Below are 72089 nucleotides of genomic sequence, written 5' to 3'. Positions count from 1 at the left end.
ACTCTGGGATGCTGTAACCATCATAAATAAATATGAATCTGTCACCAAGCACCTGAATTTTTCTCACATTACCAAGGGGATTCTGCATTGGTAATATAAGAGACCCTCGGTGGTGCAGTGGTTAGAGTGCAGTACTGTAAGCTACTCCTACTGCAGTTTGGCAGATCGAGTCCCACCAGGCTCAAGGTTGACTCAGCCTTCCACCCTTTCGAGGTGGGTAAAATGAGGACCCAGATTGTTGGGGGCAAGAGGCTGACTCTGTAAACCGCTTAGAGAGGGCTATAAAACACTATAAAGCGGTATATAAGTCTAAGTGCTTATTGTTATTGCTATAAGAGAGAAAAAGGGCCATAAGTCTATTTTTTCAGTGCTGTTATAGCTTTGGACGGCCACTAAAAGAACTGTTGTAAGTTAAGGACCAGCTGTGTATTTACCCATGTTACATGGCTGTAGTATTATTATTACTCTCCTTACCTTGTTTACTATCCCACAGGGGTGGGATTCTACCAGTTCACATCTATTCGCTAGAACCGGTTGTTAACATTCTAAGAAGTTTGGAGAACGGTTGTTAGAAGAAATTACTGGCCTAATCCTGTAAGTAAGGCAAGAAGGAAACATTCTGGTGTTGCTTACAGAAACTGCCTCTCTGTTAACCCTTATTACATTCTTGGCAGGACTAGACTTCCTGTCTCTGGAATTTCTCTGGAGTTTTTTCCCCCTTCTTTGCTGGTACTTTGCTTGTGTGGAGTGACCATTGAAAAAAGTGACTTATGACCGTTTTTCACACTTACGACTGTTGCAGCATCCCCACAGTCATGAGAGGAGATGCATGTCTCGATGTGAGTGATGTTGAGTTGGCCATGCCCAGCCAGTAGCATGACCACCAAGCCATGTCCACCCAGTCACATGACCATCAAGCCACGCCCACAGAACCGGTTGTTAAAAAATTTGAATTCCACCCTGCTGTCCCCTCTTATTGATATTAATGTTATGAGTATTATTACTCTGTTGCTTTTCATGTACACTGAGAGCTTCTGGATTGGAGACAAATTCCCTGCATGTCTAATCACACTTGGCCAAATATTCTATTCTATTCTATTCTATTCTATTCTATTCTATTCTGTTCTATTTATATTCCATTCCAGTGTCCCAAGTTGGATTTTAGCAAGCTCTACATGCATTGATGTAAAGTGTTGTTGTGAAAAATTAGAAATTGATAATTCAAATGAAAGTGGTTGCATTTTCTAAGTATCATATCAAAGTCTATTCAACTGAAAAATCAAGTTGAACAAGTTAAGGCATTTATTGGCATGTATTTTCATTCTTCTATTTCTTGGAAAAACCAAGCTTACAACATGGTTGTGAATGTTTCATAATGCAATAATCAGAATTACAAGCTATCAGAGCAGAGTATAACTGTATTCCAACAGCAGTTAAACCAGTCAAACAAGAGGTCTTAAGGCCTGCGCTGTTTTTTGCAATTTTTGTGCTTATAAGGACATATCTGTATTGGAAACAGTTCAGTCAAGATTCACAAGACTATGCTAAACAGCTGGTTCATTTCTCTAGTTAGAGCTTAGCTTTGGCTTGATGGAGCTGCATGAGAATCTAACATTTCAAGGAAGGACTAAACCAAAGTATACTTATTGGAAGGAGCAATTTACTTCTGATTTGCTTCACTAAAGAATTTCAATTCACAATTCATTCATGCTGGGTTTCAGAGAAGTCAGGTCTAAAACTAAGCAAAGATTATTCAATCTAGATCAGGGGTGTCAAACTTGATTTCATCGAGGACCACATCAGGGTTGTGTTTGACCTCAGAGGCTGGGGTGGGCATGGCCAGGGTGGTGTGGCTAGCCTGAAATTACTTGTGTTGGGATTAGGGTTCCCCATGGGACAAATTTAAGTACCTCGCAGACTGGATCTGGTCCCTGTGAGTTCGACACTGTGATCTAGATCAATAGAATGAAAGTCTTTAAGCTATTCTCAAATATTCTCTCTGCCCAAGAAAAAAAGGTCATTCATTTAGCAAGATTTCATGCCCTCCCCTCAAAGATGATAGAAGGGAGATTCAACAATATTTCTTTCCAAGAATGTCTTTGAATGTGCTTAAATGGATAAGTTGACAGTCACATTTGCTCTCCAGTCCTATTCTTTGTACAATCCTTGCAACTTAGAACTCATTTGATTGAGACAGCTCACATCATAATATACAATAATATGTTGATTGTACTGTGATACTATAGTACAATCCCAACATAATGAAACCACTATATTGAAACTTAAATAAAACTGCAATGCAAATTTCACAAATATAGTTTATGTAAGATTAAATTACATATTTTTACTTTGGTATTTGCTTTTGAAAGTCTCTCATACATTGTATACATGTATACAAGAAGGAGCCAATGTCTCCAAGCTGTAGTATTTTTATAAGTGAAAACAGTAAAATGTGTGTTAAATCGCAATAAAAAAGTAGTCCAAAAGTCACCTCTTTTGCTGTGTGTCAGATTAAAGGCTTCTCACAAGTAGTGTGTACTGAACTGGGTATACTTAAATCTTTACAAAAATCATATTCTTATAAAAAAAAGGAAATGTAAGTAGACATCCCTGGTTTACTTTTTTCCTTTAGGAAAACATTTGTGCAAGAGAAAAGAATGATTTTATGTAACTATTTTTATTATGCTTTGACAATGTTTTTTGATATTTCAGTGCTGTTTTATTATTTATGTTAAGCAATTTTGAATACACACACACACATACACATACATATATGTTTTCTTAAGTTTTTGCGGGTACTTACATGTATGGTATTCAGCTTTGTTCAGGTATTTTCCCACGTCATTATAGTTGTGCTTTTAAAGTTGTAGCAATGTTTTGGCAGAATCTCATCTGCCATCATCAGGCTTCTGTATAGTGTTCGTCTGTGATCAGACTTTCACAGCCGTTTCAGTTTTAAACTTGGGGCTAGCCTACTGCTGTGCCAGAATGGTTTTTTCTTCATCCTGATTGGTTGGGAGTCTTGGTCTGTGTTTATTGGTCTTGGAGTTTGCTGTGTTCTGTTTGATTGGTGTAGAAGCCTCCAATACTCCACACTAAAAGCCTCCAATAGAGGAACACAATGTTGCCAGCCAATCAAGACAAAAAAAGCCACAAAACAGACAGAAGATATTAGAAACACCAATCAAGCAGAACACAGCAAACTCCAAGACCAATAAACACAGACCAAGACCCCCAACCAATCAGGATATAGTCATCCAGAGTCTTAGGCAAAGGGTAGATTGTGTTTTTTAGTAAGTAAGCAAGCAAAAAGCAAATAAAGTAATAATAAACCTTATTCAGAGATCTTTTAGCAAATATGCTGGTTTTGTTTTATGTCCTCACTTAAAGCTCTCAAGATTTTGGAATTCAGGTATGACATTTCATAAGAGTTGTCGATTTTATGAGAATTAAGGCCCTTACGTTTTAAATTTAAATTAATTTAGAGGGGCAATAGCTGCCTTAGATCCATATTGCTAACTAACCTCTGTGCTAGGCTAGATATCAGATATAATTATCCTTCAAAATCTGCGTAGGAAGAAAAATGATTGACAATTGCTTTCTTGATATTGAAATGTAAAAGGGTACAAGGCAGGCAAATTTACAATGGGAGGCTATGGAGGCCTCCAGTAAAGAATGAGTATCTTGTAAGCTGTTACCAAAGTATCTAAATCTGACAAGATTTTCTTACTCCAGCTGAGAGTCAAACCTGTCAAGTCACTGGAACCCATGAAGCATGTAAATGCAATTTAATAATAAAAATAGTAATGAGAACTAGGCAGGAATAGTTTAAGATGCTGGGTGGGTGTGCCTCCTGGTCATGAAAATATTTTCAGCATGACTCAGATTTACACACTGTATATGTTCTTGGGGATGTTTACTTTTTGCTTTTCCTATAAAGGACTTGGAAGAGTGGGCATTATTTTCTGATCTCCAAATTTTTACACTCACAGTTCAAAGAATAAAGACTGCCTCAAGCTAAGCTAGACTTCTGAGGACCGCATCTATATCACTTTCCTGGCTATGATGTAGAAGTTGTTTGCTGCTACTGCCTGGAATGCCTAACCAACAAACCCAGAATTTCCAGTGATTCTCCATTCAAATTAGGATCAACCCTATTTAACTTCTGTGATCAGTTTAGGTTCTAGCTTGTAAGAAATCTAATCCATTTCACAGCTTGGTTAAAGATTCTCTAATGACTAGGTTGGGTTTTTTTTTAGATGAATAGGAATTTCTATATGGACTTTCCATGTATGGTGCAACATTTTAACCATGATACTACACAGATTCTCAAATACCTTATGCAGATGAATTCAGAAAGTAATAAATGAGGGAGAGATAATACATGTAGAATTTTACATGAGGAATGATGAATGATATTCATTTTAGAAGTACAGAGATTAAGCAAAATCAAGTAATTACGTTATCAGTGGTACAGAAAGCAGAATATTTTGATTTTAATTTTTTCTCAGAGAGCTCCTTACTATAAAAAAAAAATCCTGTGCTTTTTCTTTTTCCCATCTTCTGATTTATCTTAGCTGCTAAACTAGTCTTCTGTTTAGAGAAGCTGATGTGGTAGAATCTTTAAGTCATCTGTGACCTAGGTCACTGGAGACAGAAACCATTCTCTAAAAATATTAATTGAAAACCTTCTGACAAGCCATCTTCTTTCAGATGAAGTTGCACTCAGATCAACTGAGCCTGCACACTGATGTGACTGAAGATTTTCAATATCTCATAAACAGGCTCCTCAATCACTAGAATCTAATAAGGCTATAATCATTATTGACACTATAATGATTAAAATGAATAAAACCCATTAAGAAAAGTCATGTTGAGTTATTAAAAGTTTCGCTCTGTGTGATATGTAATCTTTTATCCATTTTTTATTATGAAATCTCTAACCATCTATCCAAGAAATACCATTAATTTACTGCTCTGGAGATGTTACCCTGCTCTTTAGTTGAATGGCTTATCATTGATTTCTTCAGAGAGATATTATATTTGGAGAAATACACAGGAAACAGAAAGCAGAACGTTGCTCTAAATTTGCTTCTGACAGGCCAATCAAAGTCCCACTCCTGCCCCCACCAAATTGGCAAGCAATGACTTGGAATAAAGGTTCAGGAGAGTCAATAGTCATACAGAACGAAGGACTGATGTGAAGCAGCAGATACATGTTTTCAAGAAACACATGATCTTCTAAGGAAAGGTCATATGCACACTAGGGGAAAAACAATAAAATTTCCATTAACTGGAGCCTAGTTAACTGGCTTATTGGCATCTATTAGAAACAAATTGCAAACAAAACCGATCCTATTATAAACTTTTCCTTCTTCTCTTTGTAAAAATAAAGTCACTGAGTGGCCCCACCAAAGTGGGGGAAGTATACAATTTGTCAGGCAACTTCCTTTATTTGTAAGGGATATATTGGGTTACATCAAGGAAAGGGCTTGAAAAATATGAAGGCAGAAAACTCTGGTATTATGAGCAATACCTGGTGCACACAGAGAGGCAGCTTGAAAAAGCTAGTTTCTCCTTTGTTCACATTCTTCAGTGCATTGCCTCCCTACCTCCCCTTTTGGCAAACAGCAATAAAGATTCTGAATAAAAGGATGTGTACACAAAGAAATGAACTAAGTGGTAGAAGACACTGAAAGAGGACCTTTTCTCAAAACATACTGTCCTCCTGTATCTTTATTGCCTATCTCCTCTTTAATGTTATTAATGGTACAGCCTAAAAATGCTTAAAGAAATCAAATAAAGGATAAGGCTTTTTATTATTCTGCATTTGCCCCAAAATGACTAATGCATTTTGCTTCCTCCTAGTTCTTGGACAAATAGGCCTTCCCCGGTATAGTGCCTTCCAGATAACTCAAAAGTATAGTGTCCAGAATTCGAAACAGCAGTGCGCGTGTTACATTCCCACAAGGCTGTAAAGGGAATCTAAATTGCAGAAGATGGCTCTAGATACAGCTGGTCAGTAGGATGAAGAGTGAATGTCATCTGAATCCTAGACCTAAAAACTAGAATAGAATAAAGTAGAGTAGAGTAGAGTAGAGTAGAGTAGAGTAGAGTAGAGTAGAGTAGGGTAGGGTAGGGTAGGGTAGGGTAGGGTAGGGTAGGGTAGGGGTAGGAGGGTGAGGTAGAGTAGAATAGAATAGAATAGAATAGAATAGAATAGAATAGAATAGAATAGAATAGAATAGAATAGAATAGAATAGAATAGAATAGAATTCTTTATTGGCCAAGTGTGAATGGACACACAAAGAATTTGCCTTGGTGCAAATGCTTTCAGTGTACATAAAAGAAAAGATATATCCATCAAGAGTCAAGAATCATAAGGTACAACAGTTAATAATAGTCATAGGGTACAATAAGCAATCAAATCATACTAGGAAACGGTCAAAATAAATCATAAGGATTCAAGCAACAAAGTTACAGTCATACAGTCATAAGTGGGAGGGGATGGGTGATAAGGAGTGATGAGAAGATTAACAGTAATAGTAGTGCAGATTTTGTAAATAGTTGGTCAGTGTTGAGGGAATTATTTGTTTAGCAGAGTAATGGCATTTGGGGAAAAACTGTCCTTGTGTCTGGTTGTTCTGGTGAGCAGTGTTCTCTAGCGTTGTTTTGAGGGAAGAAGTTGAACAGTTTATGTCCAGGATGTGAGGGGTCTATAAATATTTCACAGCCATCTTTTTGACTCGTGCAGTATACAGGTCCTCGATTGAAGGCAGGTTGGTAGCAATTGTTTTTTCTGCAGTCCTAATTACTCTCTAAAGTCTGTGTCTATCCTGTTGGGTTGCGGAACCAAACCAGACAGTTATAGAGATGCAGATGACAGACTCAATAATTCCTCTGTATCAGCAGCTCCATGGGCAGTTTCAGCTTTCTGAGTTGGTGCAGAAAGAACATTCTTTGTTGTGCTTTTTTGATGATGTTTCTGATGTTAGGTGTCCATTAGGTCTTGAGATATGATAGAAACTAGAAATTTGAAGGTCTCTACTGTTGATATCATGATGTCATTTGCTTCTGAGAGCCTTTCATCAGAAATACTGTATTCATTTTCTTCATGCGATGATTACTTTTAAGTTACAGATTTTAAGGATTAGCTTTATAATGACAGGCAAATAAATACATAAATAAAGTACTCTTTAACTGAGATATGGAGATTTGCAATTTAAAATGAAAGTCTAGCTCAGGGTTGGAATGATTTCCAATTATTTTTGCATCACTTCCCATAAGTGCCATTCATAACAGCTGACATTAAAGGAATTATAGTTAACCTTGGGGTGCCAATGTTTGCTAGCAGACTTCAATATCTATGTCATTCTGATAAAGCTCTGCATGTGTATATTTTAATAAATCTGTAATTTTATATTAGGTACCTTTAGCTTAATAGGTTTTCTGTCTTACTTATGTTTCAAAATATTTTTTTAGTTGCAGCTCAGGATTTTGTTCGGAACTATGTTCGGAACTATGTCTACCCTAGAAAAAAAAGAGGAAAGCTTGTGCTGCGCAAAGCAGCTGAGGTTGAAAAAGCAGGAAATAAAGGTCAGGTAAGAGCCTGGGCAGGCAGGTGGGCCAAACAGCAGCAGACACAGAACCAGTTCTGTGTCTGCTGCTCTTCGGAACTACCAGTTCTACAGAGCTGGGCAGAACTGGTAGCATCCCACCTCTGATCATACGGAACAACTACTTTACTTCCCATAGTTTCAAAATTATTGAAATTGTTCATATCTATCAATGTAGACTAAATTCCATTTGTAGCTATGCTACGTTGCTAAGTCATAATGAGTGTCTGATCAGTGACAATTTCATGAACTCTTCTATATCGGTCTCTATTAAATTTCATTGCCTTTTTCAGTCCACTTTTCTAAACCAGTGGCCCCAACCTTTTTTGTGCCATGGCCCGGTACCGGCATCACAAAATGATCCGCAGCCCGGTATCGGCATCAGCACGCATGACAAGGCAAGGTGAGCCAAGCGACTGGTCAGCCAGCTGTCCCCCGCTTCTCCCCGCCACCTTCAACTCCTCCTTTGTACCTTTTTTGTGTTTTCTTAATCTCCTCCACCATCGGGACGGCTCTTCGTTTGAAGCTGCCCCCCCCCTCGATGAAACTAAGGCAGGAGGATTCCTTCAGGACCCAAACGCCGCTTTCCAACAGGAAAAGCTCACCCAGAAGCACTTTCTCGTCTAAACAAGATGGCGGCACCCAGCAAACCGGCGGCCCAGTAGAAAATGATCCACGGATTGGTACCGGTCCGGGGCCCGGTGGTTGGGGACCCCTGTTCTAAACTATTAAAATTCTTTTGAACTTTGTTTTCTTTGTCTAAGAGTAGTAGCTTTCTTGCACATTTTGTGTCATTTGCAATTTTAATATGTATGTCTTCAATTACTTTATTTGGTAATTAATAAAAATGTTTTAAAAATTTAGACAGAAAACAGAATCTTGTGTCAGTACAGTTCTGATTCTTTGTTGCTGATTGATGAGAAATTATAAATGAGTATCCCAACCATAGTTCATGAGACAGTAATGGGTGTCACTTAATAATACTTAACTAGATTTCTAAATAAGAGGTAATTTGGAGAATTCCAAATGTATTATATCTATGGTGTTCCAACTAACCAAGAGCCCTGGTGGTGCAGTGGTTAGAATGCAGTAGGGAAACTCTGCCTGTCAGCATTCTAACCAAACTCTCTATTCCAAATTCAGCACTCAGAGACAAAGTCCATCCAAGTAAGAATTTATTAGAGAAGTCATGTTGGCATATCTGGGGAAAGCCCGGATTCCCACATTTCCCCCACTCTACACTAAAACTCACATCCTGCCCCTATTGATGACCCTCAAGTCACACTCTCCATTCCACTCAATTCTGAACTCCCACAAAGTCCAGTCACTCCCCTCTAAGCTCCAGTGCCTCAGCCTTGAGCTCTGCTGAAAGAATGTTGTTGTTGCTATCCTCCCTTTTCACTAGTATCCTGTTACAGCATGTCCGTCCCCCACTGTGGCAGCCCTACATCTGAATCAAAATGGATCCGGGGCTGACACTGCCCACAGCCTGGAGTTCAATCCTGACTGGCTCAAAGTTGACTTATTTTGCCAAGATCAGTAAAATGAAGACCCAGATTGTTGGGGCCAATATGCTGACTGTGTAAACCACTCAGAAAGAGCTGTAAGATGTTATAAAGTGGTATATAAGTCTAAGTGCTATTGCTATTGCTATCTATTGAAGACAAGAGCATTTCATCTTTGTCAAGACTTTCTTGCTCTCTTGTTTTCTAGATAAATGTGGGTTGATAGCTTAGCTCAGGGATCAGCAATCTTAAACACTCAAAGAGCCACAAAGGTCCTAACCAGAAGCCCCCCATTCAATTCTGGAGCCAACTGAAAGTCTGATTCCCCCACCATAGCCTCCTCCTAGTGCAACATCCTTTTTCCTCTACCTGTCCTAACTACCCTATCAATTGTGGAGCCAACTGGCAACAGGGAGCCTCAGCAGAGGGATGAAAGAGCCACATGAGGCTCCGGAGCCACAGGCTGCTGACCACTGGCTTAGCTGTTTGATCTGTTTAAAAATGTTCTAAGCTACTGATATCAGACTGGCAGGTTTGAAGCTCATGAAGTCTTCCTTTTTCATGTTTTTGAAGACAGAGAGGATATTTTCCTTCTCAAATCATCTGGGTTTTTTTACCTATTCTTCCAATCCTTCAATTGCTATAGTGCAGTTATGGAAATAATCTCATCAGGTTTCAACTAGAGTTTTCAAATTGTGTTGGTTTTCCTGTAATAAGAGTTTCAGTTCAAATTCTTTATTTCTCATTACTTTCAGAATTAGTATATAGAAAATAAGGACAAGGATTTTATGAATTTATATTTTTCTTTATTTTTAATTGACACACTAATAGGCCCTAGAATAGTTATTTGCTTATTCTCCCAATGTACAAATTCTTATCTGAACATTTTCCTTCTAGGTTTCCAACTCCTAGTTTAGCATTCCTGTGGTCATTTTGACTTGATTCAGTCAAATAAATGTCCCGAATTAAGTATAATTAAGATGACAGTAAAAATAACAAGTCTCAACCAAATAAAAGTAAATATGGAATCTTCTTTAAAACAAATTTTTAAAAAATAACATTTTATCACAGACCTGAAGAAAGAGTACAGTATTATTTACCAGGATGAAACTGCTTGACTTGTCATAGCAGGAAATGCCCTAATCTGGGTCGTGTCACAGGAAAAAAAAAACCTACCTCTATCTCAAGACATTCCACCTGAGAGTGGACCATATTACCTGGCAATAAAATATGGAAAACATGAGTTGGTAAAAAATAGAAAATGGAATTCCCAATATCAAGCAAATTCTCCCAAACAGAGATTCCTTTCAGTGACATTAAAAGTCATTACACTTGAGTCATTATGGCACCTGCTTCCCTAGTTATTCATAATTGAAAAGTCAAGATTCTAGTCCCTGAAAGGTTGTATAGGCTTACCAGAGAAAGAACGGCAGCTTCTTCTTCTGGCAGGTTTTCTCTCTCTGAGAGAACAAAGAGGTAGACTAATTTTCTTGATTTTTTACATCTTGTATCTGTGATGCACAGTTTGGAATTTCTTTAGAATTGCATTTAGATTTTTGACATACAAGAAACTTGGAAGTGTCAATATATTTTTCTGCTACTTACTACACTGTTGATGCAGCATCTATAAAAAAAAATAGTATCATTAGTACAGCACAAGTGCATCTGGCCAATAAATTCTCAGTTTCATTCAGTTGCTCCAACTCTATCTCAGATTAAGGGATTACAACAAGGCTCTTCAAACTTGGCAAGTTAAAGACTTGTGGACTTCAACTCCCAGCATTCCTGAGCTAACATGACTGGAGGAGGTATTGTGGGAGTTGAAGCCCTTGAGTCTTAAAGCTGTCAAGTTTGAAGACCCCTGGATTACAAGATGCTTTAGGAAGATGGCGACCAAGTCAGATGCATAGTCACGCTGCTGGGAGCCCAAAGGAGAGAAAAGTACCAGTCACTAAATTCAGAGATAGGAATAGAAGTAGCAAAAGTAGCAAAAATACATAGATTAGGTCCTAGGGATCTACAAAGTAGCAGTGTAAGGATTTGGACAAAGGCAGCCAGCCGATCTGGAGCAAGGGTCCAGGGTCCCTGAATCCCGTATTGAGCAGCTTCCCTTTCAGCTGCCTGGAGGGGAAAAAGCTGCCTAGTGAAAAAAAGCTACCTGGTCTCGGGACAGGGAAGCTGACACGGGGAACGAACGAGCTGTGGGTTTGTGGCAACTGCCAACTGCAAGTTTAGAAGCTACCCAATTGTGGGTGAGTGTCTCCCCCGGCTCCTTATAGATCAGCTGTGCATTTTTCAGTGGGAGGAAGGAGCGGGTAAACAGCTTGAAGATTTACTATGGACCCGAGTCAGAAACAACATAAAAAGCGAAGACTCCAGAGCCGAAGGGGTGAGTTTGGAGCTTAAGTGGCAGCACCTTAATTTATGTTTTTACCCACTAATTCTGGAAGTTAAATGGCAGCTTGTAAAAGAGTGATTAAAGAAGGAAAAAATAGGGGGACTAGACGGGAAGAAGAGGTGTGAAGAAGGTTTTTATTCAGGAAAATTGCTTTTTGAAACTGAGATTGATTGTGAATTCCAATGATGGAAGAACTGGAATGATGTCTACAGTCTCCATTTAAATCAAATCACCAAAAATAATTCTAAACAGCCACCAATTGGGGAGAACAAAGGAGATTCATGGAGAATTGATAGTATCCATATAAATCACCCAGCTCCATTTAAATCAACTAACTGATTTGTCAGCCTGAATTTAAATTCCCACTCAGCTGATTGGACAACCTCCACTAAATCCCCACCCAAATCTCATCCTTTCCAAACTCCAAAGTAGATGATTGGTGAGCTCATTTAAATCTTCTCCATTCAAATCTATCAAACAGCAATGCTTCCTCTTTAAAACAAAAACAAAACAAAACAAAAACCAAACAATGTGGCTTTAAGGAAAAATAAAGGAACTTTACACAACAAACCTCCAATACTTTACTACCTCCACTATTTCAGTACCTCAAGACCAAATATTTATAGATAATGCTTTGTCTATAACAATTGATTTATCATATAATAGTATAATAATGAATTGTTAAATGACCACTAATTTACTGATTCATTGAACTGATAGAGATTTAATACTGTATCATTGATTATCTAGTCTATAGATTGATTGATTCTTAGCAATAAGTTGATTGATTGATTTTTAGTAATAAGTAACCTTACTTTTGATTTGTTCTCTAACTTATCAATTAACATTTATTAATTACCAACATTCATTATGTAACTGTCTACCTATCACATTAATTAGCTATTGTAATTGTTTTGTACTATTGTCATTGACCATGCCAACCAGAAACTCCAGAAACTCCAAGTCTTCCACTATCAAACAAATAATAATAATAATATCTCTACCAATGACCTCCCAGACTCATGTACATGCTTCAGATGTCTTAAAATCATTAATGAAAGCGAAAATAACATCAAATGCCACCTATGTGACAATCAACCCCACCTTGCCTGCTTAAACTTAAACAAAGACGTAGCTAATATCCTAAAAGCATCAGATACATTCCCTTGTCTATGTCCATCATGTTTTCCTAAACTAAACAAACCAAGTACCCTGCCTGACAGAGTTGATAGCATAGAATCACTCATGCACTCAATAGAAAAATGCTTAGCAACATGTTTTGAAACAATTATACAAGAAAGCCTAATTTCTCTTGAAAAAAATACAACACTGATAAGCAACTACTTATCCATTCAAAATCAAATCCCAACCCAACAACCACTACCACAACTACTACCTCAACTACAATCACAACTACAACCAAAAATAACTACCAAATCACCACCACAAATAATTACTATCCCATCAAATAATTCCACAAATGATATCTCCTTACTCATCAGAGACACCATTGAACATGATCAGAAATGTCCAAATGCCATCTTATTTGGTCTTGAAGACACCAACAAATCAGATGACATTACCAAAGTTCGTAATATCATAAGCAACTCATATACAACAAACATCTCTCCTGAAGATATCATTGAAATAACCAGAGATGTCCCTGAGTCCAAATACAATAATGGCTCAGTAGCCCCAAAATTTTGTAGAGTTGTTTGCAAAAATGAGTCCAGCAAATGCATGTTCATTCATACAATAAAGCACTACAAAAACCAATCCCTACCACAAAAAACTCTGCTCAAGAACAGACTTATCCATACTGAAAGGAATCCGCTCCCATGAACTCCGTGCAGAACTCAAAAACTGTCTAGACAATGGAGAAAAGGACCTATACATTGACTACAGAGCTTATTGCATCAAAAGAAAGTCACACAACCCACAACTCTGCATCCAACCCCGCCCCATTCAATCCATCATCACTCAAAACTAGGCACACACGCCCCTAACTATCTCTATTCCAACCACAACTGGCTTTAAATGCAAGCTATTCAGTGCAAGAAGCCTTGTAAATAAAATACCTGAATTTCTCCTCTTACTAAATATGGCTAAATTCAACATTATATTTGTCCGTGAAATTGGGATCCCCAATTATAACTTCAAAAAAGGCAACTATGATCTTATAGACAATGATCTCTCATCCCTTGATTGGCAATTTCTGTTCACTGGATGCAATACTGTTGAAGACCATTACAGCATATTTTTACTTGAAGTTAAAAGAGTCATCAAACTATATGTACCAATAACAACTCCAAAATCCAGAAAAAACAGATTACCCATAACAATAAGGAAGCTTCAATCCAAAAAGAGATCACTTTGGCAGAAAAACAAATCTGGTCACGTTGCCAACTTCAAAAGCCAATAAAAAAATTTACGCCACCAGATAAAGACTGAATGCACCAATTATCACATTAAACAAGAGGAAAACCTTCTACGCACCAATTCCACCCGCGCTTTCTACAATTTTGTAAACAACAAACTAAAAGACTCAAGTCCATCTCACCCCTGAAAGGACCAAATGGTAAAGACTGCAACGACGATACTATTAAAGACAACCTCTTTGTCACATTCTTTGGCTCAATATTTATAAACAGCAATGGATCATGCCCAGTATTCCCTAGTTGAACCACAGACAACTACAATCATCTAATACATATCAATTTTACAGTAAACAAGGTTGAAAAAGCACTACACAATCTAAAACCATTTCTATCTATTGGACCGGATGGAATATGTGCCTACTTCTTAAAAAAGCTATCCACTGCCATAGCTGAACCTCTAAGCACCTCTTTGAAAAACCTTTCAGGACCAACTCCTTGCCAAACTATGGTCTCAAGCCACAGTCATCCCCATCTTCAAAAAGGGAGACCCCAGCCTAGTTGAAAATTACAGACCAATCTCTTTATGCTGCATCACCTATAAAGTCATGGAATCAATTATTAATAAATCCATTATCCTCCTCTCTCTAATACCTACTCTCTAATAAACAATTTGGTTTCAGAAAAAAACTATCATGTAATCTGCAAATCTTACACTGCAAAAACATATGGACTACACAACTCGATCAGAGCAAAGCAATAGACGCAATCTACATAGACTTCTGAAAAGCCTTTGATTCAGTGGTACACGACAAACTACTCCTAAAACTAAAATCTTATGGTATCTCTGGACACCTGCATAACTGGATAGAAGCATTCTTGTCAAACAGACAACAAATGGTCAAAATTGGGAGCGTCCTATCAAATTGTGTACCTGTCAACAGTGGTGTCCCCCAAAGCACTGTTCTAGGACCAACTCTCTTCATACTCTACATAAATGACCTCTGTGATCATATTAAGAGCAACTGCGTTCTCTTTGCTGACAGTGTAAAGCTACTCAACACCACAGATAATACTGTTACCCTTCAAAAGACCTTGACTATGTATCAGAATGGTCAATCAAATGGCAACTTCAAATCTCAACAAATAAATGCTCTGTCTTACATATTGGCAAAAAAAAATCAGAAAATAAAATACAGGCTGAATAGTCAAGACCTTACTGATGATCCAAACTCTGTCAAGAATCTTGGAGTACTCATCTCTAATGATCTAAGTGCTAGAGCCCATGGTAACTACATAGCCAAAGAGGTGTTAAGAGTTGTTAACCTAATCTTATGTAGCTTTTTCTCTGGTAATATTACACTACTAAACATACAAAACATTTGCTAGACCAATACTTGAATACAGTTCATCAGTCTAGAACCCACATTACATATCTGATATTAACACAGTTGAGAAAGTCCAGAAATATTTCACAAGAAGAGTTCTCCACTCCTCTACTCGTTGCAGAATACCTTATGCCACCAGACTTGAAACTCTAGACCTAGAAAACCTAGAACTATGCTGCCTTCAGTCCTATCTAAGTATAGTATATAAAATCATACAGTGCAATGTCCTACCTGTCAATGAGTACTTCAGCTTCAACCAGAACAATACAAGAGCAAACAATAGATACAAACTCAAGCTTAATTGCACCAAACTTGATTGCAGGAAATACGACTTCAGCAACAGAGTGGTCAATGTCCGGAATACTCTACCTGACTCTATGGTTTCTTCCCCAAAAACTTTAACCTTAAACTGTCTACTATTGACCTCACCCCTTTTCTAAGAGGTCTATAGGGGACGTACATAAGCGCACCAACGTGCCTACCGTCCCTGTCCTATTGTTTCTTTTATTTTTCTTATATGTATCCATGTATTCATAACTATGTTTTTACTTATACCTATTATCTTGTAAGCAATTGACAAACCAAATAAAATAAATAAATAAATATCATAAAAAAGCAATTTAGAATAGCACACGTACATCATAATAATGCAGAAAGACAGGCATACAACCATTTCCAGTCAGAACCATAGCTTAGATAGAAAGCAAATTGCTTTTGAAAATATTCTATCTACTAAAACATAAGACACACTTACATCTGTAAAAGCTACTTTATCATAATTTTTATTAAAATTACATAACTTTCTGATGAGTAGAACTGTGAAGAATATCTCATTGAATTATTCTTTTTTCCCTTTGGATTTAATCTGCCTTTTTAAATGTAACCATAATCCTCTTGAGAGGATTTTCTCAGAGACAAATGAAAGATTGTGAAATGCTCATGTAGCGGTATCAGAATAGCTTGCCACTTTGCTAGTTTTAGGGAAGCAATGTTTTGGCAAGCTGCAATTATGGGCTGATGACTCGACACTTCTAAATTATAGGTGGAGAGTCATAAATCTTGCTGAGTTTGCTTATTAAAACTGTATGTTTCATAAATAGTATAAAGTTGGTCTCGGCAGGTATGAGTTACATTTTAATATCATCCACATTATAACGTACTGAGAGCTGCAGTGGTTTAGGGTCAAAGGGAATCACCTGAAAAATTAATAGGGTAAAAAGTCCAAAGGTTAATTTCCTGTTTAATTATTTTTAAAAATGAAATGGTATAACGAGTACAACCAGACTGCTGAAATTTAGAAAGAATGAGAAAGTCAAAAAAAAGTAATGGATTATAGTTGCCTTGTAGCAAAGTAAAGTAAAGGTGTTAGATTATTGAAAACCATATGGTAAAAGAACCAAAAAAAGGGAGGGGCATATAGTGAGTGGCAGATTGCCTTTTGTAGAAATATTCCAGTTTGTTTTAATTTAAGAAGATGAGATAGGAAGTGATGGGGGAGGCTAAGGCTTAGAAAAGTGACAGCATTCAGAAGAAGGAATATTGAGTATATGGAAGAAGGACAATCTAGAAATGGACATACTGTAGTCCCAGGACTACACACATGAACCCCCTTCCCTCCATTTGCTTCTTGTGTATGTTTGTTGAAAGTTGCTGAAGAATTTCTGCTATATAAACCCTACACTATACGGTCTATAACATTGAATGTAACCTAAAAACAGTTTTAAAAATTGCAGGGAAATCCCTGAACATTTAGACACAGATCTGTTCTCTGTCTTATCCCACTACCTACTATGCCCTAAGCGCCTCCACTTTCCAAATTTAAGCATGGTTCACAAAAACTTTCCTGTCCAGTATTAGATTGTCTCTTTACAACCACTAGTAAGTTGGAAATCAAGTTTTCAGAAAATTAGGGCATTTCAAAAAGTGGACAGAGATCTATAATAACAGAGAATGGTTTTGGTCCATTATGAACCAGTCACAAGAATTAGTGATCTTTTGCATTCCTTTGATCTATCAGCACATTAAGAAAGTTCCAGTGGCAAAGCAACATTTTAAAAGGAATTTCATACCAACCACTATATCAACTAACATTGAGTTTATCTGGATGTTGGTGACCTGGGATAATAAAATCTGACTGATGAAAAGATTTTCTTATTGATTGCTATCACTATTGTTTTAACCATCCTGGCTGAAAGTAAACAACTTGTGAAGACTCTTTGATGAAACACTCCTCAGTTAGTGGTTTTTATTAGGCAAACATGATGTTTTAAAGAAGCTTTTATTTGAGTGCATAGCTCTAAGATCTTACAAGAGGCTTGTCTGAACTGGCAAATGGCTGCATAAAGGATCAAGAACTGCAGCCTTATGAGTCAACTGTCACCAAACAATTCCTGTATATCATCAAGAAGAAATTCTTGAAGGCAAAGATATTTTAATTTCTATCTGATATCAGATCAACATTTTTCATTTATTAGCTTGACAGGCAAATGCTTGCTCTGAAAATAAAATTACCAGTAGTAATTGCTCGTACATACCAATGAAATAGATTAAAATAAACTTTTCACCACCTATATTAGAAATAATTAAATTTGCTTATTATAGGAGTACCTAATTAGCTATAGTTTGGAGAAACTATATCAACAGAGGGGTCCATCACTATGCTAAGCACGTAGACTTAGGGGTACAAAAATTTGCCTTGCCCAGTCGGATTTTCTATAAGTGCCTGAGTTGCAGTATATAGATGCATTTGGTCCACATGCTTGAAAATAAGCTTTCTGTCAAGATTACATGTCTTCTTTTCTTTTCTGTGAGCTTTACCACTGTTACTCAATTGCCACTCTTACCGTCTGTAGAAAGTGGAAACATCATACTATCCAAATATTTCTGCAAAAATTTTGAGGAAAGAACATTCAAATTTAACATTGTATATGCCATCAAATTTTTATTTTTTCATATCAGACCCTGCAGTAGCCATGATAGTTAACTTCAGCAGGTATCTGGACATGATCATTGATCAGGCGAGACCCAATAAACCAATCAGTCCAGTTAAGACAAAAATACAACTGGATTTGGGAAATGTCCATCAATCCATGGGAATTGTATTCAGCCTCTACCGAATTGCACCATCCTTACTTCTATTTGGTTTGTTAGTACAGACAATTAGTGCATTGCCATACATTTTAAAGCTTTTACTGATTTCCTGTTTCTCTTTGATTTGATGCTCTGGGTATGTTATCTACTGTCTATTGTTTAATAATATCCAGGCTGGATTTTTATAATACAAAAGTAGCCATCCTGGAATGTTTGAATTAGCAGTTACATAATCCCTTGTCACTGGCATTATGAGTTAGCGGTCAACAATAACCAAGAAGAATAAGAAACTGCAACCATTTTACATTCTGAAAAATCAACAAACCATTTTCTTGAATATTTCAGAAATATGTGAATCAGCTGTAAGAGATTCATATAGGCACTCTAACTTTAAGAAAATTATTTAGAGCTGGAGTCTGCATAAGCAAACACCCCTTTCTAGTGTATGCTGACATGCAAACAACAATGGGAACTAATACAAAATATTTAACATTGCCAATACCCAAATAAAGTTGTAAAAGGATACATTCAAAATTCCCAGACAAAAATAAGTATGCCAAATCTCTTTGCAAGATACTGACTACAGTTTTGCCTTGCAAAAAGGGTGCTTTGATTCTTAATTTATTTCCTATGAGGCTTGTGATTTAGCAAAAAAAAAAAAAGCTTATTGCAGAGTGGAGAGATATATAACACACTATACAGTTGATCTCTCTGAACGGAAACATTCAGATTGGAACTGATTTCATTCCATGGAGTGCTCCCAGCTGATCCATCATTCTCAACCATATTAATTTCTTCTTTAGATGTCGACAGCTGCTCAGTATTTACCTCATATGCTGGGGCTTTTTGAAAAGAAAAAAGCCCTTACATTCTCAGCCAAAATGTAGGATCTAATGATGCCTGATAAAACTTAGAATAACAAAAGAAGTGACTTTTACAAGTCGCTGAAATGTAAGTGTTTAATGTTAAGGGGATTTGTATCCAGATCAATAAACTCAGCACATGGTTAAGATGAGCCCCTACCATTGACCAACCCAGATTTTTCCCTTCTTAGAATTTACTGACTATAATTGAACATTGCAGTTCCTCAGTTTCTCTCCTGCTGTTGCCCATTCACAAGTAAAACCCTTACATCTGTTCTGTGGCCTGTTTTAAAAGCTGGAAGAACGATTTCAAAACTAATGTTTATGGGTCTTTTTTTGGCTAGTAAAGACTATGGGAACTGACTTTCCCTCTCAGTAGGCTGCTACTATTAAATCTGTATGTTAATGAGCCAATGATATTTGTTTAAGAGTCAGGGCCTGGCATAATCTGAAGATAAATTATTACTTTTGGTTCTTTGCTATTCTCCTGCCTTCTTAAGATACATGAACATTTTGATTTTGCCTTCTGAGAATCTACTTAACTGTTTAGAGAGTTAAATGTTCATTATATCATCAGGGTGTATTACATTTATACATTAACATAACTGAATTCTGCTTGGAATTAAAAGGAAGAAAAATGAACAGATCCTCGGTTGATGAGAGAATTAGAATGGTGGACTATACCTTAACTTAGTAAAATGTGAAACCAGAGTTCTTCAAAATTTAGAATTTACATATATCAGATGTGTACATTATTACCATAATGTACACATGTACATTTAAATGTTATCCCAATGCAAAAGTTGAATTACAGTGAATTGCCCCATAAAGTTTCAATAGAGAAACAGGTCTGTAGATATCTAGCCAGCTTTTCTATGAATAATAACATTTATTCTTAATGAGGGGGAAATGTTAGTAAGATCCTTATATAGCATGCACATAGTAAAATGTATATGGACTTGTATATGTATATGGACCATCCAAAAATGGTGTCCTGAGAGGTGGGACAAGGTGGAAGAAAAATTGGGGAATGGATTTATTATATTTTATTGGAAAGGAAATGTTGAAAAATATTTGTTTCAACCTGTTTTCTTGAACAACAAATGCTGCAAAGATATCTACAAAAGATGATTTTAGGGAATGAGATCCAATTATTGGGAAAGATACTTTTTAAATTTTAAGGAAAATCCTATTATTAAGAATCAGTTGAGGATATATGATCCTGAACAGTTCAGAGACTATGATTGCGTTGGTTTATGGTAGATTAGAACCCACTGTGGATTTTCTGCTAGTGAAATACAATAGTTTGTTCACAGAGGGCTTTGAAGTACAACATTGATGCAGGTTTTACTTGTTAACTATTTTTTTTTATATATAGCGTAGGGAGATGTCAGGTCAAAATGGTTGAGTAAACAGAATTGTAGAAGTCCATAAACACTGGGCTTGTTTCATAAAGGGAGGAAACTATTATTTTTGAAATATATTTGCAGTAGTTGCAAATATTTGTAGCTTGGTTGTAGGATGAGGGTGAAGATTTGTTCTCAAAGCTCGTGGGTTAGTTTCGAACATTTTGTTACCAGGCTACGTAACATCTTCAGTGGAGTTTAGGGGATATCAGCGTCATGGTTCTTTTGTTTATAAGGGCTTCAGATGTAAGTATATCATGAAGGCCTTGTGATAGATCAGGTGTGAGTCATCAATGAGAATCTTGTTACAAGCCTTTTAATAGGGAGGTTGCATCAGTTCAGGATAATTGGGAGGTGCACTGCTGGTTGGGAGAAGTTGATTGGGTTCATTGAGAGTTGTTGCTGTATCTGGTTGGCTGTGAGGTTGATTTGGATTCTGAGAGGTTTGTGGGCTAGTTGTAGGTCAAAGCGTCCATTGATGGAATTGCCTATGGAGTGCCAGGCATTGATGAACTCACAAATGTTCCCATTGGTCCGCTTTAACTGCTACCTGATTGGACAACCAGGGCGGCTGTGATTGGCTCGCTAAGAGTCTGCCGCGATTGGTCAAAACCAAGCGCGGGAGACTTAAAGCGATGTCATTGGCCGCTAAAGCCCTGGCAAGCTCTATAAAAGAGCCGCTGCAGCTACTATTCTTTTGAGCTGGTTTTAGCCAATAAATAAAGAGCTGTTGTTACTGAACCGAAGTCTCTCATCTTTATGAGCTCAACGCTTCGAACATAACACTGGCGACGAAGGTGGGATAGAGAAGACAACGAGACAATCCAGCATGTGGCAAACGGCACAACGCAACCATCAAGATGGCCAGCAATGCCACACCACCCGCACCCTTTAATCTGGCCACAGAGGACTGGGAGTCCTACATCGACTGGTTCCAGATGTTCTTGGAAGGCAGCAACCTGAAAGTCGCCAACGGCAACCGGAAACAAGCCATATTCCTAACACACTGCGGACCCGCTATATTTAAAATGGCCAACCCACGGACGTCAAGGCGATAGACTGGGATGATCTCGCACCCATCCTCTGAAACCACTACGCTCCAGCCGTACCCACCCTCATTTGCTGGCACGACTTTTAACGAAGAGACCAGCGTGAAGGTGAGAGCATCAGCGAATTCGTGGCTGATCTAAGGGACCTAGGAGGGTTGTGCGGATTCACAGACCTAGAAGAGGCCATGCGAGACCAGGTCGTCCTTGGCCTAAAAGACCCCACACTACAAAGCAAATTGATGGCAAAAGGCAGTATCTCCCTCGCCGACACCATAGCTGAAGCAACTGCAGCAGAAGCCACCTGCAAATCAGCAGCTCGAATGCGCCGAGCAAATACAACCGACTGCCATCCTGCCAGCGAGATGGCCTCGACACCAGAGAAACACACCGCCTCCACCCACTACGGCAACATTGAATCCCCCTCTGACAGCAACTATGAGGAGGAAGAAATCCACCGGCTTCCATTGGAACGCGATCGACGAGACCGGCGGTGTCATAAGTCGGGGTTCCAGTGCGCTGGATGCAGAGGCGATCACCCCCACTCTGAATGCCATTTTCTTGACACCATTGCGAGAAGCAGGGGCACATTGCAAAAGTTTGCTGAAATAAACGCAACCACAGTCCCCGGTGCCAAGGCGCCAGCCCTGGACGACGAGACGGCACCCCCCCCAAAGCATCGGGATTGCCAGACTGACAATCGATGGAGCCGAGACGGCCAGACCAAACGATTCAACAAGGCACCGCGGAAAGAAGAGACCCATCAAACGGTTGTCATCAGCCATTCTTCAACCATAGATGTCCGAAAAGTATGTGTAACGGTAAACATCGAAAACCAACTGTGCTCCATGGAGGTGGATTCGGGATCCTACCTCTCCATGGTCTCCTGGCACACCATCAAGTGCCTAATACCCAGCATACGCCGACATGAACTAAGCGACCAAAAGCTGATTCTCAGAGACGACCAGGGGAACCTCATCCCCGTTACCAGCATCGGGCACTTCAAAATCACATTCAAAAGCCACACCAACATATTGCCACTCACCATCGGGGACAATGACCACCCCAGCTTGCTTGGGCTACAATGGTTCGAGCCGCTAGGGATAGAAATGGCTGGCATCCACCACACAAATGAAGAAGATTGGGAAGTGGCACTTGCACGGGACTTCCAAGAGGTCTTCGACAACACCTTAGGCAAGTACAAGGGGTCCCCAATCTCCTTCAATCTTAACCCAGATGTCGCCCCTATCTGCCTCAAACCACAGCGAGTGCCATTTGCACTCAGGCCTAAAATAGACAAGCAACTAAATAAGCTCATCGCCCAAGGGGTATTGGAGCCGATTGACCACGCCCATTGGGAAACACCTATAGTCACCCCAATCAAACCAGATAGCTCCATAAGAATTTGTGGAGACTATAAGGCCACCCTCAACCATGCCCTGCAGCAAAGTGCCTACCCCGTGCCAGTAGTCCAGCACCTCCTGCACTCACTGGGGGGAGGCCGGGTCTTTGCAAAGCTCGACCTGGCACAAGCCTATCAGCAGCTGCCGGTCGATGCAGAAACCGCCGAGGCACAAATCATTGTGACACACCAGGGGGCATTTAAATGCAACCGCCTCCAATTCGGCATCAGCATAGCACCTGGGATTTTCCAAAGCCTAATGGAAAGGATGCTGCAAGGCATTAAGGGAGTAGTGCCATACTTTGATGATATATTAGTGGCAGCGGCTAATAAAAAACAACTAGAAAAACGCCTGAGGGCAGTACTCCAAAAATTTAAAGACTGTGGCTTGAAAGTTAAAAAAGAAAAATGCCAACTGTGCACGGAGAGGGTCGAGTTTTGGGGGTACCTCCTAGACAAACACGGAATTCACCCCACCGAGAAAATCTCAAAGCCATCAAGGAAGCCCCCAGACTGCAAAACAAAACAGAGCTTCAGGCATTCTTAGGACTCATTAACTTTTATAATGTTTTCCTACCCCAAAAGGCGACCGTGGTGGAACCATCGCATAGACTGTTGGACAAAACCGCCTCCTGGACTTGGGGAAAATGGGAGGAAAACACTTTTCAACAAATAAAAAACCTCTTAACTTCCGATGCAGTTCTCATCCAGTATAGTGAAACTCTACCACTAACAATTACATGCGATGCATCACCTTTTGGAGTAGGAGCAATCCTCAGTCACACCTTACCAGATGGAAAAGAGGCACCCGTTGCCTTCTTTTCAAGGACCCTGTCCAAGCCGGAAAGAAACTACAGCCAGCTGGACAAGGAAGCCTTAGCAATCATCTCCGGAGTGAAAAGGTTCCACGAATACGTCTACGGTAGGACCTTTTCAATTATTACTGATCATAAACCTCTGCTTGGCATATTGGCAGGCAACAAGGCCACCCCAAACATCCTCTCACCCCACATGACTAGGTGGTCCGAGTTCTTGGCCACCTATAATTACCAGCTCACACACCGCCCTGGCAAGGACATTTTGCATGCCGATGCTTTAAGCCACTCACCCCTTCCAGACATGCTAGATGACCCAGCACCTACCACTCAAGTCCTCCAAATAGAAACACTACCCAGCCCACTCCTCACTGCGCCAGACATTGCCTGCGAAACAAAAAAAGACAGGCGGTTGGCCCGAGTCCTGAGTTGGGTAGAACGGGGTTGGCCGGAAAATGATAAAGACGAACGTTTTAAAGCCTTCAGGAGCCAGCAAACTGAACTCTTTGCTCAAAACGGGTGCATCCTTTGGGGAGATCGGGTGGTGATACCTGAAACATTACAAACCACAGTGCTGGACATGCTGCAGGAAGGGCACCCGGGCATCATCCAGATGAAAGCTCTGGCAAGAAGTTATACTTGGTGGCCAGGGATGGACAGGCAGATCGAAACATGGGTCGCAGCATGCAACAGTTGCCAACAAATGCGATCCATCACCCCCACAGCACCACCCCTGGAATGGGAAACACCCAGAGGCCCCTGGTCCCGAATCCACCTTGATTTTGCCGGCCCCACTTATGGACACACATTTCTGATAACCGTAGATGCCTATTCAAATTGGCTGGAAGTCAGCACTATGAAAAAAACAACCACAGAGGCCGTCATAGCTAAACTTAACAAACTTTTTGCCACACACGGTTTGCCAGATGTGGTAGTGTCCGACAATGGGCCACAGTTCATGGCACTGGCATTTGAACAATACCTAGCTGCCCGAGGCATCAGATATGCATTAACATCGCCCGCTCACCCCGCGGCGAATGGGCAGGCGGAACGGATGATTCAGTTTACAAAAAACACCATACAAAAAATTGAAGATAGCAATATCCAAGAAAAAATCAACAAAATACTGCTGATACAACATATCACGCCTAACACAACCACTAACAAATGCCCAGCGGAACTACTTAAGGACAGAAGACTCCGTTCACCACTAGACCGGTTGCATCCCACTTATAATCCGGAGAAACCCCCCGGTTCCACAAGCCGACAGCACACATTCAACATCGGCGACACCGTCTTCGCAAAAAGTTTCACCGGGGACCCCCTCTGGGTACCCGCATGAATCACCCAAATAACTGGACCGAGGTCATACTGCCTAGAAACCACCAATGGGTGAAGCTGGAAGCACCATATCGACCAGCTACGGTCCAGGCTAGCCAGCACAGACTTTAACAAAGAAATCGGGGGGGACCTCGAACACTGAAAAAGAAAAAAACTCAACGCAAGCAGAACACCCCCCAGGCAGAAGCCAAACAATAAACCAACCATACTCACCTGAATATACAGAGCCATTGCAGATGGGTGTGTCACCTGAAAAGAGTAGCCGGACAAGCTCGACCAGCCCAGAAAATCCAGGCGGGAGCAGCAGAGTGAACGACTCGACCAACCCGGGCGAACCAGGCAGGAGTCGCAGCTATAGGCCCAGCTCACCCTTCCAGGCGGTTCCATCGGGAGAATTGAGAGCGACGCGGAGCCCGTCCGAACCGGCCGACAACCAGAGACTAAATGAAGCGTGCAAGTCAAGTAGGCAGGTACGGAGACCTGCCTACCTATGCCACCCCGCCCCTTGGATGATACCAAGAGGGGAGGGGTGTTCCATATTGACAGACTTGTAACCAAACGTTCCCATTGGTCCGCTTAACCGCTACCTGATTGGACAACTAGAGCGGCTGTGATTGGCTCGCAAGAGTCTGCTGCAATTGGTCAAAACCAAGCACGGGAGACTTAAAGCGCTGTCTTTGGCCGCTAAAGCCCCGGCAAGCTCTATAAAAGAGCCGCCGCAGCTGCTATTCTTTTGAGCTGGTTTTAGCCAATAAATAAAGAGCTGTTGTTACTGAACTGAAGTCTCTCGTCTTTATGAGCCCAACACTTCGAACATAACAGTTCTAATTAAACTGGTGCTGTTTGGTGCCAATGTGGGTAGAGATTAAGGATTTGGGATTGTGGCATTTGACTACCAGCTGGCGATTGTGGATCCTATTTTGTAATTGATGTGATGTTTGTCTCACGTGCAATTGGTTGCAATGGTTACAGTTGATTTTGAAGATTACACTGTATCTTTGGTTCTGGATAATTCTGGTGGAATGTGGCTGTGGGTTTATGGGCTATTGTTGTTCCTTGGGCTTGGAGGATTCTGGCTGTCATTTCTATATATTTATCAGTGTTCATCAATAGGGGACAATTTGTGTGTGTGTGTGTGTGTGTGTGTGTGTGTGTGTGTTCTTTTTATGCACATCTTTTTGTCTTGTTTAGTTTTGCGTTGGAATTTTTTGTATTTTTTTCCTTTTGGGAGTATTTTAATCTTCTGAATAAAATAAAATAAATTATTGAAAAATGTATATGCATTTTGAGAATATATTTGCTTCACTTATGCGTAGGTGTGTTTTCATATAGAATTATCATATTAGATGATAATTGTAACCTAACTGTAACCCACTCAAGAACTGAAAGATAGGATACCTTTCTCTTTCCCCAATGAACGTATTATAAATTTCAGATAAAGACATTTTCTAAATACCCTTATACCAAAGAGAAAAAACCTTGATAAAGTACACACAGGACATAAATGAATACTTCAGCACATTTCACAATCACATTTTATTTCTGTCTGAACATGAGAATTATATCCCATGGTGATTCAAATTTCTTATACATTTTGGAATCTAAAATACAAAAGTCTCAGCTCTTTAAAAGGAGCACAGCACTAAAATCTGAGCTTTTAAAGCAGACTTTATTGTCATAGAACAGCTCTATCCATCTTGATGGATTCAAAATGTGCTGATATTTTAACTCCCAAAATTTCTATCTTATTTTAATGGTTTGGAGTTCTGCTGTTGTTCCAACACATCCAGAAGTTTCTTCTATGTTATTGTTATGGTGCAAACATACTGTATTTTCCATCTATAAGATACCCCCATGTATAGGACGCCCCCCCCGTTTTCTTAAAATTCAGAAATCTGGAATGCTGCCGCATTTAAGTGCCAATAGATGTTTGCATCCATACAGTGGGCCTGGGCAACTACTGGAGAGAGACAGGCCCGTTTTAGCGCCTGGCACCCAGATGTCCTTGCTTCGCCCAAGCATTTCCTTGCTAACCTGAGGAGGAACAGGGAGAAGAAAGAGGGAAAGAGGCCTCTTCCTTCCCTTGCACCAGATGTTCCATTTCCTGTTTCTCCATTGCAACACAGCACCATGCCATGGAGCTTGTTACACGCACCGCCACCCAGATGTCCTCGCTTTCCCTAAGCATTTCTTTGCCTACCTGATTTCCAACTCTGTCACATTTTTCCATCACATTTTTCACCATCATGTGCAGGGAAACAAGTTTGTAAGACTAAAAAATAAAAAGTAAAATCAATCAATTCCAACTTCTTGTGGAAAAAAAAAAAGACCTCGTGAAGTTGGAATTGACTTTTTTAGTCCCACAAACTTGTTTCCCTTCATATGACAGCAAGAAACATGATGGAGAAATGCAATGGAGCTGAAAATCGGGTAGGCAAAAAATGCTTAGGGGAAGCGAGGGCATCTTGGGGAGGTGGCGGGGCAAGTTCTGCAGTATGGCACTGTGCTGCAATGGAGAAACAGGAAATGGAGTAAATGGATCAAGGGAAGGAGGAGGCCACTTTCCCTCTTTTTTCTCCCTGTTCCTCCTTCCCTCATGCCGGCTACTCCATTTCCTGTTTCTCCATTGCAATGCAGCACCCAGAATCCACTTTGGTAGCAATGGTGGTGGTAATTTAACAACCGGCTCACCCAGAGTCAGGTTGGCCATCTTGTGCGGCAGACATGTAGGATGGGGAAGTGCCATGCCTTCTCCTCTGGGCCCCCATGTGTAATGCACCCCTCCATTTTCACATAACTACTTTTTTTAAGAAGTAGTGTCTTATACATGGAACAATATGGTACTTATCTAATATTTGTACCAGTGAGCTACAATTATTTCAAAATGTTCTGTGACTGTACATGGCTATTCTTCACATACAACAGAAAGGTTGAAAAATAAAGATTCCCTTCTACATTTCCTTTTTCAGTTTTATGTTTATCTTTTTTTTTAGACAGAGCTTCCCCTAATTCATGATTGTTAAAAATGCCTGAAATACTGGTATATCAGATTCTTCTCATGTATTATCCGAATAACTGCTAAATGTATACAAGTAATATTTGGACATATGTTGAAATTATGGGAACATGCTGGTCTCTTCATTTTTATTTATTTGTGTTAATAATGAACATCATTCTCCCTATTGGTTTCCATTAATTATTTGCTCTTAAAAATATTGGTAAAGCCCCAAAATGAATATATGTTTAAGAGGGAGGGGGAAATAAAATAAAAAAGAGCAAGAGAGGAAAGGAGGGGGAGAGAAACGGTCTGGTTTCTTCATTGAAGCCTTGATTATGAATGACATTGGTAACAGGATGAAAGGTAAGAAGCAAGCAAAAAGAAAAATAGAACTAGATATCTGTGTACCTCCTGAACCTCACCTTAATTCAATTTGTCTAGCTACAGTTGATAAGATCCTGCACTTGATTGTTATTGTTGTATTTTTGTTTAAAATTTCCATGGAAGTCTATATACCTCTCTCTGTGTTTGTGTATCTATTACTGTTTAAGTCCAGAACACAAACCAGTCTCAGCAATAAATGTTGAGATGCTATAGGAAGTCTTTATAAGAATTTCCTCTTTCTGGTCTGTCTGACTTTAGGGGGCAGTGCTCATCTTCATTTCTTAGCCAAAGGAACCATTGTTGCCTGAAGACATGACCATGTGGCTAGCATTACTATATGCCGAGTCACACAGAACTCTCTTACCTTCCCATCAAAATGGCACCTATTTATCTACTCGCATTTGCATGCTTTTGAACTGCTAGGTATGCAAGAGGTGTGGCAAGTAATGGGAGATCACCTCATCTGGGGTCTTGAACTGCAAACATTCCAGTCAACAAACCCATCCTCTTAACCACTAGTCCACTGTGCCCTATTTAAGAAGTATCTATAGTCTATCCTTTCAGTATATGGAAGTTTTACCTCAGAAATCTCTAAATACAGTATTTCTTAAAATATTTCACTGTTCTGAAAACAAGTTAATTATTCTCTATGAATACTTTCATAAGACTAAAATAACTTTTATGGGTTTCAGATCTATTTAATTTTACTTGCCATGAAGGTAGTAGCTGATCTGATTTCAGGTATCACACACAAACAATTGGATAAAAGTTCACAAAAAGCATCATAGAGAACATAGAGATATTCAGTAACACTTGAAATAAAACTAAAAGGTAGTAAAGGTTTTATTAGTCTATTAATAAATTATTTTTTATTATTTTTCTTTCAATTTATTATTTTTATTATTAATTAATAAATTATTATTTTTCTTTTGACATACCTTGTGAAAGTGGGTGTTTATCACCCACTTCAGGCAAGACCAAATAGGCAGGAAGTTATGCTGACTCTAATCTCATCTCACCACTACTAAAATATACTGTCATATACAAGCTTATACTTCCAATTGTGATTTGTTTATAATTTAAATTTACAGAGCTATCCAGATCAAAACTGTCTGTAGGAAGGGCACAATCAGAACAAGTAAAATACCTAAAAAAAAAGAAAAGTAAATAAATAAAAAAGAAGATAGCATGCAACAGGAACAAATGCTTATCATAACCAAAATAAACAATACACATCAAATGGGTACAGAACCAACATGTTCCAAAACTTGGCGGGATGGGTGCGGAAGAGTCAAGTTTTTAACAATTTTCTAAATTCTTGCAGAGTTAGATTTGAACTTTCTGGAGGGATACTATTCCAAAAGGCAGCTACTGTGACATTCTTAATTAGAGAAAAGAATTCCATGGGCTCTTATGGGACGGACAAAAGTGAGGGGAAAGAAGTGATCTCTCATGAAGTCACCAACACCTTGAACTGCATCTGGAAACTCACCAGTAACCAATGTAGCTCACATAACAGAGGTGATACATTATAACTGACATTTTAAAGTAAAGACAATACAGGTGATGATGACTATACGTTCTATTTGAATATTCTATTTAGTAACAAGTATTCCTTAGTTATAAATGCTACTGTCATACAATTTTGAAACATTTAAGAAAAACTGATCCACAAGAAACAATAATGCAGACTACTTTCAGCTGAAAGAATATTCACCATAATTGTCAATTGTATGATATTTGTATATGAACATGTTAAATGGGATGTCAATTTTCAGTTTGGAACATTCTGTTCCTATAAGGACTATACTGATCTGATGATTGTTATAGTTTCCCATGTATTACTGCTCCAAACTGATGGTGAATTGGTACCTGCAAAATTCCAGGTATGGTGTGCCAAACAAAATAGAGGTATTTTATGGTCCTGAAAATGAAGAGTAGTTCAGAAGATTCACTTCCTGAAAACTGCTGATCCTTGGAAAAGCAAGTGTGTGCTCCAAAAAAGTAAATTAATATTAAGGAGTAATCTGGAATGTTCTGTTCCCATTTTACAAACCTTTCAGGTTAAACTATCCTGCCTAGGATCATGCCAGCCCAGAAAAGATGATTCACCAGTTGTGGACTCCTGTTTTATAGCTGGTATAGGAGTAAGTAGCAGACCCACCAAATACTTCATTCAGGTCCAGTATTTATGTAACCCACTCTCCTTATTGAAATGTGTTTTCAGAGGTAATCTATATAACCCGTAGATGTTTGGTGCCTGTAAATGCAATGACATAGTCCCATCAGTATATATCTTTAGCATTTCTCCATTAATAAGTAACTTTTTCTCATTCCTTCTCTCCACACACACACTTGCAAGGTAGGCTTCTGTTTAAAGTCCAAACCATTTGGATGCCTTCCAGATACTCTGTCCCATTCCTATTCTATGCTCTCAGTTGTCAAAAGTACATCCTTGTTGATCTGTTTCAGGATTCCCACTGATACCACCACAAATGGAACCAAGTAATTTTCTCTCAATATATTGTTACATTTCTGTAATCACTCAAGTTCTTCCAAATATCTGATATCACTCATATGGACAAATGATGCTAATTTATGATCATGAGAATTTGATCCATTTAACCATAGGGGCTAGAAAAATAATGCTTTTTGCAGATAAAAATTGCAAGATGGATTTCAGAATGGGTTACTGGGATTATAACCCAGTATGGGTTACTGGGATTATAGTGCTTTTGTTCCCTTAAAAGCAACTTGCTAACTTTGTTATTAGCAGACTCAGGAGATAATAAGAGTAGTTGATGACAGTATGTTTTGATAGCTCAGAATACACAGGGGAAAAGAGCCATGAGACAGAATGAGACAATTCATCACAGCCAACTTGTTGCAACCAACTCACCATATCAATTTGCCATGGCCAACTCACCGTGGTACAATTTATCATGGCCAATTTGCTGCAGGAAAACTTGCCGGAAACCAATTAAACAATTTTTGTCATTCACATTTTATTTTGTCCTTTTTTTGCATCCCTTCTTTAATGATTCTATTTTACCATTTCTTCACTATTAAGTAACTTTTGTCCCATGACAAGTTGTCCCACTGTGAGCTGGCCATGGAGAATTGTCCCTTGGTGAGTTAGCCTTTGTGAGTTGGCCATTGGGAGTTGGCCACACCCAGTTGGATGTGATGAGTTGACCATGGTGAGCTGAATGTAGCAAGTTGTTTCATGGTCACGAGAAGCTCTTTTTTCACTGCATTATAATTACTGCATCTTTTTAAAGAAACAATAATATCTCTGATCATTTTTAAAAAATAGGAAGACCTTGGTAAGCAGTTACTTGAATAAAAGTAAATATATTGTTAATTAGAATGAAGTCTAGTCCTTGATCGTATGACATTTAGAAGAAACCATCTCTTCCACAGCATGGAAGGAGAGAAGATATGAAGAGTTCTTATAAAGTATAGAAATTGATTTTTAATATGATAAATAAGTTACTTCTAAGGGGACTGAGAACTGCCTTTTCAATCTTCAGTAGATCATAGGGAATACCATAGGCCCTGATTTTAAACTAGTAACAATAGGCAAGAGGGCTTTACTTCAAAGGAGTTTAGATACATTGGTCAATCTGCTTTACCAAGCCAGCCCTTGCTGTAAGGATATGCTAATGTGTAATTAAACAGCGCACTCATCACGCCATATGGTACATATGAAACATAAAAAACACAAGTGTTCCATTATTTGAATGGGGTTGTTCAGAGGAGAAAAAAAAACACCTAAAAGACAGATACAGCCCCAGGGAAAAGGAATAGCTTTTCTGTCCACCCACACTTTACATATCAAATGTTAGCCCTGGACACTGTTATATTTTTATAAGATTGGACAGCTTTAGGTTAATGGACCTTAATGTTCTAATCATTACAGGCTGCTGCCCATAACAAATAACAGAGTGATTCCTATTTAGTCATAATTAAAAGTATAGATAATTAAGATATTGATGTTAGCTTCAAAATCTGCACATACCTGCTTTGATCAGAAATGAGTGTCTGTGGCATACAGATTTATATCCTATGTCTATCCAGTTCCCCCTAGAGCTGAGTGTGAGGCAGACATCATTTATTTCAATAGACAGATTATTCTATATTCTGCTTCTCTGAGACTTTCCAAAATTGTATTAATATGCAAGTCAGGATCAGAAGGTGAATGCTGGCTTTACAGAAAGAACTTAGCTATTCAGCCCGTAATTATACAGCAGCACTTGAATGATGTAGCAAGAATAAAATTGATTATACAAATAAAATGATGAGTCTCAAGTAATTATACCTGATAGCCTTATTCTATGGGCATAATTGGGAACAAACTGGAATTTTATTTTGGAAACCAAAACTAAAGCAAGCAAGAAAAAAAAATAAGAGGTCTGTTTTAAAACAAGGCTGTTTGTCTGTTGCAGATATTCACTTCTGCATGTCACAGAGGCCAAGGTTTGCTTGATTAGACAATTTGGATAATCAATTCCATTTTAAATAAACCCCAGGTAATGTTACTTCTTATTCAAATATCTATAAAACCCATTTTTTCTCCTTTAATAAAACAAATTCCTTATGATGCTATTCAAGTAAGCTGGTCAGAAATGTATGTAAGATATAACATATTCCTGAATTGTTCCGTAGAGTATTCCTACTGCTAGAGGACACTGATGAACTATAGCAAAGATACTTTACTGTTCTCTTTAAATACTCGCACAAATAGAAGAAAAAAGAGATTTTTTTTATTTCTTTCATTTCCTTTTGGAATTTGTAAATAAACCATAATTTTCAATTATTCAACAAGGTCAAGAGTATCTGAATATAACTCTTCCCAAATTCATTACTGCAACTCTAGTCCTCAAAGGTTTATATCTCATTGGCATAGCTGAAATGGGCTGGCTAGTACACCCTGTGAAACATCTTCAGTAGCATAGCCTATCTATCCTAAGTCTCAAAAGAGGGTGGGAAAATAGACTCAAGCACAGGAAGGATTATTGTTTCGCACCACCCTGCTTACTTCTCTGCAGTGAACTTTTACTTAGGTTCATGCTTTCCATGGGATGAAACCAAGATTGATCCTTCTACTACTATGACTTTGTTTCAGTCCAGAAGAAAATAGCTACATTCTCCCAAAATTAGAGGCAACTCTGACAAATAGAAAAGCAAAGTTTGGGGAAGTTGGAAAGCAAAGGTTAGCATAAAATAAGTATAGACTGATTTATATGTATGAATGAAAATGTTAAAATACAGTTAAAAGTAATTAATGGCATTAATAAATACTTTATATTTCATATGAGTTGGAAATATTTTTAGATCAGGTAGTCCTTGTGCCAGGTTAATCAAATTAGTGATGGGAATGTTCAAGTTTCATTATGCTGAAACTGGATTGGAGTGGAATAGTCATTATGCAATCTCCGTGTCACAATCAGTACAGCTTAGTATAAATAGTACTAATATATCACAATCAGTATAATTTGCCTTTAAAGAAAATGAATTTAGGTTAACTGAACATAATAATATAGATGTGGCAATTCAACTAAAAGAAGATTTTATGGAAAATAACATCAGATATAGATGGTAAAATAAACAAAATGCCAGTGATCCACAGTTAAAATTTCCTATTTTTCTAGCAATATTGAATTTCATATCACTGATGTGAGAATAGTTTTATTATCAAAAAGCACCCAATAATAACTACAGATTGGGTATCAAATTTGGAGAATCCTGTATAGTTGAGAGGGGAAAGTTAAGAGTTTGTAATTTTTGACTCTTTAAAAGCAACATTTTATTTAGGTATAGAAAATACTAATCATAAATCCATGAAAAACTGTTCCTAAAGATCTCTTTCCACAGTCATTGCTGCCAGGAGGCCTGATTGATCATTGCAGTGCATAGTTTTATAATCAAGCTAGATCATGTGACTGTATTGAGTCTAGAGTGACTATTTTATTTCTGAAATGACAGATAGCCAAACTCGTGTTAAAACTGCAATAACAACTAGGATTAACCAGGATGATGAAATAAACATTAAGCAAAATAACTAAAATATTACTAAAGCTTTGTCTCCCAGCAGTATATTATGATGTCATGGTATTAAACTTAGTGATGTCAGTTTGATTTTTTTTTAAAGTAAGACCAATCAGGTTGATATTTCAATATAGATATGGCCATATTAGACATGCTAGTATAATTGAATAAAATTAATAATTTTAGATTCGCAGTTAATATCTCATAAAGTCCATGTGTAAATGCCTGGTGCAAGGATGGGGGAGGGGTCAAAAAAGTCAAGACAACAATTCTGAGAATTGCTAACCCTGTTCCCTTTTTACTAGTTCTTTACTGAACTTTTAAAAAGGTCAGAATTGCAGAGATCATCTTGACTTCATTCAATTTCCTTGTAGATAACCCCTCCTACACCCCCCCCCATTGGATTTGGTGTTTTTAGTGTGTACAAAGTTGGATCACAGCCCAAAATAGGTTATGTTGTACTATTTTTTTCATCTTGTGACCACCAAACCACTTGCACCATGTTTGCAAAGCTTCCTGTAAATCTTGTCAGTACAATCTAGATTTAGGTGATCCAAGCTGAAATTTGATGTCTGAAATTTCCATTTTCAGAAAGCCCAAGAAAAATTAAAGAGACAGAAATTCTAAAGATTATTCATCTTTGAAGGCTTGCTTCCCCGCCCCACCCCTTCAATATCCTAGACATCAGTCAGATTTCCAACTGCAGTTTATTGAAGTGCCATCATGCCTTGACAATTGTAATCTTCCTCTTGATCACTCATTGTTTTCATCATGTCTTCAGCTCTCCAGTGAAGCACCCTTAAGTTGATTCCCATAAAACCACCTTTTCTCAGTAAGTACTATGTTTAACAATTTGTTTAGCCATTACAAATGAAAATCATTGTTTTATTCAAAGCTGGACACTCCAGAGATTACAATATCCATTGCCTCCATCCCACGCATGATACTTGACAGATTCTGCTTCAGTTTTCTTCTAAGCATATTAACAGTACTGGAATATAGGAGTCTTTCCCAGAAACAGATTTTTGATTGGCATAAATTCATTGGCTGTTTTTTTAACAACTGTCAATAAAGGGCCCAATTAAAATAAAAATACCCTATTTCTGCAAAAGTAATAATTTCAATACATTTGACAAAAATAATGGCTCTAGACTAGAACACAGAAAATTATATATTGTTTGGCAAATCATCTTCATGAAATTTCTAACTTAAAGACTTGATTGAGAAATGATGGGAAATAAAAGGCAAATGCAAACTCTTCATCTCTTAAACTGCAGTTCCAAAAATTATTACTTAGTTTTATTTCTCTTCTTCCTCTTCCTCTTCCTCTTTTTCTTGTTCTTCTTCTTGTTGTTATTCTTCTTCATCTTTTTAGTCTTTTTCATCATCACCTCCACTTTCGTTGTCACCATAGCAATCACTATCTTCATAGTAATAATCAACATCAAAGTCATCATGGTCAACTTTTTTCAAATAAAAAAGTATTAGACAATTAGGCATATTGGATTACTACATATGCAACCCCCCCATTTCTGAACTTGTATAACTTTTATAGATTGAATTAAACACATTTGTTCTAGAATATTTTCTAAATGGAAAAATGGGTAATCATATAATTAATATGACAAGATCTGCTACTGATGTTTTCTTTTCTCTGCTGATTTCTTTTGGCCATATTGATGTTTATTACAGTATTCTGGTTCTGGTTGTTTATAAAAAGTAGTAACTAAAAAGAATAAAATAAATATATGTATAACTATATTTCACTTCACTGAAGTAAAGAAGCTTCTTGGGTGAGAAGCAAAATATTTTCAAAGGAAAAAAAAACAAGTAAATCCAGTCCCCTTTTGGACAAGCATGACCTGGATGATTGATAATCTCCTTAAACATTCCCGAACCTTATTTGGGATAAACTCTTCAAGCCTTAAGCTTACAGATGGGAATAGAAAAGGTTTAATTGTAATACTGCTTGATTTGAACCCCATGTGAAACACACTATCCTGTAATTTTCAGCTGAGTTTATATGACATGCTAAATTATGGTTTGATTAACTATTTCTACCGGCATTTCTCTAATAAGCCAACATTGGTTAGTTTTCACAACTTGCTAAGTGTCAAACGAGCAACACCCATTCTGGTTAAGCATGTTGCATCCACTATCACTGCATGATAAAGACTCCCAAGGAAAAAAGTAGGTTGTGCTTTACACGCTACTAGGAAGTTAATTCCATAGGAATAAAGGACAGGTTTATGTAGGTTGTTAATGGATTGGAATCACTTTTGTCTTGCCTTTTGTTTAATCAAACAAGGTTAGGGTTTTCTCTGTTTACCCTATCATGGTTGCAGGATAAATTATGGTCTTAAATGCATTTACTTGTTATCATCAACACTGTCTTCCTACCTTTACAATAAATATTGGGGGTGGGGGGTGGATAAAAGATTGTCATTAGTTGATAAGACTTTTTTAATCATGTCAGTTCTAATATTTATTAGTATAAGTGAAATAATTATTTGCTGAATTTAACGAGCAAAATACAGCAAACAATAATTCCTTCACTTATACTAATTAATTCTGAAAATTCTGAAAAAGTTTGAAAAGCAAAATAGAGCAAATACATTCCTTCACTTTTCAAACTTTTTCAGATTTTTTTTTTTTAAAAAAAGGGAAAAATGTCAAAGCTCACTTTGTTTTCTATAGGCTTTCAGGTATATACATTGCACAGGCAGACAAACTATAAAATTTCAAGGGCAGGACTTAAATATACAGGGCACCCAGAAGCTTTTCCCAATTTGAGAAGGTTACACTTCTCATAGGATGTGGTCAATGAATAAAATATGGTGGCCACAGTGGTGTGATCAAAGCTCAGCCTATTTTATCTGCAAGCTACATTGAAAAATGGACAGAACTTCAGTTGCACCACCAAGGAACCATCTTGAACGTTTTAACCAGACCTTGTGTGAACCTGTTTCCCTCTGGTTTCCCAACCTTGTCTGTTGTATCCTAAACAAGGAAAGGAGCCTTTACAGATGCATATGAACCCATAGAGAATACTTAACCTTTTGTTAAATTCTATTTCTAAAATCGGCCTTAGGTAATACAAATGCTTCTAAAATCTCTGAAATGTGATTTAAAATGAAGGAGCACCCTAATTTAGGTTAACCTCTCCTTCAAGGTTGCTTTAACAATGTAGTCTTTACTACTAGGTGTTGCTAATTATACATAAGTAAAAATAATAATGTACAATTATCAGTAATTGGAAAAGCCTGTCCCTGGAAAAGCCACAACTCATACCGAATATAGCAGCATTCAGATTTCTCTGCTTGCCCCGAAAGACACCAATTAAAGGTATTAATTGGACAGCAATTCGTCAAAGTCACTATTAAGATGGAGTCCCTTGGAGCTTCAGGAACCCCTCTCGCTGAGCTTCGTTTAAGCGCACACACCACACCGCCTTCCCAAGGTTTGTTTGCTCTCTTGCTTCTCGCTGTTTAATTGCTCCGCAAGAGACGGCAGCTCTCTTCCTCCACCCACTTTTGGCTTCAGGGGCCCGGAGGTCTCCTAGCCAATTAATTTGCTGTGAAGCTGAATTGTTCCCGAGCCTAATGAAACACATACATAGTTCAGATTAATCGAAGGGGAAAAGTGGCTCCTGAAAAGAACAACTGAGTGCACTCTGCACTTTCGCAGGTTTTTCATTGAGAGGGCAATTCTGTATGGGTTTATTGAAAACTTTCCTCTTTTGTCTTTAGAGCAACTACTGCACAGAAATGTACATATTAATGCAGGACTCCAGAAGTGTCACCAGGGGTATGATTTAAAAAAAATCAAGATGCTCAGGTTGGTGCAATCAAAGCTCTACTTACTTTGCATTCTGCACATAGAAACAAGTGGAGCTCCAGTCACACTATTATAGCCACCATCTTGACTTTTTACCCTTTCCTGCAGATATTGCAGTAGAAACTAGTGTAAACTAATGGTTAGAGTGTTGGACTAAGATGAAAAAATCCATCCTCAGGTAGTGTAGCTTACTGGGGGATTTGGGGACTTAACCTTGTGGCCCTTAGCCCTCTACTTCACAGGGGTGCTGTGGGAGGAAACAGAAGGGTTCTGGGTATGCAACATTGAGCTTCTAAACTAAAAGGTATGATATAAATCTAACATGCTCACTGAACTGCAAATTGTCCATTACATTCAGCCTCATAACTCTTGAAATTAGGAAACTGTATCCATGCTACTAAAAGCAAGCAAACCCTTCCCCCCAACAACTTTTTAGGTTAGTTTCCTATCTCTTTGTGGCCATCTTGGTGATCACCCAAATTTTTGCCACCTGTGCATGTGGCTTAAGGATGCAGACTGAGCATAATTAAACATGATTAAAAATCAGGGAAGACAATGTATGAATGCAACTACTAAACAAAGTAAAATGTACTATACATATAATCCTGTTTGCAGAAGGGAAGGGAAGATTATGAATAGGGACATCTAGAGGACATTTTGCTTTGAGTTCCATTGATTCATTTGCATGGGTTTGCTATTAGTATCTAATACTGACATATTTTTTGAAGTTTGCTTTTAAATAAATTCATATAATGAATAATCCCCTCCAGATCTACTTTGCAGACAACCCCATTAGGTTCAATGGAACTTACTCTCAAAAGAGTGTGTTAAGGACCTTAAGCTAAGAATTAGACCACAAGAACTCAAGTTGGTTTCTTAAATTTGATATATTGAACATAGCCATTGTAATCATTATCTAAGGTTTGTTTCCAATGTTGAAAACAAACTAAGATTCCGCTACCAGTTCCCCAGTTTTTGTTAAAGATCCACAACCCTAGTAATGTTTCTCATCAGATCTACACAAGCTTATATATCACCAATCCCTGTGTTGTCTGGACTTCTGTTCAGTTGGTATTTAAAGATCTCATTAACCTTATAAAACTTGACTACTGCCCCTTCTTTGCTTTGACTTGGCAGTTTCACTTGGTACATACTCAAGAGGCTGGTATGTTTCTCAAAACATTCTACAATCATCCTTTTGCTCTTATAATACTAGGGAAATGCCGGAATGTGGAGTCATCCTGTTATTTATTGTGAAAGCTTCTCTGTCACTTTTCTTTCAGGGTGACTTATAATTTAAAGGAAGCTACATGTTTTCCCAAGAACAAAATCCAGAGAACTCAGAGCTTGAGTTCTCTCACTTCTGCCTTCTTATAATGCCCAACACTTCTCCAAGCTAGCAGACTGTGTCTTTGAACATGATGGTTAATTACATACACACACAAACACATGCTTGAGCAGCCTTGCCTCCAGTTGCAAACTAAACTCCTCTTCTTCAGTACTGAATATAGAGGTGTATAGCATAGCATGCTCTTCCTTTTTGGCACCTGCCTAACCTAAAAGAAGCTGTTTTCTTTTCGATGATATAATAAGATGTTAGTCGGAAAAGTTGCTACTCCTTCCGATTCTACTGTAGATGAACATGGCTCCAGGTAGAATATCTACAGCATAAGCCTTTTGCTTATTTCAGAAACACTTTCTGCTTTATGTGCCTATTGAGCAAGTCCACTCAAGCTGGGATAGTTGGATTTGCAGCCTGCACTAATATTGCTTTTAATAAGAGCATTCTTATCTATTCTCCCTGGGCAATTCAAGGATCTCCCAAATTTGCAGATTCTTGCCTCTTTTCAGTTGCTGGTTTTGCTCTAACCCTGGGAACACTTAGTGCTAGAAGAAAGCCATAGATATAGAAGATAGATAGATCATTGATATAGATAGATGATTGATAGATGGATAGACAGATGATAAATACAGATGGATAGATGATGGATAGATAATTTTCCTAGCACTTTTATTACTTGGAAAAGGGCTGGCTTTTTATCAGGCAAAGCTTGCAAAAACTTTCTCTTCTAGCCCTAAGTATTGTCCATGCTGGATTTCCTTTCAATTGAAGCAGATAGACCTGCACTGAGCAGTTCGCTTTGAAGGGAGACTGAAATAACATTGGATTTTATTTCTAGTCAATGTGCATCTAGTCATGCACACATTTACTACAAAGTACATTGTGGAAAAAAAGTTGAATTTATACCCCACTCCCAAATATGCATAAAATGGTAACTTCTGTGGATCGCTGTTTAAATCCAACGATCCCATCTTCGGGACAGAATAGGCCTTATTAACCTTAATGGAAATGTTTGCCTGGTAAAAGTACTTAATACCGCGAGGGATGTATTAATTATAGGGTGCAATCCTGTGTCCTCTTACGGAAGTAAGCCCCACTGGTTTCTTTGAAGAAAATTAGGGTGGTAAAAGGATTGTGTGTGGACTCTTGAAATGTTTACGTTACAAACTCTCTTCAGATGTTGTTCGCATGGTTAAGCAATCTTGAAGGTAGCATGAGCACGACATCAGAGAAGGAGCTTTCTTACCGTTGTGGCTCTATCAGGGTCTAATCTGCCATCCCCAAACCTACTTTTGCACCTCACTTCGGCTGGATCTAATTATCCACCTTGATCAAGTGGAGCTTATCGCATCATGGTGGCCATCTTTGATTCTTTTGATCACACTGTGAGGGCACTCCCATCAAGATAATTTCCCAATGTTAACCCATCCAAATATGATTTGTGGAGTACAATGCCTCTCACTCTCTGTAGCTGATTGAGGGTGGAGGTGGGGATAGGTAGCCACCGAAGTGGAAGTCTCAGATTGGGGATAACTAGAGCTTTTCCTCAAGCGGTCCAATCCTTTAAAAGCTATAGTCATTTCCCTTTGGCTTGGTTTTATTGGTCTCCTGTTTCTCTATAAATAATCTGAATGAAGTTGCAAAGAGATATGACTTTCACAAGATTGGACAATTGATTAAATCCGTGACCTGCAGTTGCGGAATAATCTTGAAAGGCTATTTAAACAGATGAAGGCCTAAATTGTCTTGCTTGTATCTGCATTAATTTCTCATTCATCATCATTATGGAGTGATTGGTCTATTCAGGCGCCTCATCCTGCTGAAACGACGCTGGATTTAAATGAGATTGTAACACAATTTAAGTGCTCTCCAAGCTTTAACGAGGCCAATCAAGCAGCTGCAATAAATACAAATATTTTTCTAAACAGCCTTCTTTTAAATAATTGCTTACTGCTTTCATATTATATTTTAAGTGGCAATCTTGTTCTTCCCAGCCAAAGCAGCCTCTTTTTCTTCCCCCTCCCGCTGCTGAAAAAAACCCATTGACTCTGACTGAATTTTCTGCATGGCTATGAAGATGATCTTTTGGGAGCTCTGCAGTTTAGATTTTGATGATATACATGATAAAAGTGTGGAACAAGGACCTATGTGTGGTAAATCTCCAAAAAGGAGAAGTCCTTAGGAACAGTAGAATAACCCTCAACACTCAAACCTTTTTCCAACAAACACAAATAGGTCTTTGGCCCGTTGTGAGTTAAAGGTTTTCAATTCCAAACATGTTCATGTTTTGCCATTTTCTAATTTCTTTGAGAGTGGATAGCCACCAAGTTTGCCCTGAACTCTTTCCTGCAGAAAATTTATTGAAGAGGTTCGTGTCTGATGACACAATAAATTACTAGGAAAAAGGGCCTTTCACGCCAGCTCCACTCAAGTGATTTCAGGGAGACCAAAGTGGCCTGCCATTATCTTTTGGGGAATAATGTTAAGTTTCTCAGTCTAGTCTGAAACCAAGATGCAAACCAGATTAGCTGACTATAATTTTTTTTAAGTCCCTCCACCCCTGTTTTTTTTTAATACAACCCTGTTTTTTCAATTTGACAACTTAAAAAACTGTCATGCTGGCTGGGGAATTCTGGGAATTTAAATCCATCCCCCTTAAAAGAGTTATGTTTGAAAAACTCTGCTACAAAACTTCCCTCCTAGGGATGGATATACCATTTTTCTGGTAATTATAGGGTTTCTTTTTCCACTCTATCCTACTCTATTTCAATCAGTGGCATTGAACCTATTTTTCTAAGATAAACACCTTGAAAAGTTGGACCATCAATCTTATCCTCTTGCTGTACAAAAAAAACCCTCCACATTTGTTTTGTGAACAGTAATATCAGATTATTTTTATTTTGTGGAATCTGGATATAATCTTTTGCTAGATTCAATTTAATCCTGAATTACTGGGAACTAAAAAATAATTTGTCAATAGAAGTTAGGGAGACTGTTTTATACTCGGGTTCTTCAGCTAATTATCAGAATTATTGGAAAAAATAATTTAGAAATTAATATCTGAATCTCCCGTCTCCATATTGTATATTTAGTCCTTCATTTGCCTTTGTAATGAGGGTCTCCATCAACATTCTGGAATGTGGATTGCATTATTTTGCTGGAAAGAAAGGTACTTTCAGGCACACATTAAGGGTCTGAAGAAGAAAGATTATTTGCTTAATTCCCATTTTGGGAAAATAGCAGAAAATAACAAGCCTTTTAATGTAGGCTTAACAGTCTTAGCTCCTTGTCTTAAGATCATTTTATTTTTTGTTCTGGAAAACCAGCCCCGCTACCTTACTACATCCCGTCCCTCCCAAATCTCGCTTTGCTGAATCTCACTTGGCCTCCCCACCCCCACCCTCCTGCAAAGGGCACGCTGATCTACCGTCACAGGCAATGAAATGGGAACAGCTAACCTTGATATCTCCCACACACTTGCCAGGATTATAGGCAAGGCTGGACCCATTGAGCTTGGCATATGGTGGCCAACGTCTGCATTGGTTCCATTTCGGATTAAAATAACGCAAGCAGAGCAAGAGGGAGATGCCATGTAGGAGAATAATGGGAATGAGAGACTCCCCTTCTCAAGGGTACCCCTGTCCGCTCGCTCCGACAGTGCAGCTGCTGCACAACCTGCTAACCTAGGCTGGGGGGCGGGGGGAGAATGATGGGGTGCAGAGAAGGCTACAGAAAACCGATCCTGAGGAAAACATCCATTTCAGGCCTTCTGTTTGCTACTGCATCGTATACCACCATTGTGTTTTTCCACCGATTGCACAACAGCTCCTTGAAAAGGAGCCTGCAGGATCCCCCAATCCCCCTTTCTTTGACTCGGTTTGTACTTTTGATTCACAACGGCCAATACGGATAAGCTTTCTCGCTGCACTCACAGTCCACCCCACCTGGAAAGAAATCAATTCCGAATTAAACGAGGGTGACGAGTCCCCAATTAGACCTTCCGGGAACAAAAGCACCCTTGGCGTAAGAGGGTCCTTCCTTTCCCCGTCCAGTTGCCTCGGCCGACTTTTTGGCGAGAAGGAAGAGAGCTCGGGAGCCTGGTGAGAAGGGAAGCCTCGGCCCCCCGATCAGAACCTGCCCCTTTTTTGCCCCCCCGGTCGACTCGGTCGTGGGATTATTGAGTGCTGACCCGTGTCTCGCCTGCTCGCCTCCCTTCCCTCACTTGCTTAAAATGAGCATTATTTCTAACATATGCAGTGCAATCCCTTCGGTCACACTTACAAGAACACGCTTTAATAAGGCAATCAATCACCCGCTAACAACCCGCCGCTGGCCTGTTGAAGACGAGCCGGGCTGGCTGGCAAGTGGCACTGAGGCGGGGCCGGGAGACGAGTAGCTTGAGAAGGGAGAAGGAGGGAAGGCAGGCGCCTCACTTTCCTCCCGGTGCTGTTCTGGGCAGAGCCCCCAAACTCCGCTCAGGAATGCTGCAGCTGGACAACCACCAGCTCCTCCCCCCAAGGAAAAGTCCTCTCAGGTTGCCTGGGGTTAGGACGAAGTTTGAAGGCTAAAAGAGACCAAGACTTATACAAGACTTATACACAAAGGCGCTCATCCATCCACCCCATTCTCAGGCTTTCAAGTGCCTCTCGAGTTTCCTTCACCAAGCCCTCCGCTTTCAAATTAACTTCCCAGCCCGGTTCCCTTCAGTCATGTGAAATACAGGTCCCATCACTGCCGGCCTTTCCCTCCCCTCCCCTCCCCTCCCCGCAAGAATAATTTTTCCTACGCCTCGTTTTCTTCACGTTTTCTTCCTGGAAGCTCTTGCCAAATGGCAGCTTGGATTGGGTCCCCACCCCCACCCCCAAAAACAACGAAAGAGGAAGAAGGAGCAAAAGGAAAATTTCATTATGAAGTAATGAGTAATTCCTGGGAGAAAGATGTATTGTTATATCTTCCACTTCAATTTGGAGGCAGGGTGGCTCAATTACTTAGAAAATACAGTCAATTAAAGGCTGCTGATTGGACACAGGGAGGATCATCGATCTTGTAGTTTCCAATATAGCTTCAGACACCTCATTTTCTCTCCCTATTAACTGAAAATACGCCTGGCATCGCAGCCCCCTCGCAGCCTGTTTACCTGAGTTCCGCAATCTCTGCCCTCTGACCAGGGTGCTTCATCCCTGGCAGGGTGGGAGGGATCGAAAGGAGTCCCTTGAAAACGTCCATGGCTTGAAGGGACCAGGGACATGGAGGGAGATGATAGTGTGTGTACATACATACATTTTGTGTTTTGTAAATTATCCAACAATATCCACCCAGTTTTCTTGGCAATATTTATGGGGGTCGATTTGCCCTTGCCTTTTTCCTAGGGCACTGAAAGTATGGCTGGCCCAAACACATCCAGATGGTTGGGTGCCTTAACGATAATAAACGATAATACAGGTATACTACGGAGTGTATTATCTGTAATATTATACACCACAATAATTTAGACCCCTTGGTCTCCATTACACCAATCTCTCTTCCCTCCCCCCTAATTCGAGCGCAAGGTTTTGGCACAGCAATCCTGTAAATATCTGACTCATCAAAGTGTTAAGAAGTCACCTGGATTTGCCTGATGCGGAACTGACACCTTAGGACGAAACCGCCCTTTTGGAGGATGTGAGGGCGTCGTCTCTATTAACACCCCCCCCCCCCGCTGGTCGCCAAATCGGTCCGTGGAGGAAGTTGATTCCCAGGGGGTCCGGTCGAGTATTGGTACGTGGGTGGGGAGTGGAAAGGATTTTGCTACACTAGCCTTTCACTATAGAACAGGATTTCTCAAAGTTAGCAGTTTTTGGACGTTTCTATCCAGCCATGCAGACATACAATGTTGACCAGGGAATTCTGGGAATTGAAAGTCATGCATCTTGAAAACCGTACAGCAGTGCATCAAACGACACCTACCAATAGTCCCAAGGAAGCTGGTTTAATCTATGAGAGCTGCCACCCACACATTTGGAGTCTGTGCTACTAGCTTATAGGATTGTAGGGGGGAAATGGGATAACCAAAATACTTTCCACGGAAAAAAAATCACTGTTCCGAAAAATTGCAGCCTTCATTATCACTTTTAGTTGGAAAAATAACATATATAATGTGTGAACATTTGTGGGCCTGTCTCTTTTCGAAGGCAGACTTCCTCCCTTTCCTGATTTGTGGACTTTCCTTGGAAGCTGACTTCAGATGGCGGGATGGTGTAAGAATTTTGATCTGAGCAAAAGACTGAAGTACACAGTTGAAACTTCTTCGCTGAAGTTAGTTTAATCAATATTTCTGAGGGTTTCAAGTCTTTATCTATTATCTAAACGGAGGTGGGGGGCTTGAGAAATCGATGAGCAAGTATTTAGGCAATAGAAGGGCAACCTTTTCCCGTTGTACAATTATGATTAACGTATCGAGATTTCCAATCTCTCTAGAGTTCTAGAGATGGGAGCCTAACATTTTCATTACTGATCTAGAACTTAATTTGCACCCCAGAATTAACCATTTTTACTAAAAACTAAGTCTTACTTATTTTTTGTAGGATTTATTCCTCTTCATCAGCCTAGGCGTCTAGGGAATTTTCAGTACGTTTGAGGTTAATCTTACAGTTTGCATTTGTTTAGGATATCGTGTATTAAACAATTTTAATAATACAGATTACATAAAATAATTGTTCCTGGTTTTGTTCATTTTCATTTTCACTCTTTTGCATTTGATATCGCTTTACATGTGCTTGGAGAGAATAATTTGCCAGGTATTTAGGTTTTGCAATGTGCCAGGAACCTTTCTTCAAATAAAAAGCAATGCTCTGAAATTTTAGTTCCTTCTTCCTTGTCTTTAGAAAATAATGCCATTTTGAGGTAAAATGAAGGTCTTCCCAGACAAGGAAATTCTCCTAGTCAAATGAATAGATTCTCCCCATTGTTACATCTCCTTAATCAGTATTCTAATCTGGAATTTATCACAAGAATTAGTGAGAATCTTTAGAAGAACAATGATATTTCCGCCTACAATAGGTTATTGGAAAGCCTAACAATCCTAAAGATTCCCAATAAAACGGCAATAACTTTGCTTTGACCCATTAACATTGTTAAAGGATCAGGTTTTTTAATCCAGTGGTTTTCGTAAAGCCTATTTACAATGTAGACTTTTTATTCTAGCTGATATCAGGTTTATTTCACCGATGAATTGGGGGTGTAAATTATGAAATTATGAATTGGGGCTGTAAATTATTAAGTCCCTATGACTTCCTTGGAGATTTGTCATAAATTAGCAGTATATATCCAAATATCTATCTTCCTTCCTTCCAGTCACAAATCTCTCAAACATTTCCCCTCTATTTCAATTATGTTTGAAATTGAAATGAAAGAATTTATTGGGCATACCACATTTTTTGTTTTTAAATCTTCTGTTCTACCCCAACACCATAATAATAGTAGTTTCCTGCTTTTGTCCCCGTGTAAACATACCTTTTAAAATAATGCAATGGTTTAAAATGAATGAATTAACTCAAGTATATTATATCATTCTTTATGGTCCCAATTAAGCAGAAAGGAGAAAAAGCCAGCCAAATTATGTCTTAGGGTTGGGTAAAATTGTTATTTGGTATTAAATGTCGAGGACTGTCCTTCCACCAATGAAAAAGCAGGTAGCCTAAATAGCTGGGTGTAATTTCATTGAGATAAAAATGTATAACATACCCAGGATTCAGAAAAAAAGATAGGAATGGAGAGTTATATTCCACATATGGAAAAAGGAAATTGCAATAACAAATACAGTGGATAATACAGAACTCACTTCTAAACCCGAATATTGTTGGGGAACTGAAATTAGACCAGAAAGGAGAAGGAAGCAGATTCGGCTTTCATTTGCAGACCAGTGATTGAGTGATTGCGGGGAGAAAAAAATCCGGCTTCCTGTCGTTTAATCTCTTCCCTTGGCGGCTTGTTAGTATTTGGCAGCCAGGCTGGTTCTGTCTTGAGAATATTAGCCTTGCAGCTGATTCCCTTTTCAAAAAGGTGTGTGTGTGTGCGAACCTTCCCCACTACATATACATCACTTGTTAATTTGGTCCGTGTGGTCACAATTCAGCGACTGACAGTAGAACGCTGTTATTTTAAAGGACAAATAGCTTTAATCCCTCAGGGTTCTCTGTGTCGACTCCGCTTTCTCAGTTCTCTCTTCCCTCCCTCCCTCCCTCCCTCCCTCCTTCCTCAGGTGGTGCACAGAAGATGTATGCGTGGGGGTATATATGCATATGTGGAGCTAGTATTTCCAAGAGTTAACTTTTTTTAAAATGTCTAATTCAGAGTTGTTACTTTTTAAAGGATGTCGGACTAAGAAAGGAAGAAAAGCCATAATAACAGATTGACACTATCGCAAATCCACAAAGGTCCTTCTTTTGCTTTCTTTCTTTCTTTTTAATTTGGCAAAGAATAAATCTTTACTTTCATCAGACATACACTTTAAAAAAAAAAAAGGATCCACAATTTCTTCTTTCAAGTATTTTCCTTTTAGTCACGTATAAGGTTATGCATAAAATATTGACTCCGTGGTTTGGTGAGCATCTGCCCTGATAGGCCGGAGATAAACTCCCTCAAGACTAAGTAGGAGCTCTTGGCTTTGCTGTGGCAGAAATCATTCTCCCTCCCCCCACCCCACCCCTCTTTCCCCATCACTGGGGAATATTCCGCCAAACCCCGCACCTCGCGCTGGCCAAGGTTCTTCCGCGGATTTGTGCCCATTAGAAATCCTCCCTATCTTCCAGGTTTATTTTCGGTTTTTGTTTCCATTCCTTGATGTCCACGAATTGAGGGGATTAAACTTTAAGAGAGGAGCGATCACCGCCCGGGTGGTCTCTGGAAAGGAGGGTGGCCGGGACGGGGAGGGCGGGAGGAAAACAGCGCAACCTGAGATGGGTCCTTTATCTGGTCAAAGGGACTTCTTCGCGCTGGTCTAGTGGGACCGGGGAGGCCTTGCTCAGCACCGAAGGTGTAAACGTGAGAAAGGAGTCCGTCCGAGTGGTGGCCGAGCAGCTAAAGTCCGATCCCGAAGGCCGCTGGATTAGCCCGCTCGCCTGACTGCCGTGACAAGCCAAGCAGGAGCACGGGCTCCCTCCGGCACCGCTCAGCCCGTGAGTCGGACCAGCATAGAGAGAGGGGTGTCGGAAGGCGCATAGCAGTTCTGGTCGCGGGTACGGGTGGGACAGGACGCGAAAGGTGTCCAGCGGCCTCAGGGGGGAATTGAAGGGGGCGGCTGCGGCCGAAGCGGCTCCGAGGCCCATGTGGGAATAATAAGGCAGGGGCAGGTGGGAGGGGAAGGGGTAGGGCAAGTTGCCGGTGGCCGCCGCGTGGCTCATCATGTAGGTATAGAAAGCTGGATCCGCTGGGTGGGGCCATGTCATAGCCAGGCGCTGCCTCTTGTCTTTCATCCTCCGGTTCTGGAACCACACCTGGGGGAAGGGGACGGAAAGGCAAAGCAAAAGAAGCGCTGAGTCGCCAGCAAGGCTGGGATCCCGCCACAACCCTCCGTTCCATGCCCGACCTCGGCATCCTTCCCAGAGGCTGTAGAAGGGCCCGTCTGGGGGACGTCAGGCGGCAGTTCTGGCTACCGAGGATATTTAAGATTTCGATGGCATGGGGCTGTGTGCCCAGCATTTTCTCCCACATCATCATTTAAAAAATCAAATTGGAAGGCTGCATTATATCTATTGGTGTTGGCAATAATGTAATTGCCGGATCTGCACAATTGTCAAGGAGTGGAATTGTTTGTGGCCCGCACATTTGAATAGAAATAAAATTATTGTGAATGGAATAAATGAGTGAAAAACATGGGAGAAGTGCAGATCATCAGACTAATATGAGGTATAAAAAAATAAGCTTCCCCTGGAACATCCATATATTATATATTCTTATTATACTCTTCCACTCCCTGCATAAGTCTGGTGTAGCAGGAATCAATGCTATTTTCATAACAAATGTAATAACAATAAGTAGTAGTAATGCTTAATAGCAAGATTGCTTCCTATTTTCTTTCCTCTTCATTCTTTTCTGCCAATTTTTAGTCTTTGCCAAGATATTTTCAGGATCTTTCAGATAATTCTCATCTCTAAGATGTGCAGTGAAACTAACAGTCTGAATGACAGCCTGCCTAAATGTACAGAAAATTTCTTAATACGAACACACTGAAAATGAATCTTTAATATGCACGTAGAGAGACTCAAATTAGGCAATTCTGTTTCAGGAGAGAGAGGCAAAAAATAAGTAAATCCTGCCTATAAGATTACCTAGTAATCTCCCTAGTTATAAGTGTTTATTCCCCAATAAATCTGCTCAACTGCTACTTTGTATAATGATACAGATGCTATTTTTTAACCCACTTAAATTAGACCTTAGAATGTTTCCATTCTAATGGTTGAAGCCTGACATTTTAGTTTAAATGCTTGACTTCTGAATAAGTATTATTGATTTCAGCAAGCCAGATAAGTTGATGTTGGGTGGTGGGGGTGATGGGGAAGGGCAAGTTAAGGTGGACTCAAAATAAACAAGCAAGTTTTTTTTGGGGGGGGGGCGGATTGATGACCTTCCTGATCATCATTTAAAGCCCTTTGCACTACATGGAAATGATTTTTGAAAGTGGCTGACATCAAGTCCCTAAAAGACTATCCCTAACTAAGGTTAAAGCTGTAGACCTAGTCACACCCACCTGGAAAGAAGTTTCACTGAAGGAAGAAAGGAGACTTACTCCCCAGCAGATGGCTAGTTCCTCTTCTCCCAAGAAGAAACCGCTGCAGAGCTAGTCTAGCGTATCCCAAGGTGAAATCAACCATTTACAATTGAGGATCAAGATCCACCATCGCCAGAAAAGAGTGCTGCTTTTGAAACTGTTTGACAGTGGGAACTAGTGGGGTGGGGGGAGTGGAGAGGACTTGGGGAGGGTCAAAGTCCCAGCCCAGACACGTGGAAACGCTCCGAAATCTTTCCTGAGTTTGGGCCAAATATACATGCAAACCTACCTTGATGGTGGTTTCGGGCAAGTTTAAGGCGGCGGCCAGCTCGCATCTCCTGGGTCTGGATACGTAATTCTCCCGGTAAAACTCTTTCTCCAGCCTGGCTATCTGCTCCCGCGTGAAGGCGGTGCGATAACGGCGCATTTGATCGCTGGCGCTGCAAGCCAGCGACCCCTGAGAACCTCCACCTCCACCTCCACTACCTCCACCTCCACCTCCACCTCCACTGCCAGCGCCACCGCTGCCCTTGGAGAGATCGCCTTCGCTGCTAGGGCTCTCAGCTGAAGTATCCGAGCACTGCCCTGCAGGGGAAAGTAGAGAGGAAGCCATCCAGAGGGAGAAAGACAGCTGGAGCTCTGACTATGTCTCCCCCCCCCAACCCATTTCTATTTCTTCCCCCTCCCACTCCAAATCGGGCAATAGTGTCATCAGGACAGCCCTTTGGAGCAGAGGCTCAGGACAGGGGTTCCTCTCCAGTACTATTGAAGGGACCCTGGGGAGTTGGCAGGGCTCCTTCACCCACGTTTGAAATAAAGCAAATTAGCCTCCTTGACTTCTGAAGATGCGGGACCCGGGCCGTCCTTTAATCTAGGAATACAAAGTGTTAGAGAGAGAGAGAGAGAGCACATGTATAGTGGATGAATAAAAATGAATAGTGAATAAATAAAAACAACAGGTTGATTGCGGGGAATGGGGGCAGCACGATGACCAGCTCAGCCTTATTAAATTGGGCTGCTCAAATGGGAATCGCTTGCCCCGTTAATCCACTGGGCTTTAACAACGTAGGCACGTTTATTCGGAGGCTAAATTTCGTGAGATAGAATATAGGTTTTACTCTCAAGGTTTGAACAACCCATGAGTTGCATTTAATCAGGCTGGTACTCCACGAAGAAACAAAAGTTATTTGAAGACCACCCAGTGATATCCAATAGAGAATACCGAATCTAGGGGCCAAATTCTCCGATCTGCCTTTTTTCTCTGCCTTTCAAATTACAATCTTAAAAATACCTAGCGAAGAGTAAATCGAATTAATTATCCCCACTTGAACATGTACCGGGTTTTTCTGCCTATTTTTCTAATGAGGATACAGTGTCATTCAGTGCCAATCCCATTTTGTAGTGTTTATAGTGCACATAGGAAACTGCAGCCCCAGGCCCACACTCTGGAATAAGTTATCCTAAAATCTACCGGACAAAGTTTTCTATAAATTGTATTTTCCCTTTTCCTGGACATGTTTCATTTACACACCACGCCACTTTCTGGCACCAAGACTGCTATCCGATGCAATGAAAGACGCTCAGCTTCTCATTTAAAGCCAACGCGTCAGGAAACCTAGGAAGGAACGTATCCCGGCGTCCATTTGGACGCAATGGCATCTCTGGTCTGTAAACTCCTTTCCGGAAGCGGAAAGAATGGCAAGCTTTTCTCTAACGTTTATTTGATAGCACCTGCAGTCAGAGGAATTTGTAAGAACAGAATAAAAATCCGAGATGTCTCTTCCCCCTCCAATAGAAAAGCGTTTTAAAGGCTTCTATATCCTTCTTGCCAAGAAAAGGAAAACCGTCACCTTTGTTATCCTGCATCTGATCAAATGGACCAAAAAGTTTATGCTACAGTTAAGTGCCCTCACCTGTCTGTGTTTTGTGTTGCTACAGCTTCATTCTGGCAGTTAAAGCATAGAAGATTCCACCTTCAAACACATACACAGAACACCCCCAGTGAACAAGACAGGGCAGGGTCTACTTTGGATTATGTATTGTAGTGCATTACGGAACATATAAGCAAAAGGAATGGCGCTGAATCCCTCTCGGATTCCCCCTTTCTGTTGCGTGAAGGAACTGGGACACCAGCTGACAACTTTTGGGGCCTGGTAAAGAGGCTGAAAGAGGCTGCCATGTCCCTCTCCAAGCCCCCGTCATTGCCAAGCTACCCGCGATAAGAGAATCGTGTCTATAAACACCAACTACACGCAGTCGCTTCTTTCTCTGTTTCTTTATAAGGAATGGCGTCCCCCCGTCCCCCCAACCCCCCAACCCCGTCCCCCCGTCCCCCTAATACTCCAGGTGAAAGAAATTTTCAGAAGCCAAACAGGAACTTTCACTCTGGGCACCCCTTTCACAGAAGGAGCATGGAGTCGGGGATTTAGAAAAGGAAGGGAAAGGCAGGCAGGGGAGGGGAAATCATTCGGACCTTTCCATTGCAGACAATTATCAGGGTGTCCTCCTGAGACCAAAGGCATTAAACCCCACAGCCATTTCCGAACTGGCGCCACAAGACAGGGAAGCGAAGAGCACTTGGGGGCCTCGAACAAACCTGTCAAGAGGACATGAGAACTGCAGGGTGTGCAGCTGAGAAACATGGGGGCAGGGAGGAGAGCGAGCGAGAGCGAGGTCTTTCTGTCGGAGGGAGAGAACGTGCGTGTGTGATGTCGCCTGGACTGTGACTGCTTCTTCATTCGCCCAGGAAATTCTGCAATTTCGCTAGGGAAAATTGCTCGCCCGCTTCCTTGCAACACAGCCTTTGGACAGGACGGCCGGCAGGAGCGGATGGATGCTTTTGATCTTGCTGTGAAATGTTAAGGAGGAAGCTTTCCTTTCCTGTTCCTTGGCAATCGGAAGGGGGCAGGGGGCACCAGGCAATCCTATAATCTTGGAAGAAGGGAGCATCAAGAAAGTGCTAGGCACAGCAATAGGGAAAGAAAGAGAAGCTTCTGGGGATTTATTGCAATCAAAGTCTAGGCTTCATGGAGCGGGAATTCTGTAAAAGCTTTTAATTCTTTGTTGCAGCGAGGATGCGATTTCACGTCCTCCAGTAACATGTCATTAGACTTCAAAGGGGGAGATGTGTGTGGCTTACTGCAGATGCCTCTTGGTGGGCAATTAGAGATGGAAGCGACCAAGCCTCAGGATTTGGAGACCGGGGGAGGGCAGTTCAAAGAGGGAGGGGAAGAAAATAAAACGCAGGCGGCGATCCAGAAATCACCTCAGCCAGAGTGAATAATCGGCTGCCAGTTGCAGCTTGGAAGCGCTCTGAGGACTGAGCCAAACAGCAGCGCTAGTCTTGTCCCGTCCCACCCAGCTGCGAATCCAGATGGGTCTCCCGGGAGCTCAAGAGAAGGGAAGCGGGGAGGGATCGGGTACCTTTGCCGTGCTGGAGGTGGTATTCCGCGTTGTCGGGGGCGCAGTCCGGGGTGCAGCTCACCTCGATTTCCTCATAGAAATCCGATTCGGTGTCAGAATTGCTTTGGTGGGCTTTGGTGGGGGGAAGGCGGTGGAGGGAGGTCTGCTGATTAGCAGAAAGAAGTGCTGCTGCTGCGGAGCGGTTCTCTGGGACGGTCCCTGGCGCTGGTCGGGCTTCTACTTCCTCCTCTTCTTCTTCTTCTTCTTCCTCTTCCTCCTCTTCCTCTTCTTCTCCTCCTGCACCTCTTCCCGCTCCTCCATTTTCCCGGGAGGACAAGGAGGCAGCTCTAGGGCTCAAGCAAATCCTGGGCATCATCTTGTCCTGCGGATCCGGGGCCCCCACGGCCTCTGCCATATTAGGCGCCCTCTTGCCAGCCAGAGGGCCAAGCTGAACTCCGTCCAGAAACAGCACCATCTCCTTTCTGGTTTCCATCGTGGGTGTCTTTTAAAGCAGCCCAACAGGGTTCTCCCTCTCGCGTTCTGGCGCTCTTCCCCCCCCCCCCCCACCCGAGCCTCCATCCACTCCGGGGAGGCTTGTCCCCCCTCCCGCCCGAGTTCTTCTTCTTCTACCGAGGCGGAGGGGAGCTGCCAACGGGGCGAGCCGGGGGATTACCTTGTGATGCGAACGCTCCAGTGTGCAGCGCCGGCTCTGGGAGGGGACTTACCATTGCCCTCTTCTTTCTAATGCTGTCATCCCTTAATGACGCATTCGTCATTACAGTTACCTCTGGTGACGCCACTGGCTTGATTGTCGGGGGATAAATAGGAGCGTCTGCCGGCCGGAAGATGAAAGGAAGAGCCGGAGCGAAGGCGGGTTTTTTGGGGGAGGCTGGAGAGGAGTGGGGAAGCACCAGGTGTAACCAGTGCAACCGAGGGATGCGAGAGGCAGAGCAGGCAGGAGAGAGAAAAGGCTGTTACCATACTACTGCCTCTTCGAGGTCTTCACCTGAGAGACCAACCTCCTTTAGGTCCAGTTCTGTTGCGTACCGCCTTTTGATCCACCACACGGGAAATGTTTCAGTTGTGGCGCCTCTCCGGACGTGAAGAAGATATTATCCAAAGATCGCAGATTCCGAAGGAGTTCTCCCTTTCTAGCTGGTACAGGCCAAAGGTTTCCAAGATGCCCTTGAAAACTAGGTTCGGACCTTTCATTCATGATGGCCGAGGTGGCCTCTTGCGATTTGTTTGACCCCTCTCCCTCCTCCCTTTTCCTTCAAAGGCATCACTCGGTTTCAAGTCTTTGGCCCATCTGGTTGGAACTCCAGAATCAGGAGCAATCCTGGAAGGAGGACAGCTGGACTGATGTCCTGCCTCCGGTGCTGATGGTGGATAAGGATAGCTCTAGGTATATGCATTTTACATATGCAACAACATGTTTTTCTTACTTTGGGAGGGAAATCCACCAGAAGGTAGTTAGTTACACGTTTCGACCCTAGAAAGAAACAACAGTCGGCTATTAATTCGAAAGGAGAAGAGTCTAGGCAGATTTATACTGAATGCATAAAGTTTAGCAAACCAAGTTTTGTAGAAGTTTTTACCTTTCAAATGTACCCAGCTGCTTTAACATATATAATGATTTAAACCTTTGTTGTTTTGTTCTTTCTTTTCAGCGCCCCCCCCCAATCCTACGCGTTTAAGAACTATAGAATAAAACCTCACCCTTAATCCATCCTTTGTAAATCCTTTGGCTCTTATTTACGATTTAAAAAAAAACCATTGCGTTTAAACTTTCGTTCAATAACGTTTCTATTATGATAAACGATTTATAAGTGGTGGTTGGGGTTTTTTTTTTACTTGTATAGCGCACGCTATTTAAAACAAAAGCTACACAAGTTCCCGTCAGTCTAGTAATTTGAAGAAGCCAGGTTGGGACTGAGAATGGTGAATAGGAGTTCAGTAATCCTGTATGACATTAATGAAGCAAATGTGTTTCCAGCAGAAATATCGCTGCTCTGTGACTGACAAGTACAAAACAAGTTGTAGAAGCAGTTGAAGACCCTGCAAACACAATTCCACACTATAAAGATATTTCATTTTGGTTGCTCGCTGCCTTCAGCTATGGCCTCCCGTTTCCTTTTAAGCTCTTTAAACCCACCCCTTCGTATGCAGAGGAGTCCTGAAATCTACCAATCCACGTTAGCAGGTTTGGCATGAAAGGTTGGATAGCGCCCTGGCTGCAGGGTTTTGTCGCTGTTTCTTCAGAAATAAAACATTGTGAATTCAGTAGGAAGTACTATCCACGAATTGCAGAGAAATTTGTTTGGGGAAAGCATCTTTCAGACTAATAAAGCAGGAAGGTTTGCTCCCTCGATTGGCGGCGATTAGTAAAATCTCAGAGCGTTATTTGCGGCCAGTATAAGGAAAAGTGATACGGGTTTCAAAGCAGGCTCGTTTGTTTAAGTGAGCGGCAGGAATGGTGGCACTGTGGGAAATATCAAATTATCCATTCCAGAATGCTGAAGAGCAGGGGCGCTTTGAGCTAACACCCATGGCAATGAAGTCCATGGGAGAATAAGCTGCGTTTTGGGGAAAAGATTTGCTAAGTTCACCGACTCTTAATTTCAGGTGAATAACCCTTTAGGGCAGATCAGGGTAATAAATTAGTCTTCAGCGTCTGGGCTAGGCAGCTGGTTGCCCTTTAAAAGCACTCTCGTTGTTAGTTTTAGTTCTCTCCGGGGCAAAACTTGGATAGTGGTTCTGTCCTGCGGGAGAAATCAAGGCAATGCTCATGGAGAGTGCAATCATTCCTGGAGTTGGAAAAGTGGGGCCATGTGAATGTAGGCAATATAGAGTGTGCAGATATGGCTTTCTTTCCCAGTGTGCAGTAGTGGGGCAGGGGACAACTTTACATTGTCTCCTGCTCTAGAAAACCTGTCCCCGCTGTTGATGTATCAGTTGAGTGACTCCTGTTCCCACTGTTCATATGTCAGTTGGAGTCATGTCAAAGAGAATTTGGTCCCTCCAGTCACACTATCGTCAAAATTGGACTTCCTAGGCTGGGTGAAATTTCTTCAAAGGGAAGAAATCAAGACTCATCAGAAAGCATATCTTCTTGGTTGCCTGTCTTTCAGGATCACACTGAGAAGTCCTGGCTCCTTGGAAAGGACAGGGAAAGGGATGCATGTGCTTTGCATTTCTGAATCCCTTTCTTTCAGCTGCTTAAAAGTATCAAAATTATTAGAGGATTTAATCCTTGTTGATTTCCAGATGCTGTGACAAATGGACCTTCTACGTTGTATGGAGCAAGTTGGTAACTTTCATTATCAGGAGGGAAGGGGTTCAATGATTTCCAAGGGGGATCCTCAAGATCACTACTGCAGCCTTGTTGGCATTTATAACATTTGAGTTAATTGAAGAATAACCCGATTAAAAATCACCCCCACCAAATGGAATGCACTGTGTTAAAAGCAGCGTTGAGATGTGCTGTCTCTTTTATATAAGCATACATGCCTTTTTTTCCCTCCTAGGAAGGATAATTCAGGAGGGAGAGAAAATGTGTAATTGTTCTGCCCACTTTAGGATAAGAAATCCTCAGAGATATACCAGTAATCAAGATCTACATTGCCAATGACTTGGAGTGCTAGTAAAAAGGGACACAACAAAAGGCAAGGAACCAAAGACAGGGCTTATTCATAATAGGTTAAAAGTATACAGAATAGGAGTGGACTAATAGACATTAATATTTCTGCTTCTCTTTCTTTTTTACTTTTAGTGGATTCTGAATTAACTGATTTGTTAATCTACTTGCTATTGTACCAGCAGTTCTGTTTTATAGAAACACAGTCTTAAAAAACAAATCTTACAATAAGGTCCTGGATGGGGCAAAGTAATGCTAATAGAAACTTCCTTGAACCCATATATATATTTATCTGAGACTTTGGTGGTAACGAATATGATTTTATCCTAAACTTAGTTGAGAGCCAGGCCTGAACATGCAATTTGGTGATACAAAATATGAAAAGAACATTCCCTCCTGCTGTTAATTTTAAACCTTATGTTTTATTTGTATTGGTCCAATTTTCCTCCAACCGTTCAGAAAAGCTTCCATGGGAACCTTTCCAGGACACAATCCTGAAAAGTAGAGTAGCTGTCAGCCAGTGGTCATCCAACACTAAGGAGGGATATGAACTTCTAACAAGCCTTCTAACTCCTAGTCTAAAAATTCCTTCTTAAAACAAACAGTAGTCCTAGATAAAGGTTCTTCTCATTCTCAAAGAGGCTACAAATTGGCAGTTTTTTTCCATCTGAACCAGCAATACATTGCCCATTAGAAGAATAATTTTAATCAGAGTTGCCCCTTGATTCTCATGGATTTGTGTTGTACGGTGAGATTGAGAAGTCTCCTCCACCCAAGTCCCTCTGTGACCTCCGACTTGAAGGATTTGTACTTTCTGAATGCATAAATCAAATAGAAATGGCTTTGTCTTAAACCTTCCCAGTACTGAAACAAATCCCAGTATTTTTCAGCAAAGCATAGGCACCTTGAGAAGTATGTCTCTGTATTGAAATTGATGTTCATTCTTTAAGGGGGGGGGGGGCATCATGCCATCTATATTCAGAAGGTAGACTCATTTTGCTCAGTAAGAGTAATTCACCAGCAAATAGTACATCTGAAATCTATGCTTAACAAACAATCATGGAAATACAGAAGTTTACACACTTGTGCAGCTGAAGATTGAAAAATTGTGGGTAAGTTTGTGAGTTTTCAAAAGTAGTTCATTGGTCATGGAAATACTCCTAAATGTGTTTTTTTTTCCCCATCATAAAGCCATGCTAATTTGATTGCTCCCTTTCTATGCTTCTCAGTGTGTGTTGAACAATTCATTTGTTACATAGGAAGTTGATTAATTGAACAGTAGTAATTAATTAATTAATTCAATTAATTAATTGAACAGTAGTAGTTGTGATTAAGGTGTCAAAATGAGCTACCCAGGTTCAATTCTCCACTTCTCTGTGACATTGGCTGAGTGATGTGGGGCCAGACAGTACCTTTCAATACAACCCCACCCCTTGCAGGTATGGTGTTGTGGAGATAAAAGGAAGGCAGACTTCTCTGCCTTCCTTTTATCTCCACAACACCATACCTGCAAGGATGCTGCATCAGAAAGAGAAGACAAAGGATGGGGAATTGATGCCAAGAGAAACAAAATAGTTCCTGCTGTGGTAAACATTTCTTATTAGTTTATAGATAATAGATTATCAATACAAACAGTAGCCCTGTCAGATTGTTATGGGAAAAACATCAAAGATTTCATGATAACTTAACAGTTACAGTACCAATCACAAGAGAAATGTTTGCTGAGCAGCATCAACACCATCAAATGCAAGAAAGATTCTGTTGTCGCCTATAAATAGGAAAGTGATTGCACATCAGAAGGTCAAAGGGAAAGAAGATGTAGGAAATTTAGAGGTGGCTATTCATTGCATTTCCTTTTCAAGGAATTCAGAAACCAGGTATGTATTGTCCATGTGTGTGTGTGTGTGTCTGTGTGTCTGTGTGTTTCTTCCTCTTTAAAATTATCTGATTTTTTTTTTTTAGGGGAGATAATTCTTCCATACCATGAATCACCACACAATGTACTTGAGATTAGAAGTGACTGTATGTTAGCAGGAAGAAGAGCAAACTAAATGACAAGGCACCTCTACAAAGCCCAGGTAAAGGCTTCTCATAGGCTTCTTATTTTGATAATCAATATGGCCATGAAAGATGACTGCAGTAAATGCACATGCTGTAGACTTAACAAGAACAACGAAACTGATAGGTTTAATATTCTCTGGTAAATAACTTTTCTCCAGTTCTCATACAAAATGTCTCTGTCTTGAAGACAAAAACTATCTTTTTCAGACCCTGTAAAAATGTGTTTTTCAGCTTTTTTAGCTGGATGAAGATACTTAGATATTTGGAGATATATGGAGCAATGGGTTTATAACATGGCTATTTGGGGAGAGTATTGGCATAATAGCTACTTACAAGACCCCGATCCACCAGAATATTAACTACTACTCCATCTACCCCTTTCTCCAGAACACCTCCACTCCTCCTTAGCTTGTCTTTGTCTCTTTCCAAAGCAGGTGACTATATTACCAAACCATTCTTGTCGTTTGCTGAGGAAGTTCATTGCAGAGACATTCTGAATAGCAAGATGATACTAAATGTTGGTGCTGGATTTTTTATGGGGCCAGATTTTAAGTGTAAAAAGGCAAGTAGGGCATGAAGTCTAGCAGTTGTCATGGGAAGTGTCTATAGCCATATCGATACCCATGTTAGAGACCATGGCTGTAAAAAAAGATCCCTCTTGAATGAAATAGATGCACATGCATACTGCTGTAAAAACAAAAAGGGAAGGAAAGAGTAAAGGAAAAAAAAGAGAAGAAAATAAAATGGAATGTTAAAGGTGTTTCAAAAAGGAAACTGAGATAGTTTATCTCTACTTATGGTTGCTGCTGATTCTTTTTAACAATCAGAATTGTCAATTATTAATTTTCATTACTTTGAATCAAGGAAGGCCAAGGGTATCCCATACTTTTGAAGTGCAACAAAAGGAAAGTAACTTATCAGGAGGAAATCATTAAGAAAATATTGGAATGTGCTGAAATGAGTAGATTGACATTTGAAATTAGAGATCAAGAGGATAAACAATTTTATAAAATTTGGGATCTTTTCTGTCAATGGTTAGACAATAAAATACAGTAATGAAATATGTAGATTTTTAGAAAATAATAAATATATAAAGATGTACTTCTTACAAAATGATTTTAGGATAGATTTGGGATGATAATATGAACTGTTATAAAATAAACTAAGTAAATTATGATTATCTTGTAAAACATGAATGAATAAAAGTATAGTCAAATGATTGATTAATAATGATACTAAGGTATTTAATTTTTGATTGAAAATATGAGATTATATGCAGTGCAATTGTAATTGAAGACTACAAAATGGAAGCACAAAACAATTTGTAAACCAACTGGCACACTGTATGTATACATATGGAAGATGGCTTGAAGTTTTTATGTTTTGTTTGTCTATGTTTGTTTTTAAAAACCAATAAAAAAAATTTTTTAAAGGAAAGTAACTCATCTTTACTGATGACCTCCTGAATACCCTCATACATGAATGCTGAAAGTCCTTGCATGCTTTTAAAGATATTTAGATACTTGTATTCAGCACAAAAGATCCCTTAAGAGAAACCTTATCCAAGGAATAGGAATATGCTTAAATCATTTTTTAAATTAAAGATTACTCTTTTATTAAAGTCCATTTTAGCATTTCTAGACTCAAATTACTGCAAATGAGGGAAGCAATTCCAGTATTCACTTATTCCCCAGTTTACACATAAAGTTGATGCAACAGAAATAATTTACACAATGTTAGACTTTTTATTTTTACTTTTGGGGCACTAGGATAGAAAAAGGCTTCAGAAACTTCCACATTTTAGTGATAGAACACTTGATTTTTTTAAAAAAACATTGCATAGGAACTTCCAAATACCACTTTTAAAATGTCTGTTTCTAAAGTACTTGAAAGCTGAAAGAAATATCCAAATTCATAGCATGGTGAAGCATGGGTAATTGCAGGACTGAAAGATGCAGGAAAACATCTATAATTATACAGCATTGGGGAAAATGTATGTCTCTCATCCAATAGCAAATTGAGCCTCATATTGAGCCACAGTGATCTGAATCATGATTTGTTTGGGACACTGTTAGCTGGGTTCACATATCTTGCTGACCGTAGATGGGTTTTGCTTGGGTTGTATGACTATAATACTGTCAGCAGTTCTATATATTTGGTTTACTTTATTGTCATTGCACCTCATACAATGAACTCAAACATCATCTTCAGTGCACATCATGACCATGGAAATATACATCCTTCACACTCCACACATTGAACCGAAAACCCCCAACACCGCATCAACACTGAACTATACTTTAGAAGTCAAAAGAACTTCTGCCCTGGGATAGAAGCTGTTTTTTAGCCTATTTGTGCTTGTTTTTATTATTCTGTACTGTCTGTCAGATGGTAATAGTTCAAAAAAAGGGTGCCCAGGATGAGATGGATCTTTGAGAATGTTTTGAACTTTCTTAAAGCAGTGGGAGCTATAAAACTCTTCCAAAGAGGGGAGAGGGCAACCAATGATCTTCTGGGCAATGATGTTAACCCTCTGGAGTGCTTTCCTATCTGCCACTGTGCAATTGGCAAACCATACAGAGGTGCAGTAAGTTAAAATACTTTCTAGGGTGCAGTGATAGAAGATCACCAGCATTTTTTCATTCAGTTGTTGTTTTCTGAGAAGTCTTGGGTAGTATAATCTCTGCTGGGCCATTTTGACCATTGCTGCAATGTGAGCACCCCAGGTCAGGTCCTCTTTTATGGTAACACCCAGAAACTTAAAACTGGCCACTTGCTCCACTCGGTCTCCATTGATAAGTAAGGGCTGGATATTTGTTCTGCTCCTTCTACAGTCCACTGTAAGCTCCTTGGTCTTATTGGTGTTGAGGACCAAGTTATTGTCTCCACACCACGAAAGCAACCAATCCACCTCATCTCAGTAGGCAGACTCATCCTCCCTGGAGATGAATCCACCACTGTTGTATCATCTGCAAATTTAGTAATAGTATTACTAGTGTGAGTGGGAATGCAGTCATGCACATAGAGTATAGAGTAAGGGACTCAACACACAACCCTGTGGTGTACCAGTGTTAAGAATAAGGGCTGAAGAGGTATGATTACCTAATCTGACCCTCTATGACTGGCCAGACAGGAAATCCATAATCCAAAGGCAGATTGAATAAGAAAGGCCAAGGTCCAGAAGTAATGAAAACTAATGTGGAAGAATTGTGTTAAATGCAGAACTAAAGTCTACAAAAATCCTCACATAGCCCCCCCTCCCCCATTCTAGATGAGTCAGAGCAGTGTGAAGAGTGATGACTATAGCGTCCTCTGTAGATCTATTTCTTCTGTATGCAGACTGGTGTTTATCAAATGTATGTGGAAGACCAGAAATGATGTGCCAGCAGATCAATTTCTCAAAGCACTTCATGATGATAGGAGTGGGTGCCACTGGTCTGTAATCGTTGAGGTTATTGATAGGGAACTTCTTTGGCAGCAGAACAATGGTAGAAGCCTTCAAACGAGGCTGGAATAGTGGACTGGGGTAAAGACCAATTGAAGATCCTGGTAAAGACTCCAGCCAACTGATCGGAACAGTCTTTAAGCACTCAGCCAGAGATACCATAGGACCAGCAGCCTTTCTAGGGTCCACAGCCTTCAGAATGCTCCTCACCTCCTGTTCCTCCACAATGTGTTGGGGGCTACAATTGGCTGGTAGTTATATTTTATCTGTCTCTGATGTCTCCACTTCAAAGTGAGCAAAGAAATGATTCAGTTCCCCTGCCAATGAAGTATCTCCAGCAGGGATGACATTGGTTGGTTGATGGTTGGTAATTTGTTGAATCCCTTGCCACACTTGCCTCATGTTATTGCTATAAAAGTTATCCTCAATCTTCCTCTTATAATCAGTCACTTTTCACCGAATACCTTTCCTTCAGATTAACTCAAGCAGCACTGTACCTTGCCCCTAAAGGCCTTGGTCCTGTCACACAGGAGGAGCTGGACTTCCTTGGTCATCCAGGGTTTCTTGGTATCTTAAATAAAAGTAATTTAAAATCTTAAATTACTTAATGCAATGAGGCTAGATGCTGAATAAAGTTTTCAAAACTATGCTTTTAAATTGTTAGTCCAGCTCATATCTAGTGATAAGATAAGAAATTTTGTCTAAAGAAAGGTGACAAAGATCATGTCTGGAGCCTAGAGACCTACTCCTATAAAAAAAGAAATATTTCAGGAATTGAACTTTCAGGAGAAAAGACTATCAAGATAATCATCCTCATATATTTGAAGGACTATCACACATATATGATAGAGCATATTTATTTTCTGCTGATTCAGAAAACAGAGCTGAAACACATCCATCCAAAGGAAAAGAAAGAACACTGAAAACATTTCAAAACTGATTCCTGGATGTACTATCAAGTCTTTCTCAAATTGCTTTCGAGGGTGATGGGCTATTTTTGAAGTTTTGGTGAAGAGCATAAGCGGGCCTAAGTGAGTATACAGGATATATTAGGAATGTATCTTAACTACTGAAGAAAGAAAATGCAAGTTTAAATTGATTTCTGTATAAATAAGTATTAAGCATAACAGCAACAGGAAAGGATGTCTAACAAGTTGGAGGAAGGGAATGGAGGGAAAGGAAGAAAAATCTCAGCTCGTATGAGATTCAACTATTTTGACAATTTGTGTGCTTCATTTGGAAAATTAACAATGAGCTCTGAGTTCATTGACACAATTTATTCCCAAACTAGCGTCAACTAAAATAGTATTTTAGTGTAAGACTAAATAGATTTCTTTTGCTCCTTTTTTTCCATACACACGCATTCATAAAAGATGATTCAATATATATACAGCTAATTTAAACAAAATTAACGCTGCAGATATATTTCCAAATATTTTAAATTACTGCCATATTTGTTATATGGCAATATAGTCCTTTGCAAAAATAACAGCATCCAAGCCCAATGAATCATTTTCCAAGCTGGAGATTTTAAAAGACATTTAATTTATTTTGCACTTGGTAGAAATAACTTCCATAAATTTTAAAGTTGTACTTGCAATCTTTACATGCTTGTTCTAATTGCAATTGACATAATGTCTTCATAACAGTATATCATATTTTAAAGGGGAACAACATTTTTATAGCTGCAAACATGCGATCAATGCACATTCAAGTATATACATTAAAAGTGTAAACCACAATTACTTTGTTACAGCTTTAAAAAAAAAATATTCCAAATGCTTTTTCCTCAGTTTAATGCCAATAGGTTAACTAAGAATCCAGAATCCAGGTTTATGTTATCTCAAGATTCAGATCTCCTGATCAACAGGGAAATATGAGTGAATATGCAGATATTTATTTTCCTTGATAAAAGTGAACTAAAGAACCATTTCCTTTTCTTATGTGTGTAAATGAGGCTGCCTATAAATTAAACACACTACTTTTCAAATGGGGCTGTCTGGATCTAGGCACTTAGGCGGAAGAAAGGAGGGCTTCTCACTTCTCTAAAACTGATAGCCCCTATTTCCCATCTCTAAGGATTTACTTCAGTAGAGACAGGGGTTGATGCAGAGCAAATGGTATTTACTTTTTATGAAGACAGAGCTTGCTACTAAAGAAGTGGTGCTGGTGCCACAGACCCAGGGGGCATCTGAGGTCAGATCTCTACCACTGGGGCAGTTATGCCCAATGATAAGCATCTCTTGTTAGAGGCACCAGGAACAGCTTCCCTTTTGATTTGGGTGGAGTGGGGGCTCAGGTCCAGTTATTGCCTCAAAGCTTTGAAAGCAGTGAGGGCCCTGTTAGAAGGTGGCTCCTAGCAGAACCTCTTTAGTGTGTTGTTAAGGAAAGGAAAAGCATGTAAAGGAAGAGATAAAGCTTCGTGTACATAGACTGAGCTCCTCAACTCGTGTGTAGTGCGTCTGTTCTCTTCCCCGTCATTTGGACAACAGTGGCATCCCCATCTTCACGACAAGAACATAGAAAAGTAGATGCTGTTGGTTTCCAAGAAGACACGTGGTGCTAATAAAATATATTCCAATGGTATCCCACAGCAGAATATTTCCATATCTTCCTCACATTGTTTTAAGAGTCCAAGTGTCACTTAGGTCATATCCACTGCCAATTTGTATTTAACTATAGTAATAGGATAAATATGTTGCAATAAATTGATCATCTTGTTTTAAAAGAGATTGCTTGATTCTGGTCCATAAGTTCATATGAATATTAATGTTGCCTTTCAAAATCTACATAAATAGGGCTTGCTAGACAATAAAATGAAATAATAAATCCAAAAGGGAATTAAGTAGAATATTAACTAAGAACTGAAGGTTGTCTCGGCAGGACTCCATGATCTTCGATTTCACAATCAAATCTGCTAACAGTTAAAGTTATTAACTATCTGAAGTCAGCTTGTCACCTGACAGGTCCTTTCAGAAATGTTATATTATAAAAATAAAGAGGACTTCCATTTTTGAAAACAAAGTTCCTTGCTAACAATGAAGAACAAGAATAATAACAACAAATACAACTGGATTTTACAAAAACAGAAATTCCAAATATTTCTGTCCTACTCTCCATTCATAATAACTCTTTTTACAAGTTTCTTGTACAAAAGAAGAGAATAACAGGGGATGACCTGAGTGTAATTTTTCACTAATATCCTTATATGCCATATTTTTGTTTCTAATTAGAAAACATAAAATCCTGCTTTACTATTACTACTATTACATTACTATTTGATTGTAAAGGACTGATTGTTAGAAAAAAGTAATTTGTACATTTTGATAAATACTTCTTGATAACTGGTGCCTTTTAAAAGTTTTCCTGAAGAATCTAAAGAAGCAAATTCTGTAAACATGAACTGTAATTTTGATAAGGTAGGGTAATATGATAAATTCAAGCTTCATATTAAGGAAGGAGATGGAATTGAGAGAGAAAAGAGAAGATCTAAAACAAATTAAAAAAAACAATAATGTCTGTTTCAGTTATCTTCTCCTAGCCTTTACCCTTTTGCAGGTAAACCATACTTCCACATTGGAAGACAGCTTTTTGTTTTTTGCCTTGTTTCCAGTGAGAAGAAAGCAAAAACAGAGAAAATAAGGAATACTCTTACACAATTCAGCCATAGTTCTACAACATATTTTACAGCAAGTCTAGTTTAAGGATAAGCAGTTTTTCATGGGGAGAAGGAAGTGTCTAATCCAATGAGCAGAAATTATGCCCGTTTAAGGAATCCTCACCTGAATTCCAAAATGTGGCTTCATCTCTCAAGGCTTTCATCACTTTTCTACCTTTTTGAGGTTCTGAACAAGAAAGTAGAAATTGGAATATAGAAGATATTGAGAAAAATCCCCCAAATTTTTGTGATTCTGAAAATGTTGATTTGTGGTACTAGTTAGTCTAATGAAAGAGAGAATTATAAATGTTCTTGCTGGAAATTATATCTTGTTTTTCTGCGCTGAAATTCTTTAGCCCTCACCTTGATGAAGCCTTAAGATCATGTCATAGACTAGAAAGGGCACTAGGTCCCCTGGCGGTTGCCTGATTTATTTGAGAGATAGCAATTTTTCCCACTGAAATTCTTTTTTAATTTTGTACTATATGAGTTGGTTTTTTTAAAAAAAATGTATATTACGTACCACCAGAGTGGTATGGGCATTGGTGGCTTATAAACATAACCACATAAAATAAACATGATGGATAACTGTCAGAGTATATATAAATTACAATATGACAAAAATATTAAGGTAACATTGAATTAATTCAAACTAAACAGATTAGGCTTAGGAACAATTTTTTTCAGTTGAAATTACTCCAGGGAGACCTGCCCTCTCTCACACATAATCACAATTTCTGTAGAATGAAAACACACTTAGTACTTGGTTTATCAGAATCTGATGGCACTCTAGCTGAAATTAAAAAATAAGGGTTGTCACAACAATTTTGCTAGTTTGGAAATGACATGCTGTGTATAATGAGGAAACCGGAAATGCCAATATATAATACTGGCTAAGAATGCTGGGATTTGATGTCTACACATTCAGAGATCAGCCTATTTAGTCTGGAAAGGCTGAGCTAAGCCTTTAATCTCCACATGGATGATCTTCTTTAATTCTTACATTCTTAACACTTTGGATTAAAAATATATGATTCATCTAGTCAAGAATCTAACCTTTTTTCTTGCAGTTTAATTTCCACCACCTGCTATTCAATAATCCAGTTGTGTTAAATAATTTCTAAATCAGAGAATGCCTCCTTATTCTCAGATTCCTATATATGTGTTTTAGTAGAGGAACCAAGATAAGGACATCAATAGGAAGGATTTTAAAACCTGCAAAATGCTAGGTGCAACATCATGAGAAAGCAATTTGGTCAAGTAGTTAAGGCACAAAGCTAAAAAAGGGCATGAACCATGCATTCGAATTCCACCTTAGCCATGAAATCCATCTGGGTAACCTTGGGCCAGTCATCCTCTCTCAGTTTAACTTACCTTACAGGGTTGCTGTTGTGGAGAAAATAAGATGTATTGGACATGTTCACCACCCTGAATTCTTTGTAAAAGCGATGAAGGTGGGATGCAAACAAATAAACAAATAACTATCAAGTTGTATCACTATTATACATGTGTGTGACATTGATGTATGTATGTATGTATGTATGTATGTATGTATGTATGTTATTCAGCAGAAGCCTGATGATGGCAGATGAGATTCTGCCGAAACGTTGCTACAACTTTAAAAGCACAACTATAATGACGTGGGAAAATACCCAAACAAAGCTGAATACCATACATGTAAGTACCTGAGAAAACTTAAGAAAACACACACACACACACACACACGTATGTATGTATGTATGTATGTATGTATGTATGGCATTCAGCTTTGTTCGGGTATTTTCCCACATCATTGTAGTTGTGCTTTTAAAGTTGTAGCAACATTTCGGCAGAATCTCATCTGCCATCATCAGGCTTCTGTATAGTGTTCATATATATATATATATATATGGAGGTGGGAATAGCTCAAAATGCCACATCCATGACTGACAGATTTGACCCTCCTTATGGACACAACTGAACTAGCATGTAATGTAAAAGGATGCAGTAATATTAGTTACCAGTCCCTTTCTCTGTGTGATACTCAACTGTATATTCTTGAATTCTGCCTCATCCATTGCTATCTAAATTAGATTCCTTCAAACATTGCTATATTTGCTAAGTGTTTCATTGTCATAGAAAAGTTCCTTTTCTTTCTCCGATTACAAATGTTCATTTTGCCACATGGAGACCAGAGCTATATATAGCAACCTAACTTTGACCAAAAGATGGATTTATCTATATATGTTATGATAATGCTGATTTGTCACCTGTTTTTTAACAATCACCACAATGGAATTTACTTTTGCCACCACCTTATATTCCGTCATCATTTTTTGTTGACCTCCAATATCTCTTGGTTAAGATCTCATTTCATTTAGGACTTTCTGAATATCTCCATCCTGTTTTCTTGGCAAGAGTTCAGAAGTTGCTTGTAATTGCCTTCTTAGGGGAATTAGTTTACTTGCCAATCCAGTTTATAGCTCTGGGACTTCCTGGTGGAAAGCCATTTAAATATTAACCAAGTCCAACCACACAAGATCAGCCAGATGCTACTGCTTTATTGGTTAGTCATTGTCATTTCAAATAATGCAAAATAAATTTTCTAAAAGTCTAGCCAATTACAAATGCATTTAAATCATTATTTTTCAATTTCAGCAGCTTCAATGTATGTTATCAACTCCCAGATTCTTCATCTAACATGGCCTGCTGGAAAATTCTGGGAGATGAAATCCACACATCATAAAAGTTGCAAAGTTTGAAAAACAATGGTTTAAATTATAAACATTTTGTCCTGCAGTCATGTGGCAAGGGACTTCTCGTTTCTCACTTTTTGATTTTGGATATATGAAATGTACCTATATTCTGTTTTGATAACAAATTTAGGTTTAGACACTGTACTTCTGGTTTTTCAAGTCAGCCCTTACCCTATTTTATGGTCGTGCTTTTGATAGTTGATTAAAATTGAAGTCCAAAAAAAGATTGGGTGTGGGGGGCAGAGAAAAACTGGATTGCTTATCCTGACCCAACCTTATGCTAGTCTATTATTTTATCATCCCCTGCTCCAGTTTAATTTGGACTGTTTAATCCTAGAAATTTAGGATTAAGATTGGAATAGTTATATTTCAAGCAAAATGTTTCATGTATAATCACATTTAAAAGAATTTGCCATACTATTCCAGTCGTCCTGCCAGCAAATCTATTTGAAAATTTGAACATTGGCTTCAGTTTCATTACTTGGAATACTTTATCTCCAAACATTTCCACTTTCTATTAACTGCAAATTCTGCATAATTTATAAAGTAATCAGGAGAAATCAAGGCTTCTAATCTGAAATGTTTAATTTTCTTGATCATTCCTATAGTCTGCACCTTGTTCTTTTTTTTGTGGCCAGTTATCAACCTACAAGATGATATTTCCTATTTGTTCATGATTAGTTGTATTTAGGGGCCTTATTTCATACACTAAGTGTATCGAAGCTGGAACTGATTACTGTATAATAATATTACAAGAAACAGAGAACATAAATTGTTCCCTTCTATATCTTCTTTTGCCTTGTCTATCACGAGTCATATACTGGAAGGGAAGAGTTATTCTACACATATGGACTTCTTATGTGATTTGAACATCAAGTTCATGAAGATACAGCATGTGGGCAAAAGAGGAAGACACCAGCCTGAATGGTCAAAGAGTATTGATCTGTACTTGCAAAATTGTTTCTTTTCAATAATTTGATCTTGACAGTTTAGAAGATTTGCACCTTACAACCACAATATTTTTCTTTATAAAATATAAAATATAGAAAATATCAAACTTGACAGTATTATTTGTAATAATTAACTAATATAATTGTCAACTCTCAAAATGGTGAGCCTTTGGTAGACCGTCTCGGGGTTGTCATTCGGGGATGGGGGGAAGGCTTACAGGGATAATGAGAAACAGTAGACTCATGACATAGGAGGTGAACAATGAAAAGCAGCTGGCCGACAATCAACTGGAGAGCAGGCGGCAGCAGAAGAAAGAACTAGGCCCAATGGAAAGATTCTGGACTTCTCTAGAAGTACAACAGCCATGTGGGAGGGGCAGGTGCATGCAAGGGGCGGGGTTAAATAGGCGGGAAAGCAACAATGCTTATAGCTGCCTTTGTTTTGGTTGCTATGTGCTGATGTTTCCAGGACTGCCAGAATTAAAAGCATTTAATCAAACCTTTTACTTCTGTTTCTTGGTTTTGGAGAATGGGAACAGTGACAATAATTTTACACTACCATCAAGTATTAGCTGCTATGATGTATAGGAAAGCTTTGGAATCATGAGGGCATTTCAAAGTTACATACAATTGCATTAAAATGTAGCAGTCTGCCCCATTATGAGTCAGCCTTCACTTACTATCAGCAATAATGTTTGTAGATATAGAAAGACAAAGTTGACTTGGTTAAACATCATATTTTATTGGAAATATATTTTTGTGAGCAATGAGACTAATAGGTATTGCAATTTTTCACAATTGAACCTAAAGAAGATAAATGTGTATTGTTGATTCCCTAACCATATGCAGCTAGATAATTAAACCTTCCCCCAGTGGTGGAAAATATGAAGTCCTCCAGATATGGTTGTATCACAATGCCCATCATTACAAAGATTGATTGCCCTGGATAGAGTGAGATGATTTTGAGTTCAGCAACATGCATAGGGCTATAACTTCCCCCATTTCTGATCTCTTTCTTACTGAAATTAACTTATCTAATAAAAGTAATTTGAATTATTTTTCTCATTATTGCCTAACATTACCACTGTTTCTTTATCCTCTCCTCCCTTATCTGTTAGGGGCAGGTTATTAGAGAAAATGAAAATCCCTCATTTGGGAGGCAGAATATCCTAATCCTAGTTTGTTAGTGAATATGCCAACATAATTAGAGAGATATAATGAAATACAGACTTGACTGTGTTGAAAATGCTTAAAAAAACAAAGGGAGAAGATTTTCTTCTCTACTGAAAATAAATACCTTTTGGTATAAAAGCAATTAATGTCCAGTCTTTTTTCCCCTCTTTTCTTGGGTTTCATCTTGGGGACATCATGCTTGGTCCAGGCACGGAGTCTATCTGCTTGTTGTAGGAAGACTAAGTGCTATGTCTCTTACATCTTGTATGGTTTTGTGTTCGTATATACATGCCTATGTTGCTAATCTCACCATCATATGACCAGTTGACAGTCGTGAAGCATTACTATGAGAACTAGTTGTTCTTTCATTAAGATAACGCCCCTAGTTCAAAGACAGAAAAACCTCCAGATACCAGCAAGATTT

General features: G+C 39.4%; 1 protein-coding gene across 1 annotated transcript; it reads right to left on the bottom strand.

The window, feature by feature from the left end:
• Window positions 1–48802: 48802 nt before the first annotated feature.
• On the bottom strand, window positions 48803–54734 carry EVX1 (even-skipped homeobox 1). Its single transcript, XM_026708280.2, has 4 exons — window positions 54320–54734; window positions 54028–54283; window positions 50894–51189; window positions 48803–49330 (listed from the first exon to the last, which is right to left on the bottom strand). Exons 1-4 carry the CDS (start codon window positions 54497–54499, stop codon window positions 48803–48805), a joined length of 1260 nt encoding a protein of 419 aa, XP_026564065.2. The 5' UTR covers window positions 54500–54734.
• Window positions 54735–72089: the final 17355 nt, after the last annotated feature.

The sequence above is a fragment of the Pseudonaja textilis genome, chromosome Z, assembly GCF_049901715.1.
Source record: "Pseudonaja textilis isolate UNSWEBS1 chromosome Z, rPseTex1.2, whole genome shotgun sequence".
Lineage (NCBI taxonomy): Eukaryota > Metazoa > Chordata > Lepidosauria > Squamata > Elapidae > Pseudonaja > Pseudonaja textilis.
This window is presented reverse-complemented; position numbering and strand designations above follow the sequence as displayed.

Excerpts from the sequence above, each read along its gene's own strand:
- EVX1 (XM_026708280.2), bottom strand. The coding sequence starts at position 54,499 with ATGGAAACCAGAAAGGAGATGGTGCTGTTTCTGGACGGAGTTCAGCTT. Across the intron at positions 54,284-54,319 it reads CCTCCCGGGAAAATGGAGGA|GAGGAAGAGGAAGAAGAAGA; the intron begins GCGGGAAGAGGT and ends GAAGAGGAAGAG. Across the intron at positions 49,331-50,893 it reads TGCCCGAAACCACCATCAAG|GTGTGGTTCCAGAACCGGAG; the intron begins GTAGGTTTGCAT and ends CCCTTCCCCCAG.